At 38.3% G+C, this 72089-nt stretch overlaps 2 protein-coding genes across 10 annotated transcripts; one reads left to right on the plus strand and one right to left on the minus strand.

Annotated features, from left to right (window-relative positions):
* Positions 1–3628: 3628 nt before the first annotated feature.
* On the minus strand, positions 3629–47894 carry PLAG1 (PLAG1 zinc finger). 8 transcript variants are annotated; one of them, XM_036264068.1, is made up of 5 exons: positions 47715–47824; positions 16751–16855; positions 8738–8836; positions 5678–6036; positions 3629–5158 (listed from the first exon to the last, which is right to left on the minus strand). In XM_036264068.1, exons 4-5 carry the CDS (start codon positions 5917–5919, stop codon positions 3901–3903), a joined length of 1500 nt encoding a protein of 499 aa, XP_036119961.1. In that variant the 5' UTR covers positions 5920–6036; positions 8738–8836; positions 16751–16855; positions 47715–47824; the 3' UTR covers positions 3629–3900. The 8 variants fall into 8 exon arrangements, with proteins under 8 accessions (XP_036119961.1, XP_036119963.1, XP_036119960.1 ...); XM_036264070.1 differs by lacking the exons at positions 16751–16855; positions 47715–47824 and adding an exon at positions 9056–9130 and having other exon boundaries at positions 5678–5747; positions 5887–6036; XM_036264067.1 differs by lacking the exon at positions 16751–16855 and having other exon boundaries at positions 47715–47894.
* A 427-nt stretch (positions 47895–48321) lies between these two features.
* Positions 48322–55516, plus strand: CHCHD7 (coiled-coil-helix-coiled-coil-helix domain containing 7). Of its 2 annotated transcripts, none has more exons than XM_036264097.1 (4): positions 48322–48427; positions 51380–51478; positions 53304–53402; positions 54379–55516. In XM_036264097.1, exons 1-4 carry the CDS (start codon positions 48332–48334, stop codon positions 54481–54483), a joined length of 399 nt encoding a protein of 132 aa, XP_036119990.1. In that variant the 5' UTR covers positions 48322–48331; the 3' UTR covers positions 54484–55516. The 2 variants fall into 2 exon arrangements, with proteins under 2 accessions (XP_036119990.1, XP_036119991.1); XM_036264098.1 differs by having other exon boundaries at positions 53260–53402; positions 54379–54489.
* Positions 55517–72089: the final 16573 nt, after the last annotated feature.

A 72089-nucleotide genomic window follows, 5' to 3' on the forward strand; every position in this document is an offset into this window, starting at 1 on the left:
CCTCCAATGCCACATGGATCTCAGTAGGCTAGAAGCAACTTGGGAAAACTGGTATTTTAAAATTTACATACTAGGAAGACAGTGTGTTTTGAGACACGTAAACCTTGTAAAAAAATAAACCATTGTAAAACCTTATGAAAAGACACACACTGATTCTGTGCAATATAGCAAATTGATAAGAAAACACTGTAAAAATGTACCTGTTTAAAATATCGTCTACCATTTTTGAACACAAACCATTATATATCAAAGGCCTACATATATATCATCTAATGGCACTTGAAAGAAATCATAATAAGTCTTAAAATAAAAGGCATAACCTATAAGAAAGTTTCTGTAAAGGTTTAGGGTGTTTGAAAGTGCTATATCTTGTAATATGTGTAGTATAGAGGTTGACCAAGCTCTATTAAAAAAATATATTGGCCTATATATGTGTATTGCTCACTAGATGAATGATCCTGAAAATATGTACTCTTTAACATTCATTATTAGCTTAATAAAGCAATCAGCTCTGGCTCATGTTTCAGTCAGTATATGGTTTTTAAAAACCGCTACTGTCCAAATTAACACAAATGACTAAGAATAACAAAGCATAAGCAACAAATAGGCAAAAATACATAGTTTGGAAGAAACACTAATGAAATTTAAAAGCTGCACAAAGAGTGGTGCATAATCAGCCAGGACAACTGAAGTTTTGAAAAACTGAACTTGGTGATAGGATTTAAAAATTTTAAGTGACCAATAACTATAAAGATGATATCTGCATATATCAATGGATAATAATTGCTTACTGTGCTAAGATCCTTCCACAGTCATGTTTCGTGTCTGATGATTTAATTTACAAGCACATGTGGAAGTTCAAACTGAATGAGGTTCAATATCTTGTCTGAGGTCCAAATTCTAAAGTGAAACATTTTTATTTAATGATAATCCTTTTTGTTTTTAAGCAAGCAAAGGCACTACTAGAAATTTCAAGGATGATGATTCTGGCCACTGGAGAATAAAAACAGCATTGGCAATAATTATTTTTAATCATATCCAGTTGACATGAAAACAGATGTCAGATTTTTTCTAGGAAAAAAAAAAAAGAGCCAATTCTGTTACATACTTGTTAGACCATTGTGCAATTAAAATAAATGAGTCTGTCTCATCTTTAATAGAAATTCTCTCCAAAAAGGTTTAGTGACCACTACAGTCAATTAAAAAACAAATTAGCTGAATTCCCTCTTACTTGGAAGTGTTAAGTCTGTGGGGCAGCAACAGGCAAAGAGGTGCACGTATGAAAATTAAGACTCCACACTTTTAACACTGGTGCCCTGAAAGATGTGCCTCTGTGTATATAAATCCCAGGAGGGCGAAAATTAGGCTAAAAAATATATATACATATATGGCGCCATTCCCCATTTCTAAAATGCTTTATTTAATAAATCCTGATACTCCCTTTATTTTTTATTAGCAGTGAAATATAGCCTACTAAGGCCAACGTCTCAGTTTGCCAATTTGACTTCTCCTTTAGCAAATTTTAGATAAAGTAGTGTTTCCACACTTGTATTTATGATTTCTATTTAAAAATAAGTTTTCTATTTATTTGTGCTCTGTCACCAAATTTCTTTTTTCCATTTTTAAAAATGGTCATTAAAGCAATATTGAACACTAATCATTCAACTAATGATTTTGGTAAGCAATCTGTTTCATAGAAACTAAAGGAAGCAGTAATAAAGCAGAGCTAAAAGCCTACTTTCAGAGCAAATATTCTCCTAATCAAAAGCTTAGGAGCAGTTTGAAAAAAATTTTAAATGTATTTCCTTATTAACATATATAATTTTAATGCCTTTGGAACACTTTTATAAAATGTAATTTTTAATAATAAAATTTAAATACATAAGTACAAAAACTACTGCTCCTAGGACTAAAAAAAAAAAAAAAAAAAAAAAAAAATAGGAGCATGATATACTATCAGGAGCCAAAGTTCCTAAAGAGAGCAACTTTGATTCTATGAAGTGCGATAAATGTGTGTGTGTATAGATATATATAGTGAAACCCCCATTTACATTATTACAATTTACATTCCTCCACAAATTATACTACTCCCAAATATTTTAAATAATGCATTATACTCAGTAATCTGCACTCATTTTAGAAATTCTTGGTAAACATTGCAATCTGCAGTGATAATCGACCCTATGAAAGGGAAAAAAAGCTTCCATATAGGGCTGAGTGCTCAAAATTTTTTTCTTTTTCTTTTAAAGAGATATATACTTTTCTATAACCTCCACCCGCCCGCCCCCACCCCCCGCCCCCACCTGACCTGACAGACAGGCTCCCAAATAAGGTGTTAACAAGTGCTTAATAGATATGTTTTTAGGTTGATGTCCCTACTGATAATTAGAAAAATACAATAAGTTGACTTTTCAAAAGATTATGGTTGTTGTCTAACATGAGGAAAGTCCTTAACTATTTTATTCAATGAACAGAATATTCTTATTTTCACATTAACTAAGATAGTGCTTGTTTTAACATTTTTCCCCATCTATAAATTCAACTTATTTGCAACATTCCCTGCATTTCCCAGAGATGTATAAAAGTGGGTTTTACTGTATGTATTTTTAGTTGCTTAAAACCTTTTGCATTCCTCAAATTGTTTTCTAATGCATTTCACTTTAAGTTCTCCATCTGAAATAGCAAGGAAAGATGAATTAACACTGAATAAGAGAGATACCCTGGAGCAAAACTGTTGTTTTTTGCTTTTGATTTTTCAGGGAAAGAAGATGTTATCAAATATAGCTACAAATGATATAAGCAATAGTCTTTTACTTTCCTCCTAAACAGTCTAGTTTCCAACTCTGGCAACAGGGGGCATGACCCCTAGACAAGTCCCCAAGTTGAACTGTGTGCTTCACACATCTATCTTCCTGCTTAGGATGTTTATTACACCATCTAAGCTGAGACAGTCCACTCTGGGGTAAATACACCTAACACCTGTGTTCCACAACAGCTCCAGATTCTGGACTAAGTGTGGACTAACAATGAAAATAAAATTGCTGGCTGCATTTGACCCACACTTTGGCCTTGAAAGGTGGAAAAGACTGAAGAGAGCTATCTATATACTGACTCTGAAGACTCCAATGCAATACATATTAGTATTATTACATGGAAAGAGAGCAAGTTAAGCAGTTTGAAACATGGCAAAATACCCTGTGTACTAATTTAAGGCCAACTATTAAGGAACATGGAATGCTATGTCACCTTACTAGGAGTCTCTTTTTGCTATAAATACTGGTGCTTTGTGTTTAGGTTTTGTTTTCCTTATATGTGCACAATAAAGACAGCAAATATTTGAGCCAGACAATAGCAAGTCTTCAAAATATACTGACCTGAAATTATTATATATCTAAGAAAAATTTGTTATCTCCCCAAACTAGATTCTTAATCCACTTGCAACATTTGATTATGAATTCATTTAGAGGCTAGTTAAGATTTTAAAAAACTCTTGGGTTATTCATATACATTTTAGAAAATTTACATTCTGTTGTAAAATTTTTTAATGAGCCAAATGTCAAAAGGCAGAGCCATTAGTAATGGACAAAAATAAAAACTCTAAGATAAAAAAGTAATTTGAATGTGGGATTTGTAAGACTTTACTAATAATAATGGTTTTCCTATATGAAAAATAATTTTGAAATACAACAATTGGCAGTGAATTATGACGAAATACCCAGGTAAACATAACTGGACACCAATGGTTCCAAAGCTAATTTCTATTTTATACTGGCTTAATGAAAATGGGTACTATACAAAAGCAGAAACTTTTATACTGTCTAAAAGTAGGCACTAAAATAAAAATGGTCATCTAAGGCAGGGCTACACATACATTTCTGTAATAATCCACGTCTTGGAGTTCTATTGAAAAGCTTGATGGAAACGTGGTAGGGTGGTGCTTGTGCTTAAACTACTGGTGAAAGCTGCTGACAGTGAGTGCAGAGACCCAAGACCTATAGTGTTTGCAGGATCCTGAAGATCCTGTGTCTGTGGGGGGAGCTGAGACATAGAAGAATGTGCTTCTTCTTGGGAATAGCTCATTCCAAGGCTCCCCACTGATATAGGATTATAGGGAGGACCATTTAATGGTATGAAATTAAACAACTGAGAAAAATCCAATGCTGGTGTGTTTAGGGGGTCACTGATAGAGATAGAGCTTTTTGACAGGGAGAGGTCTCCTGCACCATCATCAAGGGACCCGATCTGAGAATCTAACCCTAGTTTAGATGACGATGCTTGAGAATCCTGGGATGAAGAGGGCACACCACCTTGTAGCTCCATCAGATAACTCTCAATTTCCCCCTTTAATGGCTGTTCTTTTTCAGGAATAGAAATCGCATATGAGGTAGAACTGAACGGGTACTTGAAGGAAAGGTGGTGAGAAGGATGAACAGCATCCATATCTATCGGGCATGTCATTCCCAAAGGTAAAGTTGTGATCATTTGGTGGGCAGATCCTGAGCTCTGCATGGACTGAAATGGAGTGTTATAGAGGTTTAACTGCAAAGTGTTTGTGAATGGCTTTGACAACAGTTCACTGGAAGGTAAGGACATCACAGGAAGGAGCTCATCTTTTATAGGCACAGAAACATTACAGGTAAATGGATCCAGAAAATCCACTGGTTCTGTTTTCACTTTCAGAAGTTCTTGATTGTGACTCTTCTTCATATGTCGAGTCAGGTGATCCTTTCGGCCAAATCTCTGTGCACAATACTGACAGAGGAAGTCCTTTCTTCCAGTGTGCACCACCATATGTCTCCGGACATCTTTCCGGGTGTAGAACCGGCGGTCACAATGCTCGCACTGGTGCTTTTTTTCTTTAATCCCGCCAGACGACTTGCCTGCATGAGACTTAAGGTGCTCTAACAGCACTCCTGTGCTCTCAAAAGTCTGCAAACAGACCTTGCAAGTGAGGTCACCACTTGTTGCAGCATGCAAGGCCAAGTGACGTTTGAATCCAAGCTTGGTGTTGTAGTTCTTGCCACACTCTTCACACTTAAACGTCTCTTTGTTAGGGTCATGTGTATGTAGGTGATTCTTCAGGTGATCTTTGCGGTGAAACATTTTCTCACAATAATTACACTTGTGGGTTTTCTCAGGAGAATGAGTAGCCATGTGCCTTTAAACACAGACATATTCTGTAAGTATCATGACAAAAATGGTATGTATTCACTTTTCAAATGGAAGCTAACTGCTATGCTAAAACAGAATTTCCCTAATAATGGACACTTTAAAACTTAATATATACAACAAGGATAGTTAATATACCTAAATACTGCAGAACTTGAGTCATTTTAGTTGCCACTTTAGTTTTCACTGACTGGTTTTTAGCTATTATTACAAAAGCAAATGAGCAAGACTGATATACTCACGTAAACGTCCATACCTTTTCTTGTAATTTCTTTGTACAAATGGAAATTCTATTCTCATTAAGCATTTCATTTTTTAAAAATCCAAAGACACTAACACATAAAAGTATGTGATTTAGAATACTAAAACTAGCCAATGTCTAATCTACTTAACATTTCCTCTCTGCAAATCAGCTAAAAAATGTGTATACAAATATATACGTTTACACTGGCTTCACATGGCCAACATCATAGCAAATATAATCTGAAAGACAAATAGAGTTTAATACCTTTGTAATTTGTACTTAGAAACAAAGGCCTTGGTGCAGTCTTGTTGTATGCACTTGTAGGGCCTCTCTCCTGTGTGAGAGTAGGAGTGAACCTTTAATTTTTCAACACTGTTAAAGGCCTTGTCACACAGTTGGCAAGGAAAGTTTTTTCTTGGTTTGGTTTCACCACGCTTACGTTTCCCTGAAGGGACTTTCTGGGTATCTCTTACTTCTGACAAATCACCAGGAATGACAGTGGCCATCGCAGCCTAAACCAGGCCTTCTTGTTGGACACTTGGGAACTGCCCAACTCCACTAAATGATTTAGCTTTAGGTGGCTTCTCAAGTTTCATGTGGTCGTAAAAGAAAGCAAAAAGGGACTGGAAAAAAAAATAAGAAACAACTAGTTTGTAACTAAATTTAATTAAAAAATTTTATTTGCTATGTGATGCTTTTGAATTAAAAAAGAAACCATAAAATGGATTCAGCTGGTCTAATGTAATATCTGTAGGTTTCTTTATATTTGTCAAAATACATATTAATGCATTGCTCAGAATGAACAGTTCACACATCTCTTGAAATTCCACCTGATAAACGTTGTAATTAGGGAAAGCAGTAGTGATTTCAGAAGCTCTCAGGAAGCATCAAAACATGACACTAATCTACAAGGCACTTCAGTATTTTCTCAATGAGACATGGTTCTAACAGATTCCTCCACTGGTGTTGTTTATAGTTTTTCTTTATTTTTAGTGTCTTGTTTGTGATTTTTACGCCATCACAGAATCAACAGAACTGTGACTTATGAAAAAACAAAACAAAGAACAAACAAAAAACATGACACTAAAAGTGGCATTATTAAACTTTAAATTTAACAAGGGACTAGAGAACATAAATCTGAGAACATAAAAATGTTTCCACAAATATTTTAATGTCAAAATCATTTTTAATTTGTACAAGTTGGCTCTAGTCACAGTCTTTGTTACAGAAAAATAAAATATAAATAAGCAACTGGAAACTCTTTCAGGCACCTTGTGAACCATTTAGTCCATGGAAGACGTACTTAATGCACAGACACCAGAGGCCTGAAAGAGTTGAATGCATCACCCAAAGTGAAAATTTACTCTTTATACCAGTGTCATCACACGCAGAGGAATTTCTGAGTCAAGAGTAGAAATGACTTATCTTCATAACGAATATGCATTCTTGACATGGTAAAGCCTTTTGATGTTGTATTAGGTGAGGATCATGGCTCCTTGTCATTTGGAGGGAAGAAGGATTTGGTTGAAGTGATTTTCCTCACCGTTTTTTCGGTTTTCACATCATAGAAAATAATTCTGTTCATTGGGAAGACTAAGCCAGAGTCATCAGCCTCCCCAAAAGCTGAGTGGGTCAGTCTTTGACACACCTGTAACCCGTGTACAGCACACCAGTGGGACTTTTGGCTTACAGCACAATACCTGTGCAAGGATACATCATTATGGAGGTGTTTCAGGTTGTAAAAACATGTGCGAGAATTTCAATTCATTATCAGTGCTTTGAGAAAGAATGAAATGAACATATTGTATGACAAAGAGTATGTCTACTTAAACAAAAAATTTAAAAACTAACTAAAACCTTTGAAAATTTGTGGACAAGACAGAGTCAATGTTATCAACTGTATTTCTCAGTAAGAAATCAACCCCCAAAGATTCAACTGACATAAAAGAGTTCAGTGATTCCTCATGGTTCATGAATGCTAGTTTAGCAATATACTTTTAAGCGACACAGAAATGATAATACCTATAACCTCTTTTAAAAAGATCTGATTTTTAAACTGAAAACTGAATGTGGCTAACTGACTATTATCAACTATGAATCAATTGGATTTTTATCCTATTATATATTCAGTAAAAAAATAGAAAATCGACTTCTTCATATCACTTGTCTTTGGCATAAGACTGACACTCATCTTCACAAGCTAGAGATATAACACTGACTTTTGCAGGTTCCAGTTACGTTTCTTTAGGGTTCTAAATTTAATCTACATTTGTAAAATTAAGTGTATATTACAATAGATCCTATTGTATTTTAATGTAGAAGTGTCACTAAACAGGCAAAATAGAGTAATTATCCACTCATGTGATTAAAATATAAAGCATATGGGTAAGTTAATCAGCGTTTAGGTCATGTATCCTTTCTTCATTGGTAGACAGACACAGGCAAGGCCTTTCTTCATGCTGTTCAGATAGTCTAAGTCTCCACTGCAGTTTAAAAGTGACACGAATACAATAATGCCACTGACATTACTAATGCTAAGCCAGTACATGCCCTCTGGTTTAAGATTGGGTCTGGAATCTAAAGGACTTGTTCTTTTCCTGGAACATTCTCATTCGGGAGACACTTTCTCTGCCTCTCTCAGAAATATCTAAACAGTTATTCTGCTGTAATCAGCAATGACACTGTAAATTGGTATAAAGCACTCTCCCAAGGCAGAAAAAAAGAGCAAATTTTGACTATTTGATTTCCTAACATGATTCTTTTATGTACTTATTTAGAACATTGTAGGAAACAAGCTAATACATTTTTCAACTGTAAAATCAATACAGAATGCAAAGAGTCTAAATCTCTGTATATAACTAATATCTGAAAATATTTCAAAGACTGGTCATATTTGTCATTATGTTATGAGATCTAACCATATGGGCAGAAAATTCCAGTTGAGAAAAATGGTAACTTCTAAGTTACTGAAAATATTATAAAAAGTACACCATGAAACAATATACAAACATCTGATTATATAAAAATTGGTGATATACAACAAATGAATTGTTATCTTTGGATGTACATACTGAGCAATGAAGAATTGCAGATTTCAAATATTACACTTTTCTAAGACCAGCTGAAATTTTTTCATGGCTAATAATATCTTTTTATCTCAATACATTACAAAACTCAAATTAGTTATTGGTGCATTTAAAACTACAGAATAAATAAGGCTGTGAGTTCAACATCGAATAAAAATCTACATTCATAATATGCTTATCAATCAATTACTTTAAAGATACATGCACAGAACTGTAGTGATTTTTGTTTAATGCTTACCTGATGACAGATGGAAAAAGCCTCAGACCTTGATCTTAGCCAGTCCCACTGACTCTTCGTGGAAGAGAGCAGAATACAGTCCTTCCCATTTTGGCCAATCTATGAAACAAAAAATAAGAATGGACTACACTCTAAATGGAACCAGTATGTAAATGATGGAAAATAAAGAATAAAAGAATTGCAATTTCATGGCACATGCTTACATTCCATACTCTGCTGACAAGTCATGCATTAATTCTAACCAATTGCAAGTTTATTAGTTCTAAGCACATTTACACGACCAAATAAATGCAGAAACAAAAAGTAAAATAGTATTACCTATATAAATGACATTTTGTGATGCTGAATGACTCCCCACTTCATTCCTAAATTTAACTTTTTAAATCTAACTTGCCTACTGAGAGAAATGGATATTAGAGTTACTATTTGTAAATCAAATGGATCAAAATTTCATTAAGCTTAATATTATGGAAGAAACAAACTCAGTTCTCTCTTGGAGACAGTGCATGTGGAACGTCATCAAAGAACAGCAGCCTCCTGATGACAGCACCTCACATGCCCATACTGTACATGCTTGTGTAATTGGGCTTGTTACCTGCAATACCTGTCAATTTATCTCTCAGATGCTGCAAGGATTGCTGAAATGTAGCAACAACTCTGTGCTCTTTAGATTTCAAAAGCATGCAATGGAAGATAAATACAGATTTGCTACAGAAGGTGATGCTACGAAGCAAGCATCATTTGATTTTAAGTGTTCATTGTTAAAAATGTTAAAATATAGATATATATAATATATATATATCTATATTTTTATCCTCACCCAAGGACATTTTTGCATTTATCTTCAGATGGAGCGGGAGGAAGAGAGAGGAAGAGAGAGAGAGAAACATCGATGTGAGAGAGACACCCACACGACCCCAACTGGGGCGGGGGACAAACTGCAATTGAGGTACATGCCCTTAGCAGGAACTGAACCTGGGACTCTCTGGTCCGCAGACCTACGCTCTAACTGCTGGGCCAAACCAGCCAGGGTAAAATCTTAAAATATTTTAAAACTGCCTAACAGCATGATCTTCAGGAGACTAAGACCATGTATTAAAAAAAAAAAAAATCCAACCTGTTAATTTTTTATTGTACAAGTAATGTGAAAAGAATACTGGTCAAAGGCAGAAAAATCTAGGATTATCTACTATAGAGAATACAGGGCACAGAGAGCTTAGTAAACTAAGTATTTTAGAGATGAACGTTCAGAATCATAATTGTAAGAACTTGAGGGGGATAATATATATCAAATAGTTAAAATACAATAAGAAAACAATTCACCAAGTGACAAGATAAATGAAAACAATTTTACTTAATGTTCTAAACACAAATCTAATTTCCCCTAAAATCAAATTTTCACATATTTTAAGAATTTAATGATATGTAAATAAAATATTTAATAGAGGACATTCAAGCATCATTATAAAAACACTAAGGGTATATTTGAAAGCAGCATTATTCTCATGGCTTAAAAGAAAATAAAAATAAAAATTTAGACTAAGAAGATATTTAAAAAGTTAAAGCAAAAGCTTCATTCTTTTTAAAGCACAGGACATGCATAAATGGAAGAGCTGAATTCGGCACATCAAAACTGCAAAATAATAGAATTAACTTTGTAAATACTTACTTGCCCAGGGCACATACTGAGTTTTTGGTAGGGTAATTAAGAATATGAGTCTGTTTTGTGTATTCTGATATTTTAATAATATAAATACCTTACAAGTGTATTGTGTTGCCATCTCTATTACCTCCCCGGAATTCAATAGATCTGAGAGGTGGACACATTTATCATCACTGCCATTTTGAGAGGAGAGGTCTAGAGAAGCTGAACATCTTTACAGTGTATATGTGGTTAAGCATATGTGGTCAAGAAGGGGCTTATGCCCCCAAATTCCTATTTTATCTTATTCTACTGCATTCTAAAAGAGTAAAACGGCAAACCAATTTGCAAGTAGGTAAATCCTATCATTACACTTTAAAAACAACAATGGGGGTTGTGCCTATTTTCTCTCTCAGGGCTGACAATATGATCCCCAAAGGGAAACAAAAGGCTACTTTTAATAAAGACAGTTTGCAAAGTACATTTTAAATAATTTAAGTAATAGTTAAAATAATAAGTAGTATAATTACCTAATGGATAGTGATTTGGGTGGGAAAAAAAATCTAAAAGCAAAGTTGACTAGTAAACAACAAATTATATATTCTTTCTTCTTTTCCTGACCAATATAAATTTTATTGCATCTTAAACACATTCATAGAAATTTATGCTTACTGTTCATTGGCATTTATAAAAATCCTTTAGAGTCGAAGTATTTAAATATAGTTTAAAATTATGTATCTTGAAATATTACGAGTCTAAATTATCCGTTACATATTTTACAGTCTGAAATAAAATCATGAAGCCATCATTTTCATTCATTTTATCACAAAACATAATTCCAATATCATTGTAATTTCCCTAAATTTGACTTAACTATTTTGAGTTTTTATGAGTGGCCAAATAATTTCAAAGGACTGTTAATTATTTACCCAAACAAAAGAAAGCAGGAGCTTTTTAGAGTTCATTATTATTTGGCCTGGCATAATAAACATAAAAAAAAGTCTGCATTTAACTAAAATGTCAACTGAAATTATTCATGTATTATCTTTTATAGGATTAAAAAAACACTTTAAATTTAAGGCAAATAATGACTACTATTCTGAAAAGTGTGTAACAAAATTCATATTCTTATTTTTCTTTTTTACATATCAAACATTGGTTACTAAGTTTTTCAAATTACTAAAGTACATCTTTGCTTTGATCTAAAGAATTGTGAAACAAGGTAGAAATTGTACATATAGCCATTTCAAATTGCCCTAAGATGAAATATCCCTTCAGAATATCCTTCTAACTTTTGCAAATACCAGGACAGACATTTTTTTCCTAGGGCAACTTTGCATACATAAAAATAATAATTAAAGGGGCTATTGTGTGTGCACAAGTTTATTTTCCATGTTTCATATTTTAAAACAATGACTAACAGAAAAATAACAAGCCAAAATGAATGGTACACCAAGGGTCTACTGAAATGAATTTCTATGAGGATGCTGGGAAAGGAAGAGATCTGTATCGAAACTGTTTCTATACTTAAAATGTCACTGTTTTGATAGTCATTTCTCTACCAGCTGTGAATTTTTACAACACTTACCTGCATCAATAATTCTTTCATATTTAAGTTAGAAGTCAAACATACACTTTTCTAAATAAGGGCAAATGTTCCCATAATCAAAGCTTTATTCTCCTTTATGTTCATTATAAAACACCATTAGTAAAACAATTCAGACAATGTCAACATTTGCTTGAAACATGTTTTTCATATAGAATAAATAGATGGTTTGCAAAAGGAAACTTACTCCAGTAGTTAATACTTTAATTTAATAAGTATTAATAAGACACAACAGAGCTTTGAATAAGGTGAAATAAATTAACAAGATAACACAATTGAAGAGAGTCAGTTTTCAAGTAAGGACAACAGCATACTTAGAATAGTTTTTTGATCTTGTATGATAATGTGGAAATTTTTCCAGCATTCAATTTTTGTAGGACTGTAAAATCACTTATTAAAGAATAAATGGAAAAAAAATCTTGCACCTATAAAAAATCTTAGAATTAAAAATTCTGTAGATAGCATTGGGGCAGGAACTGTGTCAGTTTTATTCACTATTTCTCATAAAAGTAAAATTTTGGTGAATGAATGGAAATAATTAAAGGAGGGCAAGTGCTTTCCAGCAACAAAATAAAATATAGCCTTGCTCAGTCACTATAGCAGACATAGGACAGATTGTACAAATCTTCGTTCAAGTAAAAAAATCAATAAATAAAACAGTATGAATGCAATTTGGTTAAACAAACTAAATGCCACCAGAAAGGTATTTTTGAAACAGCTTTGTAAAGTCTTACATTAAAACAACAGCAGTTGTAGCCCAGCCGGTGTGGCTCAGTGGTTGAGCATCGCCCCATGCACCAAGAGGTCACAGTTTCGATTCCTGGTCAGGGCACATGCTCAGGTTGTGGCCAAATCCCCCGTGGGGGGCATGCAGGAGGCGGCCAATTGATTGTTTTCTCTCATTGATGTTTCTCTCTCTCTCTCTCCCTCTCCCTTCCTTTCTCTGTAAAATCAATAAAGAAAAAAAATTTTATACAAAAAACAATAGCAATTGTAATAAAAGTTGTCTAAAACACTTGTTTTGTTTCAGAAAACAAGCCTTCTCTGATTGATCCTATTGCTAAGGAATCAATCAGCACATGCAGATAACATCAATTTGGTTTCCATTCCTAATAAAAATTTCTCTAGTGAAAATGCCTAGTAACCTGCATCCTTGCCTGGCATGGAGCACAAACGATGGCAGGATGGCAGGATGGTTATATGGGGATGCTGATCTCTCAAGAAGAGAAGAGAAAAGAAAGGAACAAAGAGCTGGGTCTGCATCTGACCCACCTAAGTTGTGAGTAGGTAACCAAATAACTCCTCTTATACCTGGAATACTGAAAATTCAGCCCTTAGTTTTCTATAGTAAATGTCATAGTTAATGAACTAAAATGAATTAAAAACAAGGATGCCTTCTTTGAATTAAAAACAAGGATGCCTTTTCTGAATTACTGTATTTGATATTTTCAACTTTTGAGCAATTAATTAACATGCCGTTCTAGGAAAACTCTTTTCAAATTTACCATTAAAATTTAGCCTTAACTGATACTTAGAAAGCCTATATACAAATAAAAATCAAACAGAGAAGTGAAGGACAATAGAAGTAAATAGGAAAAAGTCAATGAATTCGAGCAGAACTAACAAAATCCAGTGTCATTTCTCTTACCTGTAAATTAGGGTGTTGCTTTTTGGGCCACCTTAAACCTGGATATAGCTGTTTATTTTGTTTTCTAGAGTACCCAGAGAGAATGAATAGAAGACACTCTGATGATGATGGACTATTCAAATAAATTTTATCTTCCAATTCAGAAATATTTTCCTTGGTTAATTATTTTATGGAGCAAAATGTTAGGTTAAAAACTTTTCTCTTTCAGAAACTCTCTTTTAATGATCCATAACTTAGCATTTCATTTTAACTACTATGTGGGGAATTTTTTCCCCCTTTTGGTTGCATATTCTTATCAAAATAAAAAACTAAAAAATAAAGATGAGTGGTACAGTGGGGGTGTTTCCATTTTCTTCACATAGGGCAATTAGTATTTGCAAACAAGAAATGAAAGAGGAATGGTGCAAAAGGAAGCAGTAATGTCTGAGAGAACAATAAATTGCAATTATATCTGAATAAAAAGTAAGATGGCTTAATAAAAACTTAAACCTGGTTTTGTTTGTATAACCAATTCCCAAAATATTAGTGCTCTGGCTCGGATTATAAAGTAGGTAGCTCATAAATTAGCTCAATCTGAAAATTGCATAGTATCCAAATTGTAGAGTTGTTTTTATTTTTAGTACCACTGACCCCTTCAATTCCTGGGGCTACAATAAAAATGCTTAACACCAACTATAAACATGTTCACACTGAAGGACCATAATCACTTGGAGGACATGCTCCATTCATTTGTGGTTAACTGTCTAATGCTACTAAAATTATAACTGCGGCATAATCCAGGTTTCATGTTTGAACTCTCCAAGCACTCATACTGAATCTGTCTATAAATTCAAATGAAAAGGCAGAAATAATACATATTAAGACAAAGTGATGAGAAAAAAAGGTTTTCCTTAATTATAAAAGCTCATGCAGAGAATTAGTTTTAAGCCATCTCAAAGTAAAGTGCACTTTACACATAGGCTTGTGCTATGGAATACAACGAGGTATGAATGTTGTTAAGTGTGTATAAACTCTTGAGTAGCACTAAAACAATCTAATGAAAGGAGAACTCACATCCCAGGAAGGCTCCATACATGCCATGACTCTGTCCTCCCTAAGTTATGCCCATGTGGCTGTCCCGGACAAAACCACTGTGGGAACATCCACTTCTACTTATTCCCACATAACTGAAGGTAAACAGAGTCAGTTCTAGGCAAAATTGTCAAGTCAGGGTTGGCTACTCCCTGCTCCACCTGCAGAGATCCCACGCACTCCTCCAGCTGTCATAATTAGAAGAGACTTGATAATCATGTTCCTTGACCAATTTTACTTGAGCAAGAATGAACTTCAGAACTTTATCTTTCTGAGTCTTTTACCCCTAAGATACGGACTGTAAAGCTCTTCTTGAAATTTCCTGTCTCTCTTTCAGGACCATAAATTCACTTACAGGGAGACTATTATTCATCCTTATATCCCCAGCACCTGGTCAGGGCCCTGGCATGCAGTAGACATTTGATAAATATCTGTTGAACATAACTATAGTCCTTTAAAAGAATTTCAGGAATCAAAACAAGCAGGTAAACATGTTTTGGGGTTCCTGGAATTTCAAATTGGTTTAATGCAAGCTCAGAAGACAAACTCCACAGGATGAAATTGTTTTGGCAGAGGGGTGGAAACTCAGGGTGGCATCTGGGGGTATGTCCTGTTTCCGTCAGTAGGTGTCGAGGGCTAGGGAGACGGGCACGAGCTGCTCAGAGGCCTGCAGGCATTCTGACAGGCACAGAAACACATCTAGGCAGCACTCAGTTGACCAGCATTTTTCAGAACATTTGTTTTCAGATGTTCTGTTCCATAACTCCTTAAGTACATGTCACCTGTACTGAAAGCAATTTACCATTTGGAAATAGCCAATGAAGTTTTATGGGAAAGAAAAAGGAACAAAGTAAAATTTAAAGTCTTTGAAGAGGATGTTCTTTATGTGAAATTAAAATGTGAGGAGGATGTTGAAAATATCAGAGAAAATCTTGCACTGATTACAGATACAAGGGAGATCAAAAAAGAAAATCTATATAAATGTAGTTGGCTAAGTAAAGGTAATGAAAAATTTTTTTCTTTTCCTAGCTGCCAAAAAAACCCCCCAAAAACAAAAAAATGTGTTAAACAAGTTTAAGTAGAAAAAGAAAATCTATAACCTGTAACCATTAACATCTTTTCATATATTTAAAAAAATTATAATATACAAATGACCAAAAAAGTTATGCTAACTTGATTTTAATACTTAATCTCCATAGAATGCCATGATTAGAGTTTTAGCCAGATTAATTAATGTTCATGTAGTTTGTGAGGCCCTGCCTGGCTTCAGCCTACGTCCTCCTTTCTCCAGGGCTGGGCCCTGCCTGCCGTCAGCAGAGTTTGAGTCCATCCTCTGGCACTTGGTACAGCCATCTTTGTCTCTACCAGTCTTCCCATCTTGGGTTGAGGGTCTTGGCCCCTAAACCTCAATCCTGTGTCTGAGGTCCTGCTGACAGACTTACCTGAAGTGAAATCCATGTGTACCTGACTTCCAAGTAAGGCTACATCTTGATTCTGTGCCACTGGGCTGCATTCTAGTTTGGGGAATCTAGATGCCTGTGAGCGTGCTCCTTCCAACAAGGGCTAACAAACTGCTGTTGACCCACAGGGTTGCTTGTTTTCGCACCTGCCCCATCCCAGCAGGCTGAGCGAGCCTCCCTCCCCACCTGCTAATAGTTAAGAAGATCTTTCCCAGTAGACAGAATGAGACATAGTGGTGATGTGGGCTAGTCTACTACTCTGAGCAGGATTCTGAGAAAGAAGAGCTTAAGAGTTCACCTGTGGATTATTTTAGGACATGAATAAATAAGCTCTCACAGAAGCTATACAGCTTGTGCAGAATAAGGAAGACTGCTCCTTGTCAGTATTCTAAACCTTCCATCAGACCGTAACTAATAATGAAGTCCTACTGAATGCCATACATATAGACAGACCTTAAAATAGTAAGTGGCATGCTTATTATGTGGCATGCTTTCAAAGCTTTTAATATTTTATCTTACATTATTTAAAAACCAGAGTGATTGATCACTTTGAAAGCCATGCCATATAATGATAAAAGCCACCTACCTGAGCCCCTGCTCCCAACTCTAGCAAGGTACCCTTATTAATAGACCATGACAGAATGAAGCATTCTGGGTGCCAAATACGGCCAATGCAGCACCAAGAGGCAACCTAAAAAGAAAAGAAGAATTAGTTTGAAATTCCAAAAGTCAGACTCAATCTGCTAAATGGCATATGAATCAAATAGTTTTTATTCATTATCACTTATTCATATTCTTTATATTTATCTTTATTGAGAAATCTTATCTCAAATCTTGTTAGGAACAAAGGTGAAACAAAATATTTTTGGTATATTGAAATGTGAAAAGTAAGCAAATCAATATCCCTAGATTAATATATTTTCCTTCTGAATCACAATTAAGTTACATAAATTGCTCATATTTTTATTTGGTAAAATATTAATCCAAGCTTACTGTTATTTCTCAAAGTTGCTGTTATTTTCTTCATTTATATTCTAAACACATCACTATTTTCTCTATAACACAGCTTTCAGAAAAACCTTTTGAGGTGTAGATTCCTTTTTTTTTCTCCTTTTAATTTTTTAAAGAAATTATATTTATTGTTGAAGTTTTAGATTCTTGTTCTCAACAGCAGCTGAGAATGTGTCCCTCAGGCCCTCTCCTCGGGGAAGGGTGTAAACCACGAGTGCAGATAATGACATGGTCATACTCTTTATGATGAAAATGTTACTCATTTTAAAGTGGATTCACAGGTGGCAAGTGCATCTTCAACAACACACAAAGAAAAACCTAAATGTATTCTGAAGTACTCAAAGTTTTGGGTTATCCTCAGCTCTGTCCTGTTGGCACAGGGAGTTAAGACCTACCTCTATGGGCAATAACCAAAAGAGAAAAGGGATGACAGGCCTTCTACACTGAAATTATTTGCTTCATTTCTCTAGGCCAGAAAATCAATGCTCAATTATACATGGCTATCACTTTATTAAGATAAACAGCTGACAGGTATGTAACAAATATTACCACCTCTATTATATATGGCACGAGTCTGAGTTACTGGAGATACAAACAGACATGGCCCCTATTCTCTAGGAGCATATAAGCTAGTTTTGGCTGCAGGATAGATACCTAAAGTCAACTTAAGCAATATGACTGTTAAATAAAATAGAAGCTGCCATAAGGCAGTACAGAGTGACAAATCAATAGCTAAAACAATATTATATGGTATAAACAAGTACCACAGAAGGCCAGAAGAAGAGGAAAAGAATACTATGGGTTTTTGGTGATTTTTACCTTGAAGAATATACAATAAAGAAAGTGGAGGAGGAGTGTGGGGAATAGGCTAGTCATTGAAACTCATACATTAAAATTGCAGATTACTACAGATTCTAAGATGACCCTCTGGCTGGAGTGTAGAACAGATTATAGCCATTGTCAGGATACAAATAAGAAAGGTGCACTGAAGCCCAAATGTCTAGTATATTGTACACTCATGAACTAATGATGAGAAGTGGGGCAATTGTGAAACCCTGAATGGGTCAAAAGCACTAAGAACAAGTGCTCGAGAAGGGGGGGCAGTGACAAAGAGGGGAGGGAAGGAAGGTACAGGGAGTGTTTGTTGAAATGTGATACAGGAGATAGGTGCAGTATTCAGTCCAAAGCAAAGACAAAACCCAGAAAAACAAGTATTTCCAAGAAGAATGGCCATTTATATGCATGACAGTATTAATAAAGAAGATCAGAGGGAGGTAGACAAAGATAGTTGTATAGCTTACTCTACAGAACAATTCAAACCAAATTACTGGCTAACTCACGTTGAAGCCTAATGACCACCACTATAAAAAGAAACCAGGTAATTTGAAGAGGGGAGGGGCAGAGACAGAGCTTCAAGGAGAACAAAGAAAATAGTGGCCACATCCACAAAAAGATAAAGCTGCTAAGAGTTATAGAGCCACCCTGCAATTTGTGCATAGAATTCAACACTTAGGCATGAAGACACCAAACTTCAGCAAGAAAGAGCATGGTGGGTGGGAGTGAGAGAATGGGAGGAAAGAGGGAGAAACACCTAAATGAGGACAGTTAGCTGAGTGACAAGGAAATTACTTCTAGCAAGAGGATTCACTCCTTCAAAGAGCTTTGCACTGAAAGAGAATAAAAAAGGTAGAGCGGTAGCTAAAGGGGAACTCAGGATGTCAGGTGCAAAAGACAATTTAGTGCTTTTGTGCTGAAGATAAATGGAGCATTCTTGGAGACAAGGCAAACATGAGAGGTTTTGTCTCAGATAAGAAAAGGGGCTTCTTCATGACCTAGGAGAGATGGATATTCATCCTGGTAAGTTTTTGGTAAAATAGGCAAGAGATTCAAGGAGTTTGCTTAACTTCACCAGTGCCAAGTAAAAGAGTCTTATCTGTTTAAGAATGAGAGAGGAGCAAGGAATTTGGCCTGGGAAGAAGAGGGAAGATTAGAAGGTTATGCGGAGAACAAGAGAGGGGTGTCCAGGGGCATCATGGAGGGTTTTACAAAAACAAAACTTGCCACAAAGAATTACATTTCTTAGTTATTCCTGGTGGGCGTATAAACTGTTGAAACATCCTGGAATACACTTTGGAAATATGTAATCAAAGCCTTTAAAAAAATATATGTTTTTATTGATTTTTTTATTTTTTATTTTTTTATTTGTAGTAGTGAACTTTCTGCAACTCTTATGTAATTCAAATGTGTAAAATCAGCATGGTTCTTTGGTGTTGTGTGATCATGTATACGCAAGCCAGTGTAGTTCCCCCAAACCACAATCGTGGTCTATTTTTATTTTATTTTATTTATTTATTTTTTTGGTATGTGCCCCTAGTGGGAACCGAACCCGGGACTCTCTGGTCCACAGGCCGACGCTCCAACCGCTGAACCAAACTGGCCAGGGCTTTATTGATTTTTTTTTTTTTTTTTTTAATCCTCATCCGAGGACATTTTTCCATTTTCTACTCAGATAGAGCGGGAAGGAGAGAGAAGAAGAGAGAGAAACATCGATGTGAAAGGGACACATCGAGTGGCCGCCACCCACACGACCCAACCAGGGCCAGGGACAAACTGCAGCCAAGGTACATGCCCTTAGCAGGAACCAAACCCGGGTCTCTGTGGACTGCAGGCTGATGCTCTAACCGCTGAGCCAAACCAGCCAGGGCTATTGATTTTTTTTTAAAGAAAAAGGAAGGGAGAGATAGAAACATCGACTGGCTGCCTCCTGCACGTCCCCTACTAGGGATTGAGTATGCAACCTGGGTACAAGCCCCGACAAGGAATCGAACTGGGACCTCTCAGTCCATGGGATGATGCTCAATCTACTGACCCACTCTGGCTGTGCCATAAGCCTTTAAATGTTCATTTATGTTGACCTGATAATTCATTTCTAAAAATTTAAGCCAAAATGAGAAACAAAGATTTAAGTATAAGTGTGTTCAAAGTATATTTTAATAAAAACGGACAATGTCTAATAAAAGGGGTAAAGCACATTAGCTATGTACAGCCAATAAAATAATGCATTTAATTAAATCACACAGGAAAACAGTGATATAATTTGAAATTTAAAAAATGCAGAACATAGAATATACTATGATTCTAATTTTGTAAAGTACATACTTAGAATCACCCTCCTCTACCAATATACTTGAATGTACATGGGTAGTTATAAATAAATAAAAAATTAGCAAGATATAGGCTTTATACTCTTCTGTATTTTACAAATGTGTTACTTTTATAATTAGAAAATATTATTTTACCAAAAAGAATGGTTTTTCAATAAACAATGCTAGAACAGTTTGTTGTCCACAAAAAATAAAAATAAAAAAGAACATGGATACATACTTCACACCATATATAAACTTAACACTGAATGAATCATAGACACAAATGTAAAATCTAAAACTATAAAAATTCTAGGAAAAAAATAGACACAATCTTGTGATCTTCAGTTGGTAAAAATTCCTTGGCCACAACACTAAAAGCACAACCCATAAAACAAAAAATTGATATACTGAATTCCATTAAAACTGCTCTTCAAAAGACAATGTTAGGAGAATGGAAAAAAAATCTTTGCAAAGTATATATGCGATACAGAACTTGTATCCAGAATATATAAAAAACTTCCTAAACTCAACAATAAGAAAACCCAATTAAAAAATGGGCAAAATATTTTAATAGACATCTTAAGGTAAATGGATGGCAAATAAGCACATGAAAAAGATACTTAGCATCATCATTAGGGAAATGCAAATTAATACCACAACATACCGCTATCTACCCACTAGAATGACTAAAATTAAAAAGACTGACCAGCCCTGGCCGGCTTGACTCAGCAGTTAGGCCCTTGGACTCCAGGGTTGCAATTTGATTCCCAGTCAAGGGCATCACCTGGGTTGCAGGTTTGCTCCCCGGCCCAGTAGAGGTCATGCAGGAGGTAACTGATCCATGTGTCTGTCTCTTTCACATTGATGTTTCTCTCTTTCTCTTTCTCTCCCTCCCTTCCACTCTATCTTTAAAACAGATACCTATTTTAAAGATAGGTACCATCATACAGTACATCACCAATATGAATATAAGAGTGACTTGAGAAAACAATCTGGTAGTTTCTTAACAAGTTAAACATGTGCCTATCATATGACACAGCCATTTCACACCTATTATTTATCCAAGAGATATGAAAACCATATACAAAGACTTGTACATGAATATTCATAGCAGCTTTATTTGCAATAGTCAAAAACTACATATAACTCAAATGTCCATCAATGTGTGAATGGATAAACAAATTGTAGAATCAGATAATAAATTACTAAGTTAATAAATAAATAAATAAATCAGCAATAAAAAGGAATGAACCTTTGGTACACACAGTAACAAAGATGAACCTCAAAATAAATATGCTGAATAAAAGACAAAAAAAAGTATATATTACATAATTCCATTTATATAAAATTCTAGAAAATGCAAACTAATCTATAGTGACAGGAAGAAGCTCAGTGGTTATCTGGGGATCATTCACAAAACACATGAGTAAACTACTGGGAATGATAGATATGATTACTATGCTGGTTATGGTGATGGTTTCAGGAATGTAGACATATATCACGATTTGGTAAATTGTACACTTTAAATGTATGCAGTTTATTAAATATCAATTATAACTCAGTAAGTTATAAGGCAAATGTTTCATGTTGAGAAAAACAAAATTAATGATGAAAAACAAATCTTCATATGAATTTACTTATGTCTGCAAAAACCCCAAAGCAACTTTCTGTGAACTGATAAACTAAGTCCTTTATAAGGGCAATGACTCAAAATGACTAAATCTTTCCTTCCTATTTAGAGGGGGATTGAGGGGAATGAAGAATATGGGCTTAAGTGTAAGGGTCACATTCAATCCTTACTAGAAAGGATACATGTCTGGGCAGCTATTATTTTTTTGGATATAACACATTTTTTCTTTATTTGTCAGTTGATGGACATTAAGGTTGTTTCCACATTTTGGTTATTATGAACAATGCTGCTATGTACATTTGTGCCCAAGTGTGTGTGTATGTGTGTGTGTGTGTGTGTGTGTGTGTGTGTATGTATGTTTTTATTTTCTCTTGGGTATATTCATAGGAGTGGAGTTGCTGGGCCATATGGTAACTTTGTTCAGCCTTTTGAGGAACTGCCAAACTGTCCTCCAAAGCAGCTGCACCAACCTACATTTTTAGCAGTAATGTACATGGATTCCAATTTCTCCGTATCTCTGCCAACACTTTATTAATGTCTGTCCTAAAAAAATTATAGACACCCCAGCGAGTGTGGAATGGTATTTCATTGTGATTTTGATATGCATTTCTCTAACGACTAATGATGTTGATCCTTCTTTCATGTGCTTATTGGCCATTTTTATATCTTCTATAGAGAAATGACTTTTCAAATCCTTTGTCTAGGCAGTTTTTAGAGCCACATTCTCAGCTGTTGCTCTTGGAGGAAGCCAGTGCAGTTCACCTGTTGCTTTACAGATTGGCACATCATACTACAAGATTTAAAGGCTCCAGGAATACACTCTAACTGGAACTGAGACCTGCAAATAATAAATAGTTCAGTCTCAATTCAGCCTCACATAGACCTTTTAAATATGTTAATTAGTGGTAGCCTTAAAAAGAAAGAAGTGTCATGCTAATTGGTAGGTCTGCCATTGACTAATGAAAAAAATAACCAAAGTAACACTCCATTCAAGATAAAAGAATGAGTGTTAGCCAAGCATGGGCAGGTATTCTAGGTAGAAGAAGTCAGAAACTATGTGGTGCATCTAGGTAACTTCAGGCAACCTGTTATTTTTGGAGCCAAAAGCAAGACACGAAGTGGAGCTATGAGACTGGAGACGGGTAAGAGTGTTGCATGAATCACGTTACCAAGGGCTGAAAAATGGGAAATAATTCTGATTTACAAATTAACCTAAATGTAGGTGCCTGTACCATTTGCTCCCTCCACTTCCATCTTCAGCCATGTTGTTTTTGTTGTTGTTAATCCTCACTTGAGGATATTTTTTCCATTGATTTTTAGAGAGTGGAAGGGAGGGAGGAAGGGGAAGAGAGAGAGAGAAACATTGATGTGAGAAAAAGACACACTGATTTAGTTGCCTCCTGCACTCGCCCTGACTAAGTCCGGGGACTGAACCTGCAACCCAGGTACGTGCTCTTGACCAGGAATCGAGCCCTCGACCCTTCAGTGCATGGGCTGGCATTCCACAATGAGCCACACTGGCCATGGCCAGCCATGATTTTAGATTATTCAGAAAACAACCACTCTTTGTGTGCCTTTGTTGATATATGAAGCAAAATTAAGTGGCGATCTGCCTTTCAATTTTTATTAAGGTAGCATTTTTTAAAAGAAATTTGACCTTCCTCAATTATAAACTCAGTTGGGCCTTTGCAGTGTTTACTGACAGGTAATTAACAAAAAGGGGTTTATATCTATCAATGGGAGGCCTCAGGGTCCTCTTTCTTGAAGCTTCAGCCAGAATCTGGGGCAGCTCCTTCCCCACAGCAGAGTATATCCTCTGGTTTGCCCACCCCTCCCAACTTTGGTAAGATGTATCACAGAGAGAAGTCTTTCCATAATCTTAACCAGTACAGTTCTGGCAATCGTCTTTACCCTGCTTCTTTAAAACACTGTCTTGGAGAGGGCCTCAAAATATAAATCCTTACAGCACTTCACAGAGCTGAGAGCAGCACAGAGGAACACCCGTGCACAGGCAAAGGACTTGCTTTTGGGAATCAGAACTGAGTTTGAATCCTGTCTGACTGACCCTTAGTATCAGTGTAACTTTGGACAGTTTGAACTCTCTTCAATATTTTCCTCTGCAGAACGGGAATAAATACTTACCTTGCATTACTGCAAGAATAAACAAGGTTATGTACTTAAAATATCTAGCATAGTTCTGAAGGCTCAAAATGCAAAGCTATTGTGTTCAGTGTGCTACTCAGAAATAAGTGCTGCCCCCAAATGGCCTAATGTGTACTTAAAAATAAGTTTTTGTTTTTGTTTTTTTCCTGGCATAGGCTTTTATATAGAATCATAGCCAATAGAATCTTTGAAGAACAAACAATAGGACTATTCTATGTGAAGACTTTGCAGTCATATGTAATGTGAGATTTATATTAAAAGTGAAGCAGTATACTTCTGATGTTCTCATCTCTGTAACCAAATAGGGTATACTTGAAATTTTATGGTGCTCAGAGTCACAGATAATCCCAAATCACATCTAAAGGAAAACCGATACATGTGGAGCCAGAAGTCACTTTTGCATGTTGATTGGAATGTAATTTGGGAAATATGATTATTGATCATTACAAGCCCTGCTTATGGCTTAGCTGTGGTTGCCGTCTCTCGGCCTGCCGGGATTGGTGCAACACAATGAAACTACAAGCACAAGCTGCTTGTAGTGAGGGGGAGCTTTGCAAGGTAGCAAATGCTCCAGATCTTTGGACGCAGTCCCATTTATTTGCAGATTGGTACCCCCAGGTTACAAGTAGATTTATGTAAAATATTACCTTGAGATGCCATCTCTGTAAACTATACAGCCTAGTTTTGTCTCTTGCTTTTTACAGAGGAAAGAGATTTTGAAACTAAAAGATAACAAACACAGACATTCTTGAGTCCTAGGACCCATTAGTCCACCCAAGCAAACCTTATCTTATTCACATGCAAATGAAGCACTCAATTGCACCAGATAGTGAGAATGCATTAACACAAGGTTACAAATCATTCATCTTCCAACCCCCCAACCTTTGTTTTCTTCAAAATGTGGGCTGCTGCAGTGGTCAGGAGCATCATTACTCGTTTTTTGGTCTTCTACAAAGAGGACACTACCATCTTCCAAACCCCTAACCCCACACAAAAACTCGAGTATTAACTAAGACTCATACCACAAAAGGGCTGCTAATAGTAACTTCTCACAGTTTTTAAATAAGCAATGTGGGCTTTTTGAAATTTCTAAATAATCATACGTGTACTATTTTTACATACTTGTTTATTATCCCTTACAGAAGAAATGTTTCTAAACACTAAATGTAATTTTAACTAAGTAATTGACATTAGGTCCTCATTGTCAGTTACCTTTAGCAACACACTGTGTCATTATCCATAGGTACCTGCCACAACACTGGACTTGCTTGCTTTACTTTATTTAAAAAATTTTTTATTGGCACTGATCATCATAATATAGACGGGGAAGATACAGAAACTGGAGTTTATATTTTTCTGTATATTTACCTATGTGATACTGGACATGCTTTCTGGCCTTTCTGAACCTCAACATCTTTAACTATAAAGAGAACACAGCCAATTCTTGATTAAGTAGAGTAACTGAGAAGGGAGGACACAAAATCATGGCTGAAACAAAATGAGTCACAGCAATACACTGGTGGTTCTTTGCTTTTAAACTGAAACCCTCTTGGATAATATAAAACTATAGATCAATCCATGCCAGAGGAGAGGGGGAAAGTGACTTCAGGAGTAACAAAACCAGAAAAAAACCTCTTGGATCTGTATCCAATATCTTTAGTTGGGACCCAGTGAAGGCTGCAGAATAAGTTCCATCAGAGAAGAGATACTGACTTTTATTATCCATTTCCATATCCTTAACACCTATAACAGTGGGCACACAAAGGAGATCCTCAAACAGTTTGCTGAATGAACAGAGGAGGAAGAGAAGAGGGAAGGAGGGAAGCTTTCCATTCTGTTGGCCAAATGGATCTATGGAAGAAAACAGCTTTCAAACCTACTTGATTATTTTTGTGAATAATTAGGAACTGATTGAATACTTTATATTTGAACATTCTTTGGATTTCCCTAGAGTATTCAGCAATCAAGAACATCTTGTTCTTTCTTGACTTGGCCCACCCGCACAGGACAGCAAGACGCTGCAGTCACTGTGCCATCTTGTGGTCACATCTAGAAAGTTCGTCTTCCTCAATATAACAGTATAATCCTCCTACCTGCACGTAGGTTCTTGGAATGGACTGTAAAAACAAACTTTGGGATAAATACATCTCCGTTGTGTAATTTAACTATCAAGATATCATGGAAAACACAAAAACTTACTAGTCACTAGTTGTATCATCAAAGAGTGTGCAATCTAATAACAGAGGTATCCCAAAAGGATACTTATCATTATTGATAACACAAAACAGAAAGTAAAAAATGCAATAAAATAAGTATAGATTAGGAGCAATGGGGATTCACAGAAAGAAAAGATTCTTTCAAGCTTTGGAGCATTTGAGAAAGAAGAACCAGCTAACTGAGCAGAGAGGTAAGATGTGGATTGTACCAGAGGGAAGGAGGAGCCCAGAAAGGGCAGGAGAGTGTGGACTGCAGCAGGGGCAGTATCACTTCCTTGACTGGAGCCCACAGTGCCTTCAGGAAAGGAGGGAAAACAAGGCTGTAGAAAGGCAAGGCTGGTGCAGACTAGGACAGAGTGGAAGAGCCTCTGCTTTAGGAAGTGAACAGCAGAGGGAAAAGGCAGTTTTGTTTGTGGAAATAATCTTGCCTGGTAATCACAGAGGTCACATGGACTAGCCGTGTGGCCTTGGGTAAATGACTTACCTTTTTTCAGCTGGTGTTTCCTCAGTTGATAAGTGAGATAATTAAATCCTACAAGGTAGTGTGAAATAACTGTTATTGTATATAAAGCACATACCACAGTGATCAGCACTCAGGTTAAGTCACAGTCAATAACGTGAAGCCCTTGAATGGCAGCTTTTTTTTTACTTTATTTATTTATTTATTTATTTATTTATTTCCTCACTTGAGGACACCTTTCCTTTTTTTTTTTTTATTCAGATAGAGCAGGAAGAGAGAGAGAGAAACATCAACATGAAAGGGACACATCAAGTGGCTGCCACCCGCACAACCCAACAGGGCTGGGGACAAACTGCAACCGAGGTACATGCCCCCAGTGGGAACCAAACCCAGGTCTCTCTGGACCGCAGACTGACGCTCTAACCGCTAAGCCAAACCAGCCAGGACGAATGGCAGCTTATTTAACAGGCAAGGGAGGAGTAGCACAGATTTTAAAGAGCAGGGTAAGGACCAGAACGGAAGATGGCCTGTGGCAGAGACACGGGAGTGACAACTTAGAACACACAAGTATTTTAGGGAAGGAGTGTGGAGAGGGCAAAAGGGAGGAACTCTTTGGGATAGAGAGGATGGTCAGTAGAAGGGTAAAAGGAATGCTACTGAATGAAGAAAAAAATCAGGAAGCTGTACTACTGTAGAAACAAAAAGAAGAGACTGTTTCATGGAGACAGTGGTCAAAATAAGGACTAAATACTACACCCTATTGATTTAGCAACCTGTAGGTTTTCAGTAATCTTGGAAATAACTATTTTAGGGGTTGAGGGACCAGAATGAAACAGTGAAGTTGAGGAAGGAATGCTCATGGAAGAAAACTGAGGCACTAAGAACACATAGCTCTTTGGAGAGATTGTTATCAGCTGGAGGGGAAAGTACAGAAAACACAGAGCTTCTGTCACTGTTTGTTTTTTAAGATGGCATAGGTTTGCCACGATTGCATGCTGACAGGAAGGACACGGTAGAGAAGGAAAGGCTGAGAAAGGATAATAGTTTGAGACCCAGAGCACAGAAAGAGATACAGGAGGACAGGGTGTGTGCAGATGCCGAACCAAAGACCATGCAAGACAGTCATTAATGTTGCTTCAGTGAAGATGTGATACCTAAGCACAGCTTTCAAGGATGAATAGGCATTGGACAAGTGGACAAAAGGATGTCAGAATATTCTAGCAGAGGAAATGGCATGAGCAAAGGCAGGCCTATGAATCCAGCCTGACATGCCTAAGGAACTTTAGTAGTCTGGTGCTATGGGGGTGAAAGAGGAAGGGAGGAAACATTCTCAAGGCAGAGCTGGAGAGTAACTGGGGACCACATTGCAAAAGGCCTTGGACTCAGGCTGTCATTTCAGGCCTACTTTATATTCTCTCCTTCTAAATCATCCTGTAATGATTGTTCCCAGTCATCTGGAAACACAAGAAAAGAAAATGCAAGGCAGAGAATTCTTCCAAGGTTGAGAGTAGTAAGGTCGGTACAGAGGGCAGTTGATGGAGTGGAATGTTCTAGAGCACTAGCAAGTATAAGCTGTGGTGGCAGGGAGCAAGTGAAACCAGAAAGGAATGGACAGCCCAAGAGAAAAGGAGGTGAAAGTGGCAATCATGAAAGAACAGGTTCAGCAGGAGCAAGGGAGTAAGTGAAGTTAAAAGACATGAAGCTGCGGTCAGAAAGGCCCATGTTAGGGTTCAAATCAGAGGCAAGCAGTTCCAAGCCACAATGACATGTTGCAAAACATTATGCAAATGTGAGGTATTTTTATTGTGTATTGTAACTTAAGAGAATCTTGACTATAACTTTTGAATATTCCTAACACTTTAGATTTCTCAAATGACATCCCCAGACAGTTAATACTTAAAGGTTGAATCCTTATTTTTTAAAAAAGGAATCATCAGGTAATGTATATAATTACTCCCTTAAATTACTTGCTTTGTAAATTCTGATTAATTCAGAATTTTTCCTTTCCCTTCAATGTGAATGTGTAGTATTCATATAAAGTGATCTTTAACTTATTCTGCAATGTTGATAGGAGGAAACTCCTGGCCAGTGTGGCTCAGTGGATTGAGCATCGTCCGATGGACTGAGAGGTCCCGGTTTGATTCCCGGTCAGGGCACGTGCCCGGGTTGCAGGCTCAATCCACAGTAGTGGGGGTGTGGAGGAAGCAACCGATCGATGTTTCTATCTCTCTCTCCCTTCCTCTCTCTCTAAAAAAATCGATAAAAAAAAAAAGGAAAGTATAAACTATGTTTATAAAAATAAATAAAATATGGGGGGGGGGAGAGGAAGTACACCAGTTCTGAACAGCCAAATTAGATGTTACAAATCCACACACATCATGAACTTTATTGTAGAGGTGAGGACCACATTCCCTCCTTCCTTCAGTGCCCGTCTCACAGGCAAAATGATAACAAGTTGGGTTACTGAGAGTTTAGGCATAAGCAGCCTTAGGTGTCAAAGGCAAATGTAATGATGGCAGCATAGGGTGACTGTCAGAAGGGAACACAGAAAGATAAATACATAGAAGAGAATAAAAAAGCCAGACAGTAGCAAGATTTAAGTGGCAATGGCCCACGGTGGGGAGGGTTAAGGAAATGGGCACTTCCATGGACTACTGGTGACTATTGGAGGACAAACTAGCCATGCAACTGCCAAACAAAGGAAGGCATTTATCATTCTGTCCACTCATTTTTCACACCTAAAAATTTATCGGAAGAAAATAAACTGAGATGCACATAAAGATTCAGGCACAAGGCCATTAATTACTGCATTATTCATTAAAGACTGGACACAAACTAGACAGCCAACAATTGTGCTCACCCGAAAGTACACTATCTTTTGAGGACTACACAGAATTAACACATAAACACGTGGGAAATAACCTTTATACAATGCAAACTTTTCCAAAAGTAGGATATAAAACAAAGAAAGATCCCAATTCAGTTTACTAAAGTATTACCTATTACACAGGTTTAAAGAAAAAAATGTCAGAAGGAAATGTCTGTTAGTATTTAACATATTTTAATGAACATTAAATTAACATTAATTATTATTAATAATGAACATTAATATTAACACCAAAAATAAGACATCATATATTTACTATATTTACATTGATGTTATTCTTATTGCTTATAGTACTTAATTGAATAGTTACTTTTTATATATTCAATATTTTGAACTTTTCTTTCTAGGCCCTAGAATCTAGGGCATTATAATATGTTCGGAGGCAATAAGTAGAACCTGAATCTTACATAAAATACGGAGCCATGGGAGCATGTCAAACAATCCTACAGGGAAGCAATTAGCAAAATCCAGACTTGTGGGAAACTCTACAGGACCAAACAAAAACAAACTATTTCTTCAACAAACCAATTTTAAGGGGGCAATAAAGGAAAAGGTAACTTGAAGGTCAAAAGAACTTAAAAGATGTATCAACTGACTGTAGATATGGCCTTATAGAATCTGGATCATGAAAATTTTTAAAAATAAAAATTAAGAAACAAGTGTGGAGATCAGACACTAAATGTCTGATAATGTTAAGGAACCATTGTTCTTTTGGGATGTGATAACCGCATTGTGATTATACTGTAAAAAAGAGTGTGGCCCTGGCCGGTTTGGCTCAGCGGTTAGAGCATCAGCCCGCAGCCCAGAGAGTCCCGGGTTTGGTTTCCAATAAGGGCACCCACCTCGGTTGTAGTTTGTCCCCGGCCCCGGTTGGGGTCGTGTGGGTGGCAACCACTCGATGTGTCTCTCTCACATCGATGTCTCTCTCTCTCTCTTCCTCCCTCACTCCCTCCTGCTTTATCTGAAGATAAATGCAAAAATGTCCTCAGGTGAGGATAAAATAATAAAAATAAAAATAAAGAGTCTGAACATTTTGGAAATACATACCAAAAAATATACAAATGATATGAAATAATGTGCATCAGAATAGTCTGCAAGAGATGGGTCGGGTGTGGGTATGGGGACAAAATAAGACTGGCCACAGAGGTGATAACTGTTGAAACTGGTTGTGGGTATATGAGTATTCATTCTACTATTCTTCCTACTTCTGTAAATCTTTGAAATATTCTATAATAATAAGGCATTTTTATAAAATCTCAAAACGCAGCACTACACTTAACCTACACAGTAAACCTGTATGTTTGTTCTATACTACAAACTGTGTGGGTACTTAATAAAAACTGGTTGATAACTGCAAAGTCTGAAATTATTTACATACAGTTTACGATGCTTACAACTTCTGTGATCTAAGGAATGCGCATGATCATTTCTGAGACCCTGACCCTGCCATAGAGTTCACAGACCAATCAACTGATCTATGCTCCTCTACTGAAGCAAAGTATCTTTTTAGGGTATGAATTTCTTCTCAGGGTATGAATGTAAAAGTAACACAGTAACAAGTATCTTTAGTAGCCATGGTCTTACAATTATACAAACTATGTTTTAGAATTAAATATTCTAGGAGATGGTTTTTAACATTTAGGCTTTCAAGCAATCACTTAGTATTAAATGACTGGGTAATTTTTACCTTTAATAAGGGTGGAGGATAAATTAGTGTAGCAAGATCAGGCTGTGTCAGGCTGTGACAAGGTGGATGAATGGAGTGGCAATGGGCACACCACAGTGGAAAGGCCCCAGACAGACCAGGCATCAGGAGAAAGCATTTGCTGGACTTGGGATGGGGGGGTTTGGGGGGGGGGGAGAGAGAGAGGAAGTGCCCAAAGTGGCAAGGTTTAGGAGAGGAGGTAAAGATGTGAAGTTCTGCAGGACAAGGAGGACAAGTGGATGGAGGTGGCAGTCAAGTGAAGGCTGGGAACCATTTTGGCTTGCAGAATCAGTATTTCCACTGGCTGAAGAAAAGGAACCAATGGGGTGAACACAATTCCATATTCAATGGGACAAGAAAAGAGATGGTGCACCTTGGGCAGCAGTATAGAGCTTCTCAGCAGCTAAGATAAGAAGGGGTTAGGGTACAAACAAGGTTGGTGGTCAGGGAACAGATTGTTGATAGGGCATATCTGATAAGACTCAATTTTCTGGGGCCAAACTTACCTAATATCTATCACAGATCCTAAGTAGAATTTCTATTAGACTATTAGCTATGAATAGATTAATATTCATTATTAGAACATAAATATTATATATTTCTATTCTATTAAGTATTAGAGTAGAATATAAATATTAATATTAACCTATTAATAGAATTAGATTCTTAAGAGATTCTAGTCCCATGATAGAATTATTATCATTATTAACTAGAATTTCAGAGTTTAAAAAACAAAAACCATGAGCACTTATATGAACCAGGCTCTATGCTGAGAATTTTTTTCATACATCATCTCATTTAATACTTAGTTATCTAACTTCTCTGGGCCTCATTTTCTTCCTCTGTGAATGGGGGATAAGCACAGTACCGACCTGATGGAGTTATCAGAAGAATTAAAGTAGTCACAGAGTAAGCCCTTCATAATGTCAGGTGATACTGTTTGTTGTTCCAGAGAAGTGAGATAACTTCCCAATTCATGGGGTCAGTGAGAGCCCCACAGTAGCTAACCAGACTCCTTGACTTCCCAGTGATGCGGAGAGAGCAGCACAACATGAGAACATGCAGTAAACGGGTGGCCAGAGGCTGGCAGTAGGGCAGTAGTGGGGCCACGAAGCAGGCCCCACTTTAAGATCTGGAGGTGGCTGAAGGTGTCCGGAAGTTCATTCCCAGCAGCTGGAGAAAATGTGTGCAGGTCCTCTGGCCCGAAGTGTTCTCAGCCCTACTCCAAGGAAGTAAAGGGGCCTGGAGCTCGGAGAGCCTGGCTTCTTGTGGAGCACAGGAGAGGGTGCCAGCGGGAGAGAGCTGGCCCCCATGCAGCTCTGGGTAGGTGAGGCGACAACACCCAAGACACTCTTTTAACTATTACAGCTCAGGAGACTTAAGGCTGCCCTGGTGCTTGCTGTGTGAAGGTGAAGGGTGATAGCAAGATAAATAAGAACTAGTCCTGTGGATGGCGGAGAGGACTAAGTCAAAGCAGGCTATGTGCTCAGGACTACAAGCCAAGCACTAAAACAGGGCTCTGGGGGGACAGAAGAACCACACAGGCAGGCCTGAAAGGATCTGTCTAGTAAGAAGTGGGAAAAGAGAATCCTAAGCTCAGAAGCCAAGGGCAGGGTGGGTTCAAGTATTGGTGTTTCAGGTAACAATCTATGGTGCCAGTGAACCAAAGGAGTCTTAAATCTATTTTATGATGGTTGTGATCAACATGTACATTATACACAGAAAAAAGTTTTATGTGATATATAATAACTTTTAGTATTTTAATTAGGGCAAAAGGAAAAGGTGTGACCTGTCTGGGATCTGTGACTTGAAGAGGAAAGACTAGAGTTTAAGGTACCTTCAGTGATCAGACCATAATTGCCATTAAAGATTTTCTGTGGGAATCCAGTGGAGGCATCAGGACAGGGCACGTTTCTTGTGGGGACTGAGCAGCACTGTATTTCCCTACCCCAATTCCCTGGTGTGGTAGTGCAGACACCAAGGGTGCGGGCGGAGTTTTGTGTCTGTTCACTGCCCTGTGTACTCTCCTGCACTTGGCCATGTCTCTTCTCTGTGCAGGCTCCTTCTCTCCCTCCCTCTGCAAATCGGCCTCTCTTCCCCCACTTGGTGTGTGCAGACATGTGCACCTTCCTCTGCAGGTGTCTGAGTGTCCCACTCAGCCACCCCCTCTGGTTTGTGTGCACTTACCTGTGCCAACTCCCTTCTGAATTCCTGTCTGTTGTCTTGCTTTCCCATTTGGGGGTGTGTACAACTTCCTCCCCTCTCCTTCTGTGTATGCATGCAACCCCCTCTTTCTCTCTGGGTACTTGTGTTTGCAGATCCCTAGGTGTGTACGTGTGTCTCATCACCACTGTGTGTTTGCACTTGTGTGTGTGTGTGTCCTCTTCCCGTCTGCGAGTCTCTCTCTCCTGCTGAGGGTGTGTATGTGTATGTGGCATCTCCCCTACTGGGGGGGAGGGCTGTTTCTTCCACTCTCTGGATGCCTGTGTGAGACCAGCTCCTTCCCCATCCTAGTGTGCCTAGTGTCAATGTGTCCCTCTCCCCAACCCCTAGTGGGAGAGTGAGCGAGCGCTGTCTCCCTCCCTTCACATCTTGGTGTGAGTGTACCTCTCCCTCACCTTCCGTGTGTGTGTGTGTGTGTGTGTGTGTGTGTGTGTGTTTTCCCCTTCCCCATCCTGGAGTCTGTCTCTTTCTTCCACCTCTCACCTTTTCCTACCTTCTAAATGTGAATCACTCTCTCCCCCCAGCCCACCTGTGGGAGCAAGTAAGTACCCCTCTGCACTTCCATGTCTTCCCCCAGGCAAGGGAGAGACAAAAAGACTTGTCTGTGTGTCTTTCTTTCCCCTCTCTGGGTATGAGCCAGGTGTGCCGTTGTCTCTCCTCCATCTATATATCTTTCTCTTGCTTTCTCTCTCCTGACACAGTAACGCTCATTTACACATACATACATAATACAGTCTCCAGGCATACATGTCTCCCATCCCCTCTGTGTTTAGGTCTGTGTTCCTCTCTCTCCAATTCTGGATCTCCTTTGGCCCTGGGTGCTCTGGTTGTGTGTACATCCTGCCCCCCCCCAATACAAATGCCTATTTCTGGCTTTTTGTGGGGTATCTGAAAGGCTTGCTGTGGGTAAGGGTTGGACTGCTTGGCAGTGCTGAGGGGGGCATATCTATACATGTTGGGGAGGGTGCAGGCCATGTAGGGAGGGGGAAATGGGGTGGGAGGGAGCAGCAGGATGGGACAAGCCACTCCCTTACCTCCCAACCTTGCTGTCTTGTGCTTCACAGTTAACCAGGAGTCTGGTTGTGACTCCTGAGGGCTCAACCCAAGCCTCTTCTTGTTGCCTCTATATGGGGCTCACTGCTGCCTGCCGTTCTCCTTGACACTCTCCTAAGACACCCTCTTGGACGACTAATCTCACAGGCCCTAACTGCTGTAGCCCAGTAAGAAAGCTGAATGCACACTGGATGGGAGCAATGTCCCAGAGCAGTGAATGGAGATGGCCATGCAAGCAACCCATCCCAGAAACAGGCAGGCAGGGAAATGTCTGGGACACACCAAGCCACAGAGCTCCAAAGGAGCAGGGGAAGAAGATGAGGAAGGTGTGAGTAGAGAGGTCATTAGTCCCATGGAGCTTCACTCTCAAGGTGCCATACCTGAGGGAGGGGATGACTTCTCCCTTTAACCACATGAAAAGGGCAGTCATGAAAGACGGTATCTAGCCTACAAAGGGCAACTCATGTTGTGCTCAGGAGTTCTAATCACAGTCTAGGCTGGCTGTCCTCAGACAGGGCACAAGATGGTCCAGTAGGGCGGCTCTCTGGCTTCATGCCCCACCTTGCTCCTCTGGCAGGGTCTGGAAGTGCCTGCTCTAGGTTGTTCCTAGCTTGCTCTTTCTTATCATTTAGGTGTCTACACAAAGGTTCCTCATCAAAACGCCTTTTCTCTGACCACTGTTTCTAAGGGTCCCTCATCCCTGAAGTGCCCAAGACTCTTCAGCCTTGTATTTCTTATTTCCTTCAAACTACCTGCCACAAGACGAGAGAACTCTGTTTACTGTCTGTCTCCTCTGCTCACTGAGGGTGAGAGCCGGCTTTGTGTCTGGCACTGTAACTGACCCCTGGCAGGCACTCTGAATGAGATGGGAGGACAGATGTCCTGTACACAGATGTGGAGATGTATCTGTATACAGAGAAACGGGCCTGGGGGCCCAGGTGAGGGGTAAGGACTGAAGCTTTCTAAGAACAAAGCTGCAAGCAAGGCAAAGAGACTACAGGAGAGGTAGCAGTGAGGTAGCGGTGCACAGGAAAAGTGTACATTGAGAGAGGAGAGGTGGTAGACCAGGGAACTCTGTGGGTCCTGGGAAATGCCAAAATGCTGGTCATTAGGAACAAGTAGAAGAAGAGGTGCCATTAAAAGAGAGTGCAAAGGAGGTGCTGGAAAGAACAGCAGGGCCATAAGAGCAGGAAGGAGGGAGTTTTCAGAAATATGTCAAGTACTACAGAAAGGCCAAGCAGAAATAAAATGGAAAAGATGCCACCAGGTTTGGTATGTGGGGGGTTACTAATGGATGTTCTCTTCAAACAGAATATGGGGGGAGGGGGGCAGGATCGGTTAAAGAGGACGTGAAAGCAACAGAAACTGGGCACAGATTACTCTTTTAGGGAGTTTGGCACTGATGGGAAGAAAGATACTTGAGGAGGGGGCGGGATGAAAGCAAAGGTCTTCTGTTTTTGATGGGGGAGATTTAAGAATACTTTGCAGATGGAGAAGAGATGGTGATACCAAGATGGGAGAGGTGAGTGGGCCAGAATAACCTGGTCAGCTCCAGCAGCACCAATGATGAATGCCTCTCAAGGCCATGGGGCCCAGCCTCCCCAGCCAGACCTACTCTCCCCAAGACTCAACCAAGTGCTGAGGGTCAGTGATGGGAGGACTGAACAAAGGGACTGAGAATGGAGACACAGCTAAAATAGTGTCTTTATATCACTGAAGACCCTACTTTGAATCTTAGTGGGTCCCTCTCTCAACAACATGAAAACCTTTCAGTGTGGTAACCAAAATCCAATACACCCTGGCCCCAGTCTCCTTGTCCAGCCTCATCTAACATCATTCTGCTCACTCCTGACACCCTACCCTCCAGCTACAGAAGAGCACCCAGCATGTGCCGCATGACAAGATCAGTCATCCTTCCCTTGTGCTTAGCTTTCCCTCCCATTATCTGCTCTAGGACCGCCATCCTCTGTGACTCAGATTCACCTGTTGGTATAAACTACTCCTTGCTCTATGTGTCCACTTTGTTTAGGTCTCCACAATAAAAGTACTAAACCTACTTAAATTAAACCTACCTAAAAAGTACTAAATCAACTTAATTTTCCTAACTCATCTTCTATTGCTCAAAAAGCTACAATGTCTTCTATAGCATAGAGTGCAAACTCCTCAGGTTGCCAATCAAGGTTGTTCACAAATCAGGCTTCAGCATACCTTTCTAGTCTTACCTTAACTGCTCCCTAACAAACCATCCTCTCCAGTCAGACTGGTCTTCTTGGTGGCCATGAACAATAAGCACATTTCTGCCTCTGCTGAATCATTTATTTCACCTGAATATCCTCACTTCTTTCTGCCTATTCTTAACACACATCTTCTATAAAATTCACCTCAAGTTCCACTTCTCCTTCGTTGAGTGCTTATAGTTTTTGTCCGGAATATTCATTTGGCATTTAAAAATACACAGCTTTGTGATTTCTTTCATATTATCAACCCATCATCCAAAAGGTAAGAAAAAAGAAAAAAAGACAAGGAAAAAGTAGAAAGCAAATATAAGTACCCTAGTGGGGCAGAAATTCTCTCCCCCTTCCCAGCTTCAATTTGAAGTATGAACAAAGACGACGGTTTGAAACAGGACTCAAAGACGGCTAAGAAATGAACAGGAACGTGAGAAGAGCACTGCAGGGAGGCTGCACGAAGTCAAAGGGGTGGCCACAGTCAAATGTGGGGTGTTGCTAAATCCCCTAAACCTATGGAGATACATAAGTGAACATAACAGAGATTTTAAACATAATTTGGAATTCTGGACTTACTGGAATGATATCATATACTGTATTAAGTTCTTTCAATTCTCTTATGTGGTAAGATTATCAGTGATATTTCTATCTTGAAAGCCTAACATCTAAAAATGAAACTAAATAATATGTTCAATTGTCACAATACAAAATTATAGTTTATTCAACTAAAGCCATGCAAAAACTAAAAAAGAGATGCTTATCCTGAAATCAGATGGCTTTGCTACAAAACTATTTGAAAGCAAAAATTCATAAAACTGCACCTATTTAAGATCATCAAATCTGTAAAACAAAGTTTAGGTTTGTATCTTTAAAAATTTCCTTTAACTTAGTAAGTTTATAAAATTTCCCCCAATTCCTATGTATATCTGAAAAATGAGTAGACATATAGCACTAACTTGAATTACTGTGTCAACTTTATGACTGAAAACTTTATTTTCAAATATGTTTTTACTGGATATTTTAGAGAGAGAGAGAAGGGAGAGAAACATCAATCAGCTGCCTCCTGCATGACCCCTACTGGGGATCAAGCCCACAATCCAGGCATGTGCCCTGACCAGGAATCGAACCAGGACCTCTCAGTCCATGGGGTGACACTCAATCCACTGAGCCAAACTGGCTAGACGAAACTTTTATTTTTACAACAAGTAAATTTTTAAAGTAAATGTTGACTTCAACATGGCTAAGGTTTAGGTGTACGCTGGCAAATTAATGTATACTAACTGGCTTCTATGGCCTGTCCATTCTAAAGACTTACTTATAAAAAGTGAAAGAATTCCAATTTCTGGAGTCATTACTCTTTGCATGCGTATTATGCCTCCACTTCCTATCTCTCAAGATTCCTGTGAATGTAATGAGATCATATAGGTAAAAAGCAAAGACTGCTATCTATCCAAATTATTTTATGGCTAACCTCAGTATTAATACTCAAAATACTTTGGATGATATAATTTGAAAGTCATGTTGGCTAATGATTCAGGGAATAATGTAACCAATCATGTTAAGTTTCTTTTTCTTTTAAATAGAAACCGTCTCTTTTTGTGCTTATTTTTGGTTTTGCTTTTATAGAGAACACTTTTAACTAAAACTTGGCTAAAATAAAAAAAAAATCTTATCTCTCATATCTTTAAAGGACCCAAAGCTCCACTTTCTCATTTGATCGATGTCAAGCTATATTTAAATACTACTCCAAGTCCACTTTATTTTAGTGAAGGGACAGATGAAGCAGATAAAGGTATTTTACCTTTTAAAAGTCCCAAATTTCATTTTGGGCTGTTGAATACTATCCTTCTGAACTGTGTAACTTTTAAAATTCTAGATTTAGTACAGCCTTAGCTACGGAAGGAAAGTATACCAAAATATCTTTTAAATTTATTGTAATATGTATGCTTATTTTCCAGAAAGGGTTTTGGATGTAAACGCTTGATGAAAAGCACAGAAATTAGTCCATTCAGTACGCAGGCACTGCCATACACAGGGTGGCAGCACTGAGAACAAAATGCGTGCAAAAAGCAGAACACTGGGAATGGCCAAAGCAGGCATGCAAGTGTGCCTGAAATCTGATTATGAAAACACTTCTTAGACACACGGGTATTTTGGTTTTAATTAAGAAATTCCTTTTAATTCTGGCAGAAGTATCATGTATCTTAGAAAAGCTCTCATGAGTCAGCCTCTGAATGTGATCAATTGCACTTTCAAAACCAATTGCTTTCTCTCTTCCTCTTCCTACACTGACTGATAAAAGGTGAACTGAGCATGATAAAATTTAAGCACTACACCAGATCCAATGTTTAAATAGAGCAATTGGATTTATAGTATATATTTTAAAAGATAACCTGAGCTATGATTAAAAGTGCTTCAAGATAAAAATTTTTAAAAGAATAACATGATCTTGGGAACACAAATGCTCTTATTAAATAAAAGCAGTTAAAGTTTTATAACTATCTTAATTAGGTTATAATGTCTAAAAAGAACACCTTTTAAAGAAAACATCTGTAAAATTACTTTTTACATCTGTAAAATACCCTAAGAGTATTAAATGCTTAATGATTAAAATTTTCAAATACAGTGATATTCAATTAATGAAGATAAAACAGTACTCACCCATTTACCACTTTTCTTTGAAAAGTAACTATAATAATTGAGTGTATTATTATTTTCAAAGTAATTTTGTCCATGTATTTGAAAAACATATTTTCATTAACTGTCAAAGGACAGATGTTTAGAAACTTGTACAAACTGCCAGACTTTTATATGTATTCACTTTGTTTACAAACTTCTAGGCATACAAAAATAGATTCAGGTACAAAAATAACTTTTAACTAAAATTCCCTATATTTCAGCAGTACATCAGTTATCCAGTTAAATATTTAAAGCTTCCATTCTATGTCTAATTAAATCTATTACCTGATAGTAATATATTTCATTTTGATATGGGTAATTATGATAATATATTTTATATGTAGTATCTTTAAAATGTGACATATGCCAAATTATTGTTAAGAAATATGTCTTATACCTTTTGTCTTAAAAGTAAACTAAAGCAAATTACATTAAAAGCTAAACCTGATACATATACTTTACACAGGGCATGGTTAAATCAGTTATTTGTTTGCATGACAGTAGCGCTGAGCATGCTCAAGTTTTATGAAGCAGAAAAGAAAAGCATAAAATATCACCAACTGTTGTCAGAGGTGTGCTCTAGACTCATAGGCACCTTCCTTCTTTGAAACATTTTAAACTCTTTCAGATAAGAGCTACTGGGGTTGCTTCCACCTCTCTTAGTCTAATTAACCTATTTTATTGTATGTCTAATTCTATTTTAATGCTAAAACCCTATGTATTTGAATCATGATTTTCAAATAAAAGACTATTAATATTAGAAGAGAAACATAACTGAGATGGAAATTTTACTCAATTAAATTACCTCAGACAATAACAAATTAGAAAAACAGAAAACAACATTTTCTCAGAATTACTTAGAAAATAATTGTAGAAGTACAAGGAAAGAAAATTCATGTTGGAGATGTAGCTTAAAATCTGATATGTTTGTCATATTAATATTTATTTCTAAGGTTATAATAAATTTTATTTTAATACGTAAAATGACAACTCTCCTATAAACTATAAATTTAGAAGAAATTCAGTTTTAAAGTAATGGAGCTAGTTCCTCTTCTTTGGAATGGAACAGTTAGAGAAATTACATTTAGGCAATGCAAAAAGTAGATTAAGAAAGGGAATGTACACTTATATAAAAGAGTATTTTCATTTCACTGCCTCAAGTTGATAAAAATAAAAGCTATTATAAGCCTAATGAAAAGTGATGTGGGCTCTATGTAATTCCATCATTAAGACAATACAAGGAAATAAAATCAAGTTATTGAGAAAATCTAGCAGACTAAAATTCAAATAATGCTATTTTGAACCTGCACATTTGAACTACCTTAAGCTTTCAAGTTCAGGTTCTTAAAATTCTCCTAACCAAGAACAATTGAATCAACTTTCTACTAATGTACCTTTCAAGTGAATAAAATTAATTAAAACATTTTCTAATTTTGTCTTTTAGCCTAAGGAAATCACTTCCTCATTCTTTAATTGATTTCTAGTTTAACAGTCTCCAAAAATACATCTCAAAAGTAAAGGCTCTAATGTCTAACTATTTATTAAAAAGATATAATTTTTTAAAAAGGGAAATGGCAGCCCTTTTGTTGCAGCATTTAATCTGAGAATATTCCCACTCTCAGAAATGAAAAGATAAAATATCACAAATAATCAACATTGTACATGTGCAATTCCAATGATGGTTTGAGACAATAATTCTAATATTTAATAACTGAAAGTCTAAAATGAGTCTCTTACTCTCAAAAAAGAGTTCAAGCCTCTGCAATGGCAAATCATTCACAATCTATAGAGGATTCAGTCTCCCTATAAGAAAAGATGCCTCCTTTAACCTCAAAATATTTTCTAATATTAAAGGAAACTTATATTCTCGAACATAACAGTATAATAGGTCTAGATTCTCCTTCAGAAAAATAAATTGCTAATTAACAAATAGGAAGAAAAAAATTTCTTTTATCATCAGCATACACCTAAAAACATTCCAGAAATTAAGAACTTTATTCATGAATGTTTTTATCTTTACCTTATGAAAGAAAAGCTTTTTAAATGTTATTAAGTCTGAAAGAAATTAGTTTAATTTGCCCTAACAAAGTCCACAAAGTACATTGCTGTTAGACTAAGGTTTTAAAATTATTTCATTAACTTAACAAAAAGTTTTAAACTTTCTGATGGAGAATGAAGAAAATAATTTTCAATGGTTTCTAAGATTTAATTTCTAAAATCTTTTAAAAAATAACAGAAAATTATTTTTCCTTATTTAAAAATTAATAATTCCAAATAACCCCTACAAATTATTCTTAGAATTTAATTTAGTTTAATTCAAATCTAAGAAGATATAGAGAAAAAGCTTTAGGGGAATTAATTTTTAAAAGGTTATCACAGAATGAGCAATTTGTATCAAAATACTCTCATAGTTCCTCCAGTTATCACTCATATTTAGAAGGGGGTAAATTTATTACTATTTTTGCTTTTTAGTTAGTTATTCTTTATCCAAATAAGTCAAAATTTAAAATTAACATGATTAATATTTGATTCTGAAATTCTCATTCACCTAGTTCTTTCCCATCAACTTTGGGCATTTTAATCCATACTTAAGCTCTTATATACACTTTTATTACATAAAACTCTTAATTTTTAAAAGGCATCAAAAAAGAACATTTTTGCTTTCTCACACCTTCACATTTCTGTTTTCTATGTTTTTAGAAATAGTTTTTACTTTAAAAAATGCAAAGAAACACTTCAAGCAAATTGCTTATCCTATTAACCCTAGGACACAATTGCCTAAGTTCACTCATTCTACATACACATACACATTTCTTAGGTAGTCATCTCAAATTCCTAACACACACTGTGGTTAGTTTAATACCATGATCCTGCAGTAACTCTGTTTACAAGACATCCAGGGACATTTAAATACTAACAATTTTCATGCAATATCATACCACTTCACTATTTAAAAATGAGATATATATTATTTGTGTTTTATAAAAATGTTTTTGTTTTCTCATAAGCATTAATAAAAAAGAGCAACAACCTGCACACCTTAATAACAGCAAACACAAAATCAGAAAACAAAAATACCAAAACACCCTTGGTAGTTGCACATCACCACATCCTTGTCAATACCACCACAGAAAGAGGAGGCAGGGACAGGTGTACACAGTGAGCAGAATGTAAACCTCTGGGCAGCAGGCCAAGCGATTCAAAAGTAAAAATCAAATTATGCCTCTGTAATAACTTCTACTAGGCTTTCATTCATGTATTATTTCTTATAACTTCAGATGTTAAAAACTATACACCAACACTTTTGTAAAATCTGATCTAAATTTTTCAGTTTAATTTCTCAAATTATATTTAAAAACTATATTTGTTAATGAGTTATAAAAGTTGTCCTGTTATAAATGAAAACTAGTAACACAGTAGATGTCAGGTTCAGGTATTTCAATAAATACAAAAAGTAAAAATTAGTTACCTACAAAGTGGTCTTATTGTAAAATGAAAAAGAATTTCCATGTATGAACTCTAATATCACAGTTAACTTTACAGTTCATCAATCCAATGCACCCTGCCCTCACATTTAACTTATTTGTAAATACTTTTCCAAGGCTACCTAAACACTTACTAATTAGTTAAATATGCTGCCTACTTCCTCTTAAAATTAAAGAAATTAAAGGTCCACTTTTGTTTTTTTGCTATGTCTGATATATTTTCAAAGTATTTGATGTGTTACAAAAGGTGTCTGTCAAGTTCTTAAAACATTTAAAAAATGACTCAAGGGGCAATTTATAGCCCTTTTTACCTTTAACATATTCACTACCTTGGAGTTTGTTGAACACATTCAGTTGCTCTTTCCTTCTTTTGAAACTCTTGCCTTATTCAAATAACTTAACTAAAGAATCTAAGATATTATCAATATAAAGAGAAAAAAATATATATTTATTTCTTACAACATTTGGAAACACATCAAAAAGAACAAATATTCCAGTGGAAGTCAAGTTATTCAGTAAAACTCTTTTCTTTTTTTTTTTCTTTTTTTGAGAGAGAGAGAGAGAGAGAGAGAGAGAGAGTGTGTGTGTCTGTGTGTGTGTGTGTGTGTGTGTGTGTAACAGCTAATTTTTCATATATCTTAATTTTCCAAAGAACAGTATTGTAAATAAAAAGATTAATACATTCCTAGAAGGAACCAATATTTTGATTACACAGCTCAAGAGGCAAATGATTATTGAAACAAAGCTTCAAAGATAGTTATAGTTATGTTTCGGTTATCTGGCTTTTCAAATATCAAATACAGGCACATTACATTTAACTTACCAAATAACAATTAAATCCCGAGAAAGAAAATTTCCAGAATACCAAAACAAAATGTATACAGTAACAACCAAGATTCTGTTAAAAATGAAGGAAAAATCCTCCACCTTTGCGTAATATTAAACCACAGAGCATTCTTAAAATTTTAAACTATATTGATAAAAGCAAATTCACTTATTTAGCTATGTCTGCATATTAAAATATGTTGGTTATAAGAAATATACAGATAATAGAATTTTATCAGTATTAGTCCAGATTTATAAATCATTTTCCACAGCACCTAAATTCCTTATAGCAAATAGCTAAATTAGGCATATACATTTCAAATAAGAATCTCAATCTATTAGGTTTTTCTAACTGATATATAGATTTTGAGTATACAATATCCTTAGATTATTTCTATAAATTGGTATAATTTAATTGTAGCTTCAGAAAAAGGATGTTCAACAGATGTATTTCTAAGGCATTAAAAAAGCTCAATACAACCAATTCAAATTAGATATTGTGCTGTGCCCTATCTAAAAACTCCCTAAGGAATTACAGATTTTATACTTGTGCACTGAGAGTGCATTTCCTAATTCAGACAAGTAACTAGTTATGACAAACCCAAACCTGAAGAAAGTTTTACATCACCTTTTCTGAGAGATAGAACTCCACAATACCAGCACTTTTATTTAGGTTAACAATAACCGTAACTTGAAGGGTCCAAACAGCCGGATTAACTCAATGGTTTAAAATAATTGAAAGTATTACTTTTCCTTCACTTTTACAGAAATTGAATTTATTGACATTAGTATCTGGTTTGTCAAAGAGGCAACTATTCAAGATCTAAAAGACTCATTTATTTTAAACACATAGACTAATTCTGACTACTTATAGTCAATGTTCCTGTCTTGAGCTAAAATACAATAAAAATGTAAAATAAATTTCAAAGGTCTTACAAGTATTAATAACATTCTAAAATATCTGGACAGAAGACTATTTTGGGGATTAAGTAAGTTTCTCTTCTGCATTGATAGTTTAATCACTTTCCAATCAATTTTGATTTAACAGTGGTTCAAGGGAACAATTTTTAATGAGTTCTTATAAAGTTGTAATTGCTTCCAAAATCAGAAGCCACAAGATGATGTACTCAAACATTAGACGGATGTAATGCTGTTATGGAGGTATTTACAGAAAGGTGCAGATAAGAGCTCAGTTGTGAACACAAGTTAACATTCAATAGACTCCAAAATAATAATTTGTTTGTACAGTATGGCAAGAAAAAATATTCTCAATAGGAAGTATAAATATCTAGCCCTATTTTTAATCCATTTCTATAAATCATAAAAACAAAGGAAAATAGGCATTTATTCTAGACACTCCTTATACCTGTGGAAAACAGAACACAAGTAATTTTTATTCAAGATTAACCTTAATCCCAAATAGAATACAGCTAATAATTTACATATTTAAAATTTTGAAAATATTGTAGAAATCTAAACCATTTAAAGTGACAGTAGTTTGTGCTCAGTAAACCTTTTCTGTTAAATAACACAAGTAAATTAACTTAAGATGCAAACTGATAGGTATGAGTATTCAAAAGTCTTGTAATTTCAAAGGCATAGAGTTACTGCACATGTATAGGATGGGTTTTAAAAATGGGTATTCGTAAACTTTTCCATGGTGTTGGTGTATGTGCTTTTTTTTCCTCCCCCTTAAAGAAATGCTCACTGCTTGCAGTGTTAAAGAATCTCCATCATTCTGTCTAGTTTTCAACCAGAAGTCCTCGTTGTACCTTAAGCCAAATTGAATATTAGGTATTTTACAGCTTTTTACAAAATGGCTGTAAAATCACATTATGGGCATACACAGCTCTTTGATCTCACTGCACAGAATTCATAACTGTTCAATAATGCTATACCATTACACCACACACCTTAAACTATTTCCATTTTTCCACAATTCCTTCCAAAATCAGCTTCCAAAGCAAAGCAACATAACATGAAAAGTTCCTGGGAGGGCTTGTTACACAAAAGAACAATTTGGAAACAAATTAATCTACACAATATCCATCTTCTGTTGAGCTTGTTTATCCCTCCTTTCCCTCTATCACTCCTTAAGGTGGACGCACTTGAGTAATGGAAAGAAGGTTCTTCCATCACCATACACCCTCCCAGCACCTCTGCTTTTGGTCCTCAGACAGTGATTCTGTGTAGGTGATGAAAATCATAGGAAAAGAGAAGCTGTCCCTTTAAAATGCCCTGCTCTGTCCCATATCCCACGTGGAACCAACATCAGCAGCACTTTCCCATTAGCTTCAATGTGATGCAAGAGGCACCATGCTTTTATATACATAAACCAGAAAACATCAGCTTAACATTCTTTACTGAGGATGAACAGGTGAAGCAAATGTGTCAAGAAGGGAGAGCCAAGCAACTCCCTACCCCTCCCCAAAAGGTGCTCCAGTCTCGCACTCCAGTCTCTCAGTGCAACATCACCTCTCTACCCCTCCTGTGTAGAGCCTAGTTTAAATAAAGGAGGGAGCCACTAACAAAACCTGAAGTATAAATGCGACGAAAATGCAATCTAAAGCCGGAAAGGTTTATTCTTCCAATCACACATATTAACTCTATTAAGAAAAATGGCATCACTTTTTTTTCCCACCAACCCCCCCCAAACCGCAAAGATCATTAAAACAGAGTTATAAAATAGCAAATATAGTGTTTATCTTATCTTAGATCAGTCCACATTACCAGTAAGTTTAGCAGTTTCTGCACTACCACCTCCCCCCTTCCTCCCCCTCCTTCTCTTGCATCGGATTTTCACGTTTTCTCATTGTCGGTTGAGTTATAAAAGGCTTTTGCCCTTCGAAAGTTTTAAAAAATAAATAAATATTAACTCCTTGGTCCCTGCAAAGTCAAAATGGACTTCAGGGGAAAGGCGGTTCATACTTTTACCTTTAGCAAAAAAAGGGGGAGCATCCCGGATTTTTAGGGATTTTTTGCGATTTTTTAAAAATTTTTATTTGGTTATATGCCTGAGTTCTCCCTCCATTTTGGTTGTTTATGATACTGACAACAAGCTGTCCCTGCTCTGTGCAGATCTCCTGCTTTCATTTAGCACCCCCTCCCCCTACCCCCCCCTCGCAGCCACACATCCAGGGTTCACACCTCCCCGAAGACCCCGCACCGGGACCCCGACTCGCCCACCTGAGGAAAGGGCAAAAACAAATTCATTTCTCCAAAAAAGAAAAACCTCTTTTGAAAGAGGGGCAAAGTTACCCCAAGTCACTCAAAGTGCCCCCCAAATATTGCCGACTGCGGGTTTCCGCCAGGCCCTTTGGGAAGCGACCTTCCCCCGGGATGTTTTGGTGGAAAATGCGGAGAGTTTACTCTCAAAACTGAATTTATATTAATTTTTCCCTTATTTTTCGGGTCTCTAATGTCTTCCGCTCTCGCTGCTGCCGCTGCCGCTGTCACAATATTCACAGCACCAGAGAGGAGGAGGAGGAGGAGGAGGAAAACTTTTCAAACTTTCCAGACCCTGAATAAAGGTTTTTTTTTTTTTTTTTTCTTTTTTTTTTCCCACCGACTTCACCTTTGGGTCTCCAGCCGCATCGCCCCCTGCCCTGTCAGAAGCTACTTCGGGAGTCCTCACACCCTCAATTATTTATTTTATTTTATTTTTTATTATTATTTTTCTCTCTGGGGTCCTGAGCAGGGGCTGAGAGTAGCACAAACTTTTCCTCCTCCTGCCGCCGCCGCTGCTCCTCTGCCCCCTCGGCTAGTCCCATAATTTAAATAACCCTGATATTTCTCCCGCTAAACGCCTTTCCGCCGCCCCGGACCCCGGGAGAACTCACCGCGGGGCTTTAACATCCTCCCTCCGGCCCGTCCGCCGCCTTTACACCGCCCGCGGAATTTCTAATAATTTTTTTCTCATATTTCGGGCTGGACGCGGCGGGCCTGGAAATTGTTTCCTTACGCCTCTTTCCAGCAGCCATTGTAGTGTATGCGCTGCCCCTGCAGCCCAACTTGCAGCTGCCGCCGCCGCCGCCGCCGCCGCCGACGTCGCGCCCACCGCCGCCTCCCCGGGCCTGCTCGGCCACCGCCCCCGCCTCCCGCCGGCCCGCCCCTGGTACCCGCCCGCCGCTGCACCCGCCCCTCCCCGCGCGCACTCCGCCCTAGGTCTGGCCACTAGACGCCACCGCCGCCAGGAACCGGCCCGTCGACTGGCGGGTGGAGACGCCGATCAATCAGAAGTGTTAAGAGGCGGGCCGCGGTGAGGGGGGCGCGGCGGGGCGGGGGAGGGCGGGGCCGCGCGCACCGCACCGCCCATTCCTCCCGCCTCAGCCCTCCTCCCGCCAGCTGGGGGTGGGGCGAGATCCTCCCGCCCCCGCCGTGCAGGGCCTCGTTCGGCTGTCAGTCTGGAGGCGGCGCGCGACGATTGGGCCGGCGGCCGCCGGGGAGCGGGGGCAGCATGTTGGGATGCGCGCTATTTAAGGTCCTGCTGCGTGAGCTATTGACGTGTTTGGAGCTGGAGACTGTTCGGTCCCTGGTGGAGCGGCTCCCCGAGGTGAGTGGTCCCGCAACCCTTGTTCCGTGACGGCTGCAGGGATGGGGGCATAGAGGGCTGCATCGAGCCGCCATGGGGCCCAAATACGTTTCCGCGCAAAGCCGCTTCCACCAGGCCTCACCACAGCGCGGGCACCTACCCCACGCTGCTCCCCGCGATACGAGACTGTTCGGGCTGGGGACGAGGAAAGTGACCCGTGCCCAGGCAACCACAACTGTTTCTTCAGCCTCCTTCCCAGCCTTTAAAGCGTAATTGCCTGCACCTACACCCAGGTTCCTGCGTTTTTCTCGCCCCCTGCCCCTCTGGGAACCGTTGAAGGTCGAAGCAAGGTGTGTTCACCTGTGCCCGCCGTCCAGGGTTAGATAGGCAGCATCGCGGAAGGCAGCGAGGTCTCATCAGACTTCCGTCTCTCCAGTTACTCCATTCGATTTCCCCGCCTCCCTCCGGTGTGCCACCCTGACTTCCTGACCCTGTCTCTCTGCACCCAGCAGTGGGTGAAGGGGTTTAGGTTCTCATATGACATTTATCACCTTCCCGATAGTTGCACCTGCATTTTGTCAGAACCACAGAGCCTGCGGACTTAGACGTAAGGCCCCTTACCGCTTCCCTTTCAAAGCTACTTGGAGAGTGGGGATGTGATGGGAAATCAAATACTTTTTAAAGCAGTTTGCTCTTTAGAGAAAATTTTAGAGTTGTTCCTTAAATGTGCTTTGAGACCCCTCCTTCAACTCTTTGGTTTTCTTTCTGGCAAGTAGAGCTTTGTACCTTTTGTTTAGTACCCTCAGAAAAGGAAGTAGATGAGGCCTCTCTAGTGGAACACTCGATCTTGCCCTTCAGCCTTGCTTCTCACTGTAAATTGACATTTCCAATTTACACAGGAGGAATTTATGCAAAGAAAGTGACATTCAGAATCCAAACTTAGATTGACTTGTATTTAGAATTCGTAGGGGAAAGGAAATGCAATGTTAATAAGCTCATGCTGCAAACCTAATTCAGGTATATGTAATGTTATCTAGGTGTTATTTTTAAAGAACTCCTGACTAATGATAATAATAAAATGCAGAGTAGGACACTTTCACGTAAGGCATGCAACCTGAGTTTTGTCTGTGTCTGATTGTTGTGATTATATTCAAGGAATATGACCAGCTAAGCAGAGTTCTGTGTTCTCACATAGTAAGATAGATATGAAAAGCAAGGCTGTACATTTACCATCATATCTCTGGAAGATCAAGCCTGGAAAAGAATTGTGTTCAATAGAGGAAGATGCTTCTAGATTTACTTGAACAGCATCTTGAATATCCCTTTGCCAAGTTGTTTCTGTTAGCTAGGTATACTCATGTATTGTTCAATGAAAATTGTAAAATAAAAGAATTACATAGTGGGTACGAAAAGTTAAAGGACTCCAGAATGACTAAACTTTTCTCCATCCTTCTTACAAAAGTTAGTCTCTTTTAGCCTGGACAACCTCATAATAGAAGAAATCAAACTAGGTGACATTTGATTGCGAATACCTCCACTTTTCAGGAGCCTGTGGGGTTTGATTATTTTTCCTGAATATACTTTATTTTATTTTAACATGACATATTGGGCAAGTAAAGTAGAAACTATTTCATACAAAAATTCTCACCTCTGTGTGGTTACGCTGACATTTTTTCTGTGGAGTTCTGTAGGTCATGCTACATTGTTTGCTGTCTTCTCCTTCCATCTTTAAGTGGAAGATGATTAAGTTAGAACAGGTTTAGGGAATATAAATAAAAACAGCTCTTTAAACTCAGAGCAGAGCATTTAAAAATATTTGTGGGTAACTCATCCATGGTATACAATATATTGAACAAAAATATCACTTTGAAATATTTGTTAACTGTTGTTTTTTTGAAAATTTTTTTCTTTTCATTCCTGTGACATCTCTGAAGATAATAGGCATACTAATTCCAGTTGAACTCCATTAAAGAGAGCAATTGTCTTGGGATACAGTTGATATACTTATTATATGACTATATGACTTGACTTGTAATAACTGATTGGCTCTTTGGCTCTTAGGCTCTTAGTTTCAAGTGTACAACATTCGACATTTTGCTATATGATGTGATCACAGCAATAAATCTTAATATAACCATGTGTCACTGTAGGGTATTATTGACTGTATTCCCTGTGCTGTACATTATCACCTTTAATCAATAAAGACTTCTGTAGGCTATATCTGTAAGGCTTGAGTTGAAAGATTAATGAAAGACAGTAGCACTTCTTCAATCCAGAAGAATCAATTAAATAGAAGATGATACTTATTAAAAATTTTTCAAAATGTCAACTAAGTAGTAAGTTTGTTTTTTGGTATATTGGCCACAGAATAGGCATTCATGTTCTTTAGTTAACAAATGTTTTTCCTAAAGTTGAGAGTGCATACAGTATTCTTAGGTTTTGTTAGTATAATTAATTGCTTAACCTTTAGAAATAAGCATAAACTAAAACTGAATTATAGCTGAACCATCTTTCTTTTTGGACATTATAATCAAATTTCAGTAGATGCATTATTTTATTTCTTATAATATGTTGTTGTTGATTTCAGAAAGAGGAAGGGAGAGGTAGAGAGAGAGAAACATCAGTGTGAGAGAGAAACATTAATTGTCTGCCTACTGCATATGCCCAACTGGGGACTGAGCCTGAAACCTAGGCATGTGCCCTGACCAGGAATGGAACCAGCAACCTCCTGGGATATGGATGATGCTCATCCAACTGAGCCACACCAGCTGGGTTCAGTGGATGCATTTAAATATGGCCTTTGTGTGGAGGCACCATGGCAATGCAAAGGAACAATATATCCGAGTCCTTATTTTCAAAATACAGAGGTTGCAGGAAGTTCCTCACTAGGTAATCATTATGCTAAAATCAATTTTCAAGTACTTATGGGGCTAATGAGATTTATTGATTTATTTTATGTCATCCACCGTATAGCTCTTTTCCCCTACATCTGCTATCCTCAGTAAGAAGACTGTTAGGATGCCAATGGTAGCCCGGAGACTGAGAGATCCTGACATAAATCCCTGCTTGTTGGTAAGGTGGTTGGCTTTTAATTTTCATGAGTGTTAAGTTGGGAAAACAGGCCTCTTCTGATTTTGTGGGCATCTGTTTTCTGCAGTTCTTTGTTTCTCAGTTTATTTGCTTTTTAATTTTAATGGGATTTAAAAAGTATATTTCCTGCCCAGAAATCCAGCAAATATTCACTTAGATCTCTTTTTTAAACTCTTTTCATTTATTATATTTAATTAATTTAGTTATTTTTTATTAAAGTATAATTGACATGTATTAGTTTCATGTGTACATTTGACTTTATATACCTTATGATGTGATCACCACAATAAGTCTAATATAACCATGTGTCACTGTAAGGTATTACGACTATATTCCCTGTGTTGTACATTACATCCCTGTCAGTCATTTATTTTGTAACTGGAAGTTTTACCTTCACCATTTTCACTCACCCTCCCAGCCGCGTTCCTTCTGGCAACCATCAGTTTGTTCTCTGTATCTACCAATCTGTTTCTGTTTTCTGCCATTCTTTTTAAAGTTATTTCTGTACAAAAAAATGTTTGTAACCAACGTATCCTTATTTTACTGGAGCATTTTTTAGATATGCATAATTTAGGTAACAAAGATTTGTCTCTTTTACGTTTTCCTTATGTATATATTATGCAAACATTTAGTTGTCACTATAATGTTAAATATGCATATGTAACACTGAAAAAAGTTTAAACATGGAAAGTATGATATTTTTAAATTGTCACTGAAATTTATGGTTTAATGGCAATAATTTCATCATGTCCTTGAAACCACTTGGCTGAGAATAAGGGACTAATATAGAATTAGTCTATTTAAAGTCTAAAGGTTTTCACAAAGGTATATAAACAAAATGTTTTGTTGAATAATAAGCTTTATTGACATTTATTTGGTATAACTAGCATTACTTCTGGCTTTGTCACCCTTGAATAATGTAATCATCATTCTGATGGTATGAAAATGATATTCCCTGATCCTATATGGATTTTTCAAATATACACATTCATTAATTATTTGGCATATAAATTTAGATTGTTCTGTATATTAGATGTTTTCAGCTGCTTTATTAAGTCTCTTTGGATAGAATATGTTTCTTAGATCTATGAAGCAACTTACCTATCCATTTAGTTAAAGCTTTCCTTTAGGTGGTGACCTCTCAGAATCATACCTTTTACGTTGAAGTTTGTTATCCAGTCTATTTCCCAAATTGAAGCTACCATCCTTTGAACTCATAGCCTTGTGTTTCTCACTTTGATTTTTGAAGTGATCTTAATGATATCTATTAAAATTGCTTACACAATAGTGTATTTACTTGCATAATGAAGTGAACGATAGCCAAAAATACATTGAGATGGTGTTAATTTAAGTTACCTTGATGTAGACCCATTGTTAGCAATTTACTTAGGATGTGAAAACTAGCATTAACATCAAACATTCAAGTCAAAGTGAGAACTTGAAAGAGCAGGAGAACTGTACTCTTGAGTCAGGAGACAATTTTGATTCTAGTTGTGCAGCAGTGATTTTGAGCACATTGCACCTTGCCTCAGCTTCTTTGTTAAATGGTTACTGGGTTAAATGATCTTAGTCATTGTTTCAGCTCAACTTCCTGTGATTAGATATTCAAAAAAACTGACCCGGACTATGAAAAGGAAGATGTCTGCCCTGAGCAGAATGAATGCTCGGGATAGTTGGAAAGATAAAACGGACAAAAAGCAACTATTTCATATTAGCTGCTTTGTGGGGAAAGCAACTTCAGAAGTTTTTTGGTTTTTTTTTAGATCCCATTCCACCTCTTAAATGATGCCTATCTTACATATTTAAGGAATCTGATGCTTCTGCCAGATGTATGGATGAAAATAACTATGACAGGGAAAGGTGTTCTAATTACTTCTTGAAGTACAAAAACTGCCGGAAATTCTGGGTAAGTCTAGCTTGGTTAGATGAGATAGTCCAACTCATCTCTTAGGCTTGGAACTGACGCCTGGAATGAATCGGAACTAACAGTCCTTTCTTTGGGATGGCTGTAGGTAAGACTTAACTTTTCAACTTTGTCCTCAGTGTGTTATTTTAGCCCTAAACAATCCTGAGAGCTCTTCTTAGTTGCCTCATCCTACTCCAGGGTATAAGGATGCAGTTCTAATATAGGTGGGTCTTTCTAGGTACCGTCGGCCTCATTTATCACGGTTAATCAGTTCCAGTCTGTACCGCGATCAATTTCCACGAAGTAGGATTCTCTATATACGTCCTCCCTCGCCACTTCCCGGCCACTTCCCGCTTCGAGACTGGCGGCTTCACACTCTCGCGGGTTTTCAGATGTAGTATAGTATTGGAAAAAACCGTGAGAGAGTGAAGCCACGAAAGTCAAAGCGCGAAGTGGCGAGGGACGACTGTATATAAGTATCTGCAGCCCTAAAAGAATAACTTTGTTATAATTTTATTTCTCTTGGAAATAACCATATGCCCTGCCATATCACGTATTACACTTCCATTTCTGCATCCTCCTCTCCCTCCGCCACCCAGGATAGTTTAAATGGTCCCATTTTTCTTGAGACATTGGTATATAATTTCTGTTTCTCTGAGCACTGGATCCAACTACTTCATTTCTCTCTGCTAAATGAACTGATGGTTTCATTGATGGACTGTACTTTGTGCTCTTGTAGTTAAACAGCATATCCCCATCCCAATTGCTAACATATTCCTGTGGGAATAGTCACTTCTGTTTCATTGTTAATTCTTTAAAAACTTAATCTGAAGTTCTACAATTTGTTTGGGGTTTTTTTTATACTTGGTTTTCATAATTTCCTTTTTGAGGAAGCAATGGCAAATTACAAGAAAATGATTAGCATTTACTATATGACTGATTTTGGTTTCTTCTCTTTTTTTATACCTACATACAGAATTCCATCATGATTCACAGAAGACAGAATGGAGTGAAGCCACCTATGCCAACAGCAGCAGAAAGAGATGAAATCTTGGGAGCAATGGGAAAGATGCCCTATTGAATGTTTACATTAAAATTGATTAACTTAAAAGGAGATAAATATTTTTAATAAATGACTACTGTAATCTTTTAAGATTGTACAAACCTAATCTGGACAGATCTTATATTTTACAAGGGGAGACAAAATTAAGTGAACCCTGCGTCCGTCCTTTGTGTTTGTTCTCAGTGCTGTGATGATCGTGTGCCACTGCGGACATGCGTGTCAGAGCCTACAGCACTTCCTAGTGTTACGCGAGTGTTAGGAAAGGCTACATAAGGAGCTGGGCTTTTTCTCTGGGTTTCAAAAAAAAAAAAGTAAAGGATGAAAAAGTAAAGACTTAATGGGGGTGAGAGGAAGGCAGTATTTAATGTGAGCAACAACATGGAAGGAAAGTTCGAGACATTCAGAGTTGTCTGTTGAGTCTTCCACCTAGAGTTTAAGGTGGGTGGAGGAGTAATGGCAGAGAAGACTGAAGTTGAGGGTGGATGTGTGGTGGACCACAGATCCAAGGCTCATTACTAAGATCTGTATCCTTCACTCACTTATCTTTGTTTCAGTTAGGTCAGTACGTTCACTAGGCAGGAAGGTGCCTTAAGTAAATGGCATGAAAAAGAACTGGTTTCCTTTAAAGAAAGGCATGGTTAAAGGATTCTGTGACTAAAATCCATAAATATTGAATAATTTTCTGAAGGCATAGTGTTCTTGAACTATGGGCATAGGAAACAAAGTGATTCTCAGAAGTAGGAAGAGATGGGCAGTGAAGGGTATGGAGTTCATCAGGTGAAGCAACTCTGGGATGAAACTAGAGCTCAACTTCACTTTATGACATAAAAATAATGTTCAGTACAGTAATGGGTGGATTGTATAGAAGCTCTCATGCCCACCTTAAAATCCAGTTTGTTTCATTTAAAGAATAGTTTTATAAAAGACATGTAATAATAGAGAAATCAACAAAAATACATGGTTTGTGTCCCTTTTCTTCATGTGGACCATGATCTAGAGCAGTGGTTCTCAACCTGGGGGTTGCGACCTTTTGGGGGTCGAACGACCCTTTCACAGGGGTTGCCTAAGACCATCGGAAAACACATATTTCTGATGGCAGTTCATAACAGGAGCAAAATTACAGTTATGAAGTAGCAATGAAAATAATTTTATGGTTGGGGGTCACCACAACATGAGGAACTGTATAAAAGGGTCACGGCATTAGGAATGTTGAGAACCACTGTCTAGAGTATAATTTTAATGACTGCTGACAAACTATCCATCTCATTGGTCTTAGTCCAAAACTCAGCTCAGATGCTTTTAAGCCATAGGACCTTGATTGGTAAATGTGATTCTATTTGAATAAAAAGTGATTTCATTTTGAGTAAAATTCTATTTGAATTTCTAGATTGTTTCAGAAATTCTTGGATTTGTAGTGCTTGTTCTAAAAATAGTGGATTACATTAGGACATGACAAAAAATTAATACATACTTGTGTGAGAAGCATTTCAGTACTTCTAGGCATACTTAAGAGTTTGGAATTTTAATATCACTTCTTTAAATGTACATGTCAATATTAACATTCATCCTATAGCTATTTGTCCTGGCATAGGTTTTTTTTTTTTTTTTTAAAAACATGAAATCATTTAATATGTTTTTATTGATTTTTTTTTTTAAGAGAGATAGAAATATTGATGTGAGAGAGAGACGTTGATTAGCTGCCACCTACACCCCACCTCAAGATCAAGCCCACAACCTGGGCATGTGCCCTCACCGAAAATTGAACTGGAACCTCTCAATCCACTGAGCCACACTGGCCAGGCACATAGCTCTTTTTAAATAGCAACTACATTGTAATATAATTCATATATCAAATCACCTATATTAAAGTGATTTTTAATATATTGACAATATTGTGCAGCCTTCACCACAATGGGTTTAAAACACATGTATCACCTTAGAAGAAAAACATGTACCCATTAGCACACATTCTTCATTTCCTCCTAACACCACCTTTCCTCCCCCCCTTCCCAAAACTTAGGCAATTATTTATCTACTTTCTTTTTTTTTTTTTTTTTTTATCCTCACCTGAGGATATTTTTCCATTTTTTGTACAGATAGAGTGGGAGGGAGAGAGAGGAAGAGAGAGAGAGAGAGAAACATCGATGTGAAGGGACACATCGAGTGGCTGCCACCCGCACGACCAACCAGGGCCGGGGACAAACTGCAACCGAAGTACATGCCCTTAGCGGGAACTGAACCCGGGTCTCTCCGGACCGCAGGCCGATGCTCTAACCGCTGAGCCAAACCGGCCAGGGCTTATCTACTTTCTTTATAATTGCCTGTCCTGGACACATGTAAGTGGAATCATATAATACATGGTCTTTTGTGACTGGCTTCTTTCCCTTAGCCTCATGTTTTCAAGGTTCGTTCATGTCACATGCATCAGTACTTTATTCTTGTTTATTACTGAGTAACATTCCATTTCATGGATATACCACATTTTACTTATTGATTCATTGGTTGATGGATATTTGAGTTGTTTCCACTGTTTGACTAAATATGGGTCATGCTGTGAAACATTTGTGTACAAGTTTTTGTGTGGGCATTTGTTTCTTTTTAGATATGCGCCTGTGAGTCAAGTGGTAACTACATTTAACCTTTTGAAGAACTGACGAAGTCTTTTCCAAAGTGGCAGCACCATTTTACAATGTAGGAGAGTTCCAGTTTCTCAACGTCCTCCAACACTTATTGGTCTTTGATTACAACTATTCTAATGGGGGTGAACTGGTATCTTATTGTGGTTTTGATTTGCATTTCTCTGATGGCTAATGATGTTGAGCATCTTTTCATGTGCATATTGGCCACATATATATTCTTTGGAGAAATGTTCATTCAGATGTTTTACACACACACACACACACACACACACACACATTTTTTTTAGTTCTCACCTGAGGATATTTTTTCCACTGATTTCTACATAGAATGGAAAGAAGAGAGAAACATCAATGTGGGAGAAACACATGGATTGGTTGCCTCCTGAACAGCCCCAACCAGGGGCAGGGATCAAACCTGCAACCCCTCAGTCCGCAGGCTGACGCTGTAACCACTGAGCCAAACGGACCAGGGCTTCTTTGCCCAGTTTTAAATTGGGTTGTGTATCTTCATTATGGAGTTGAAGGAGTTCCTTATGTATACTAGATACAAGTCTTTATCAGATACATGATTTGCAGCCCCCCTCCCCCTTTCTGTGAGCTGTATCTTCACTTTATGGTGTCCTTTGAAATACAAAGACTTTTAATTTTGATGAAGTCCCATTTATTTTTTTCTTTTGTTGCTTTTGGTGTCACATCTAAGAAAGCATTGCCTAGTTCAAGGTTACAAAGATTTACACATTTTTTTTCCTAAGAGTTTTGTGGTTTTTGGCTTTTATATTTAGGTCTTTGATCCATTTTGAATTAATTTTTGTATATGGTATGAAGTAGGAGTCCAACTTCAGTCATTTGTATGTGACTATCCAGTTGTCCCAGCACCTTTTGTTGAGAACACTGCTTACCTCCCCCCTTTTTTTTATCCTCACCCGACATTTTTCCATTTTTTGTTCAGATGGAGTGGAAGACAGTGAGAGAGGGAGAAACAGCGATGTGAAAGGGACACATCGTGTGGTTGTCACCCGCACGACCCAACCAAGGCCAGGGACAAACTGCAACCGAGGTACGTGCCCTTAGCGGGAACCGAACCCACGTCTCTCTGGACCGCAGGCCAACACTCTAACCGCTGAGCCAAACCGGCCAGGGCCGCTTTCCCTTCTTGTTGGAAATCAATTGATTGTATTTGTGAGAGTTTATTTCTGGACTTTCAGTTCTATTCCATTGATATGTCTATCCTTATGCCAGCACCACACTGTCTTGATTACTGTAGCCAGCACCACACTGTCTTGATTACTATTGCATTTGTAGTAATGCAAAGCTCTCTGATGATTGGTTTCTATAAATGTGTTTTCTGTAAAGTGTTTTTAATGACTAATTGTTTGGGTATTTTTGATCAGCAAACCCTTACTATATAATCATAATATAGCTCCACCCAGGAAAATTTAAAGTAGTCTACAGTAATTCCCTAACTCCTTGTTTACATCTTTACACATACTGATAAGTTCAGTATACCCTTCCTGGAACCAGGTTGTTCAATACTTCGTTTCATCACTTTAGGGGAGCAGGGGGAGACAGAGTCCCAGGGGTTTTCCTTGTTACCACTGTTAAATTTGCCACTATTACATTTCTCCTTTTGAGATTCTACTTTGGGGGAGGTAAAGCTAATTAACCTGATAATTGTGTCAGGACATTAGTGAATGTCGTGAAATATTTGGAGTTAGGCAAGCCTTTGATATTAACTATCAACTAACAAAACAGAAAGTGTTTTACTGTGTCCACGTACATTTCACTGTTGTAGAAAGCACCCCATCGATTCTCCATGGGATGGGGAGTGTGGCACACTGTGGACTATGCAACAGCAATCCTTTTGAGAATCACTGTATCCATTTGAAAGCTGGAGGGTATAAACAATATCATTCATGGTTATATCCATAATCTCTGGTATGCTTTTAATGTTCAACAAATGTGTATGTTTTGGGGGAGGGATGGCTTTTAAAATTGCACACATTGAGAAACATGTAGGTTCAAACAGTGTAAAAGGGTATACGATGTAAATAAATCTGGCCAAAAGCCTTCAGTGTTGAATTTTCCAGGTTTTCTATGCATATACAATCATATCTATATATTTATTTGCTGATTTTACACAAAAAGATCATCATAGTGCATGAGCAGCAGGTACCTTGCTTTTTTCACTTAGTGGTATACTTGGGAATAATTCTTCATCAATGATTGTAGATTGATTGCATTTTTTCAATAGCTACAATTCCCCATTGCTTAGATATGATATCATTGAACAGTCTCCCCCTGATTGGTTTGCTATTAGAAACAAAATTGCCACAAGGATCCTTGTATATGGCTCATTGTTCCTGTTTTTATTCATAAGATAAATTTCTAAGAGGGCAGTTTTTAGGATCAAGGTTTCAGCATTTGAAGTTTTATAGACTTTGAAAAATCACCCCCATGCCTCCATTTGGAGCACACAAATGTTTACTCCCATCAGCAAAACCTGTAAGTGTGTCTTTTCACACTCAGTCCCACTGGGGTACTTTAAAACTCTCATCCTTACAATTAATGAGTGAAAAAAGGAATGGGTGTTTTTATTTTCTTTGCTTATTCTTTTTAAAAATATTTTTTCTTGCCCTGGTCGGTTTGGCTCAGCAGTTAGAGCGTCGGCCTGTGGTCCGGAGAGACCCGGGTTGGGTTCCCGCTAAGGGCACGTACTTCGGTTGCAGTTTGTCCCCGGCCCTGATTGGTCGTGCGGGTGGCAGCCACTCGATGTGTCCCTTTCACATCGATGTTTCTCTCTCTCTATCTCTTCCTCTCTCTCCCTCCCACTCTATCTGTACAAAAAATGGAAAAATGTCCTCGGGTGAGGATTAAAAAAATATATATTTTTTTTTTCTTTATTGATTTTACAGAGAGGAAATAAGAGGGAGAGAGAGATAGAAACATCAATGAAAGAGAACATCGATTGGCCACTTCCTACATGCACCCCACTGGGGACTGGGCCCACAACCTGGGCATGTGTCTTACCGGGAAACTAACCAGTGACCTCTTGGTGCATGGGTCAGCACTAAACTACTGAGCCACACCTGCCCGGCTTCCTTCCTTCCCTCCTTCCTTCCCTCCTTCCTTCCCTCCTTCCTTCCCTCCTTCCTTCCTTCCTTCCTTCCCTCCTTCCTTCCTTCCTTCCTTCCTTCCTTCCTTCCTTCCTTCCTTCCTTCCTTCCTTCCTTCCTTCCTTCCTTCCTTCCTTCCTTCCCCTCCCTCCCTCCCTCCTCCACTGCTCCCCCCTCCCCCTCCTCCCCTCCCCTCCCCTCCCCTCCCCTCCCCTCCCCTCCCCTCCCCTCCCCTCCCCTCCCCTCCCCTCCCCTTTCTTTAAAGAATGTTGGTGGAGCCCTGGCCAATTTGGCTCAGCAGTTGGAGTCTCAGCCTGCAGACCACTGAGTCTTGGGTTCAATTCCAGTCAAGGGCATGTACCTTGGTTGCAGTTTGTCCTTGGCCCTGGTTGGGGTTGTGGGGGAGGTAACAGTCAATGTGTCTCTCTCACATCAGTGTTTCTCTCTCTTCCCCTCCCTCCCATTCTATCTGAAGATAAAGAGAAAAATATCCTTGGGTGAGGATTTAAAAAAAGAATGTTGGTGTAAACAATTTGGAGAACTCTTGGTATATTAACAAAATTACCTCTTTGTCAGAGGTAATTGTATTCTTTATATTTTTTTAGTTTGTCTTTTAACTTTTATTTCTGTGCTATGTTTTACATTTTATTTATTTTTTTATAAGGTTTTTTTCTTTATTGGTTTTTAGAGAAAGAGGAAGGGAGAGGGAGAGAGAGATAGAAACATTGATGAGAGAGAACATCAATTGGCCACCTTCTGCAAGCCCCTGACTGGGGATCAGGCCCACAACCTGGGCATGTGCCCTGATCGGGAATCGAATCGACGACCTCTTGGTGCATGGGTCAGTGCTCAACCACTGAGCACACCGAGCGGGCTACATTTTAATGTAATTAAATGGATCAATCTTTTTGTTTCTGGTGCTTAATAAATGTTAAATGAATCCAAGTACAAGTACTGCAATTTTGCCAAGTGCCTATAGTGTGCAAAGTGCTAGGCTAACTGGTGTGCCGGAGTATGGGTGAGTAAGTCACCATCTGGCTCTTAAAGAACTTCCCCAGCTGCAGAGGGAGCACCACAGTTAACACCAAGAGCAAACTGTTAAGTGGATAAGTAGCCTTAATTAACACAAAGGAGCACTTATACAGGGTGTGTTTGGATACTAGTCCTTACTGACTGAAACCAGAGTACAGTATATGAAGGGAGGTCTCAGGAGAAAGAAAATCTAGACAGGTAGAATAGGTTCACATTATGAAGGGACTTTAAACTTTATTCTGAACATAAAGGAAAGCTTTGAAGGGTTTTGAGACAGAGAAGGTAAAATCCAATTTGTGTTCAGAAGGATCATTCTGGAGGCATTGAGACAGGGAGGTTATTACAATGATCCTAGATCACTGCAACTGATTAAAGTGTTTTCCCTGTAAATTCTTGCTGCATTCCAATTCTTCATACTGCAGCCAGGTGAATCTTTCTAAAATGCAAATGCAATTTTTCCTGCTTAAATTCCCAAGACCTGCCCATTACTTAAGGATAGCATCTAAATTTCTCCCCTTGGTGCACAGGGTCCTCTAAGATCTGGGGACATTTACAGAAGGTTCAGGCTTGAGGAAGTTGGGAAGGGGTTTGGTTTTGGAAGACCCAGCCTCTGTCCTCAAGCACCTTAGATTTCCGTGTGGGAGACGGTCGTGAAAATATCTGACTATATCTCTTCTAATCACAGAGTCTTCCTGCCGCACTCACCATTCCCTGAACACACCCTGTCTTCTCAACCTCAAGTGCTGTAGTTAAAATCTCACAGACTCTTTCGGGCTCAGCTCACACGGAGCCTCTCTGAAGCCTTTCTAGTAACCCCAACCAGAATTCATTTCACTTTCTCTTCATTCCCCTTTGGTTCTACTGTGGCATAGCTGGGTACGTAACTGGATGTGGTAAAATTAGGCAAATAAATAACCTAAACATTCTGTTAATTTTCCCCTTCTGTTTTAATTTTGTAGAATATAAGAAATGTCACTTAAGTGTCAAGTGCTTTGTTCTGGAAAGGAAACTAAACAAGGTGGATTCGTTTTGCTTTTCTGCTATAAACACAATAATAATTTTCATTGACAGGTTTCAGTATTACGAGTGGTTTCTCTTGTTGGTTGTGTCAGACAGCACCTGGCAGCCCTGCCACTGTGGCTGGTCAGTGCGAGATCTGAATGGAGCCAGGCTGCCTGCTGCCTTCAGACTCTGGAAGCTGCTTGGCTTTCTCCCAGGGCAGCTGGGCTCTTCCTCTGACAACTGGGTGGAGCTATTGCACAACGAAATGCAAACACTGTTTCTGGATACTTTCTTCTAGGAAAACTCTTACATTACATTGAAAAATCCATTTGCCTACAAAGACTTTCGCCAGTCTACAAAAGGGACCTGGGTCTCCGGGCCCAGTTTTCCTATTTTATCACGGTGTTTGCAGACCACAAAATAAACAGCTTGGGACCAATTCCGACTCCTCCGCCAGTTCTCATAGTCCTCCCAAAGAAAGGAAGGGTCATTTCAGAGCATCGTACTTCCATATTGGCAGAATAAGCGAAAGGGGGCAAGTTGCAAAAAAGTTTAGGCAAAAGGAAGAGAGAGGAACTGATAGAGACTGATGAGAGAAAAACAGAGTGAGTCGCTGGGTGCTGGGTGCTGAAGAATAAAAGATCACTCACCATGCAAAGTAAGATTCCAATGCCAGAACCGGAACCAAAAACCCTGCCCAATACGCAGAAGTAAAACATGACGTGGTGTGGATATAGCATTGTATTTGGAGTCGCAGTACTTGGGGTTAAGTTCTGGATATGGCATTTGTTACCTGCATGGTATTGAATAAAATCGCTTAATCTTTTAGAGCCTTCCCCACTGTGAAGTATGTACTTTTTTTTATTTTTTATTTTTTTTAATCCTCAACCGAGGACATTTTTCCATTTTTTGTTCAGATAGAGTGGGAGAGAGAGAGAGAAACATCGATGTGAAGAGACACATCCAGTGGCTGCCACCCGCACGACCAACCAGGGTCGGGGACAAACTGCAACCGAGGTACATGCCCTTAGCGGGAACCGAACCCGGGTCTCTCTGTACCGCAGGCCAACGCTCCAACCGCTGAGCCAAACCGGCCAGGGCGAAGTATGTACTTTTAAAAATGCCCTGTCCTATAGGACGGATGGTTGTGAAACCCAAAGGAAGTTTCACGTGTGTCATGCAAGTAGATTTTATTAATATTGGAAATGCATCTATATAAATAGATATTGAACGTATTTATTTGTGATAAGTGAAAGCTTCAGTTCATTCTTGGCCTATTCTGGTAAAGCTATGATATCAACTACTTCAACCTTCTCACTTGACCCCTCCCTTAAAATTCCTGCTAACCCCTCCCCCTCAAATTACATTTCTACGGAAAGACAAATCGATTGCTAGCTTACTCCTTCACTTTTATAGTTTTAGTATATAATTTAGTACAGAACGTTCTCTCCTTATACTTTTATTTTCACTCATATCCACTACTCTCCTAATTCCTTAATATGCACCTGAGGTCGGAGACCTGTCTTCTCTTCAAAAGATGTCCATTCCCTTCAGGAACCACTTCTAGCCTCTTCTCACCCCCAGTGAAATCGGGGTGTCAGCTCAGCCTCACACGATCCCTGATCCCGAAGTAACTCTTCCACCTCACGTGGCTTCCCTGCTGCCCACCGGCCCTCTGCCTTAGTGCGAAGCGCAGCTCTGGCTGACTCTGCCCATGACAATGTGTTGGTGCCCAGCATTTGTCCCTGTGTCGCATACATGGATTGTGTCTGTCATGTTCCCCACTAACTTGCAAACGCAGAGACCATTATGATACTTCACATTTGCACAGCACTTTGCAGTTTACAAAGCTATTATCAAAATCATGATCATAGTTAAAACTCACTCCTACCCTGTAAAGTCGATATTCTTCTTGGCTCCCAGAAGCAAGATGGAGACTCATGCAGCCGGAAGAACCCGGACTGAGCTGTCCCCGGCCCACTCCCATGCCCCTGTGGCGACGCTGCCTCCTCGATGTCTTTCATTTCCTTCACAGCTCCTAACTGTGGCTGTGATTCAAATTGTGATTTGTTTCACCAGTTAGTACTTAGTAAGCCTGTACACAAGTAAAAAGCGCTGTAGGGGATGTAAAAGCCAATGAGAATTTATACTCTAGGGGGAAATTTACAACCAACCAGCCCCATTGACTGATTCTCTACCAAACCTTTTCATTGACTGCAACAAGCTTTCAAAATGTTTGATTCTGTGTGCCCTGCCAACCCTGTCTCTGTCTTCTGCTCTTGAACTAATAGTGAGAGATGACAGTGCTCTGTCATAAAAACAAGAAAGAATAAAGCAAAGCCTTGGGTGAACAGCAGAGTGGATTTTTTTCTTGGACAGAGGTTGGTTTTGCCATTTTGTTGTACTGAACTGTTTCCTGACAGATACATTAGTCCCTCAAACACTCGGGGAATTGTGAATTGACTTGGGGGTGTTTTCAATTTATAATTTATATACTTGGGAACTAGAATGTCATCTTGTCTTTCTGTTTCTTTCCCTTGAAAGGTATATGTCATCTTGTAGAACAGCATTCCAAACCTTTGACAGCTTCTGTATATAATTTCCAGTTTTAAAGAATGTCTTTCACAGCCCACATAGACTATATTTCTCTAACTCTTGGGAAAAACCAAACCAAAACAACAACAAGCGCCAAGCCCAGACTGGTTCATTGTTCCGCAGTCCCGCTTGCCACAGGGTGCACATCTCCAGTCCTTCACAGCTTGGGGACCCCCCCAGATCTAGCACAAGAGGGTTTAGAGTAGTGTTTGTGCCAGTTACCTATATCTCTTTTAAAAAATATTTTATTTATAATTTTGGTCTGGGGGCACGGGGGAGAAGATACGAAAAGCTGAGAAACTAAGGTGTAGTATGGGAGGTGTGCAGTTTTGTTGTTGAAGATAGGAGCTCTGCTTTGTACTGGCTAGATTTATATTCCCACTTCTTTCTAACTGTGGGCTTTGGGTAAATAACTCAGACATAAATGTTCCAAGTTCTGCAACTAAAGTGCCAACCATGGAGGGTGGTTGTGGGCACTGAATAAGACAATGTCTGTAAAAAGCTTATCATTGCCCTGGCCGGTTTGGCTCAGCAATTAGAGCGTCGGCCTGCAGTCCACAGAGAACTGGGTTCGGTACCCGCTAAGGTCACGTACCTTGGCTGCAGTTTGTCCCCGGTCCTGGTTGGGTCGTGTGGGTGGCGGCCACTTGATGTGTCTCTTTCATGTTGATGTTTCTCTCGCTCTCTTCCTCTCTCTTCCTCCCGCTCTATCTGAATAAAAAAATGTCCTCGGGTGAGGATAAAAAAAAAAAGCTTATCACAATGACTGGGCCATAGGAAGCAATAATAAATATTAGCTGTTTTTATTGTATTTTTCTACTTTAAAAAAAAGTATTTTAAATTAAGTTTCAAAGTGTGATTGTTGATATTTGATTGTTGGAAAATACAGCATTTCCCTCTTGTGTTAACATATATGTTTTGGTTTTGGAAATAATAATCACTTAAAGTGAAATCTTTTAGGAACTTTGGTGTACTCTTTTCCTACCTTTTGAGGATAAAGAAAAGTAAAATGACACTCATGAAATGTCCATTAAAATAATTTTGAAAATCAGGTATCTTATACTTTGTTTTTTACTTGTTGGAATAATAGAGCAATACTACCTACTTCCACGTCATTGAACTTCTCATACTTTGAAAATAGCATCCTAGTTTTGATTAAGAATTTTTTAGCATTGAGTGATTATAAGACTAATTAGAGTAATTTTACTCTCTGGGTATTGCTAAGGGAGAGGGTCAGCTGCATAAGATTGTATGGTTTGGCAATTCAATTTTCAAGAAGACAGTAGCATATCTTCAAAGATAGCCAGAGCATTATGTTAATTTCAAGAGACTTTCTTCTGAAATGTCTATGGCTCTGAGGCTCTGAATACTTCTCCGAACAATAAAACAAATGATAGGATGGGTTTACTTAGAAGGTTTGAACAGTCCAGAGGAAGAATGCATTAAATATTGAGATATGGGTCACTGAAGAATATGGGTCAGAGTAGACAAAAGAAATGAATTTTTAGATGAAATAAAAGCTCTGCAATAGGGAATGTGGGAGGGACTCAAAGAAAGTGAATAAAAAAGACATAGAAAAGTTTAAAATTTTGCCAAACTTTTGCACCTAGAGATGAGGAAAGTAAGTAAGGACAAGACTTAGTGGTCAGTAGGGTATGCTTAATGACCTGAGCATTAGGGAAATACCTATCTTTCAGCATTCATTCATTTGTGCAGCAAATATTTATTGAGTACCTACTATGTACTACACTGTTCTTGGAACTTGAGATTCATTACTGAGCAAAATAGGGAAAGATCCCTGACCTCATGGGACTTAGGTAATTATATAGAGAGACAATTTTCAACAAGCACAATAAATGGCCTAGATAGCATATTAAAAAGCTATAGTGCTGTGAACAGGAAGACCCTTAAGGCAAGAGAAGAGGGACTGAGGGTCAGGAAAAATGAAATGTCAGGGATGGGAAGGGAGGTATTATGGAAATATTGAGTATGGCAAGGGTCAAGAGCAATAAACTTATTTCTTCCTGGCATTAGTTGTGGCCACCACATGGGTGATTTTGCTTCTTGCTATCCTGTCTCACATTGCTTTTCTAATGCATGTCTCTTGGGATTTAGAATGAGAAATTAAAAGAGGTTATATGAACGTCACTGTGAGAGCATTTAAAGAACTTGGAAATCATATTTATTGAGTTAATCAGAATGCACCAGTAAAAAGTAGTGTCCAAGTTTTCCAGGGTCCAGGAAGCAAAGGTCAGTAAGTAAGGCAGGACAATGGGTAAGTACAATGAACTTGAAAGCCACAAGGAGGGAGTACATGCTCTTGTTATACGTAAAACGAACAAAGGCTATGCATGAAGTTTTGGAATTAAAAAACACTTTAAAGCTTGAATCTACAGAATGCTAAACAACTTTAAGGAAATATCTGTTCCCACGGGGTATTTTAAGATCCTCAGTGAAAAGTTCAATTAGTTGTTTGCTGACATGATGCCAAACACCTAGATGATTGCCTCCGTTTCTCACATTCCTCTAGGACGTTGCACTGTGTACTCACGGTCAGACTCAGATCTGTGATCAGATGGCTGGTATAAAATGACCAAGATACTAATTTCAGATTGGAGCAATGTAACCTCAAGTAAAAGGAAGAAATACTTTTTCTACTTTTAGGAAACATGGATCTATTGTTCTGACTACTGGAGACCTTGCTATGCTAAACAGATTGTGTATTGGACATTCATCTCTGACAGTGGCAAGCAACCCTAATCAATACACATCTCAATATGTGGAGGGTCTCTCCAAGTCACAGGGAGAATTTGTCAGCCTCTCATCTGCTGCTATTCATTTGTGCCATAATGGGTACTACTCTCCAATTCCTGCCCCTGGACTAGAGAGCTGGTTTCTGTGGAGTAGAGGAGCCAGGACCATTACGGAAAATTCTGAGACCTTCCCAGGGCCACCCCCAGGGTGGTCACACTGAACATTTTGTTTTGGAAGACATTGCATAAACAAGAATTCTCTGAACCACCATCAAGTGAAACAGGATTTCTCCCCTCTGATGCTTCAAGTTGGTGATTGAAATCTCATAAAATAATATGTCACTTTTCAGAACACGCTGACAGCAGTGATGTTTCCCTCAATGAACTGAATGACTGAGGAAATCATTTCTACACCCCAGATATTCCACCAGCAGGAGAATTATTTATTCAAGTCAAAATAATTCACATTCCACTCAAATTGAAACAATGGAGCCAACTGGAAAGTGTAATAGGAACTGTACATAACCAGTAAAAAATAGGCACCTGACTTTTTTAAAAAATTTTTCAAGTTTGGGGGATTCCTTTGCAGCAGATTTTCTGGACGGCAGAAAGGGGATTACAGAAGGAGTAGGGGACAAGTGTGAGACAGAAAGACGCAGACAGAGTCGGGGCATAGGGAGCATATTTAATTTTAATTGGAACCTAAACATTTTTACAGAGACTGTCAGAGTTTGTTGGCATAGCTGTATAACTCCGCTACCAGTTGCAATTGTTCTATAATGTAGAAATGAGAAAACGTTCTACAGAATTGTGTTTTTCTTCTTCAGTTTTCCTTGCTTCGGTGCACAATGTTAAGAAAAAGTTTACTCTGTGGTTTATTCTAAACAAATTCAGCCCAGCATCCAGGTATTATTATTGCTCAATCAGCCAACTTAAGTACTTATTGCTAAAAGTGTATTTTTTACTTTAAACACTCAAATCCATTGTGGTTTATCATGTCAGTATGTGTTTTGGCACACGCAGCTCTGAGAAGTCCTGGTAAAATCCCTTACAGGAGTGTGGGGAAGGCTCCCACAGCAGAAGCACTGTTCCCCTAGTTCCAGAGAAGATAGATCTGTGCCCGAAGACCTGAAAGCCGGTTCTGAAATTACCTGCCCCTCCTTTGTGAGAGCCAAAATCAGGCCAATGGGTAAATGGACCAATCAGTTGTTTTCAGTTAGTATAAGCAAAATCCAAGAACTAGTGTTTGTGTGGGTGAGTGAGCTCAGATTTTGAAATAAGAACTTAAATTTGTACAATGACTTCAATTATAATTTGATCCAAGTTTTTCCTCCTCTGATCTCCAGTCACAACCTTGGAAGACAGGCAGGGCAGCTACTAAGGTTTCTATTTTCATAGATGAGGAAACAGATGAAAAAATACTCAGTGATGGTCCAGGACCATAATCTTCTCCTCAAACAAGGAGATGGAGGAGCATTTAAAATACAAATGTTGCCCTGGCCAGTTTGGCTCAGCGGTTGGAGCATTGGCCTGCGGTCCAGAGAGACCTGGGTTCAGCTCCCATTGAGGGCACGTACCTCGGTTGCAGTTTGTCCCCGGCCCTGGTTGGGTTGTGCGGGTGGCAACCACTCGATGTGTCCCTTTCACGTCGATGTTTCTCTCTCGCTCCCTCCCTCCCACTCTATCTGAACAAAAAATGAAAAAATGTCCTCGGATGAAAATTAAATGAATAAATAAATAAATAAATAAATAAATAAATAAATAAATAAATAAATAAATAAAATACAAATGTTTGGTTTTGTTTCAACTTAAAATCCAGTGCATAGCTATTATATAATAGTACTTCTTGAGAAGAAATTGACTTCAGGTAAATGCTTAAAATACTAACAATATTAGACCAGTGAAAATTTTTATATTTTTAGAAATATTGGCAGAAATTGTTGTTTTTATTAGTATTTCAACTATTAAAATAACACGAGAAAGATTTATAATTAATCAAAAGTAACAGGTCAGGAGGGAAACTAAAATGTTTCTCCATCTAGAATATTACTGGAAACTGTGCACTCCCAGTTCATATCTTTTCAAAGGCCCTGGTGCTGCTCAGAGAAGATGGGTATTTGTAATGTAGCTCCAGTCAAAGATGGACATAAATTCTGCCAAGAACATGTTCAGAGATATTCCAATATTAATAATTACAAGTTGTCTCCCAAATAAAGCAATGTTACTACCAGTGCTATTGCTACTTTTCCGGAAATGATGACAATAACAAATTGTTTTTAAATGCTTACTACGCACAAAGAACTGTGGGCACTTTCTGTGGGCTCATTGCTTTTCCTTCTCACGACAACCTTCATCCTCATGCTAGAGGAGGAACACCTGTGACTTGAGGTTAAATGATTTGCTGTAGTCACACAATTAATATAAAATGGAGTCACTCTGGCCAGGTAGGTCAGTAGGTTGAGTGTTGTCCCAATGCACCAAGGTTGTGGGTTCCATCCCAGGTCAGGGCACCGACAAGAAACAGCCAACGAATGCATAAATAAGTGGAACAACAAATCAATCTCTCTCAAATCAATAAGTAAAAATTTAAAATATGAAACGGAGCCATAATTTTAACTTTGGCAACTTAATTTCAGAAGCCACGAGCCTAAAAGCATTGTGACATTGCCTCCCTAGCAGCTGTTAATAACAGTGATGATGACGACGATGATGGCTGCTGAAACATGTTGTTAATGATTAGAGTTGCTATTACACTTGTTTTTACAGTGATCTATAAAACCCGAAGAGGTGAAATCATTCTCCCACGTTCCCATGGTTAGTAAGTTAAAGGCTAGAAATTCAGATTCAGATTCAGTCTGATTTCTAAAACAGGAAAATTGAACCTCATGATTCCACCCCTCCCCTTTCCTATGAACCATCTTTCAAATTAAAGTGTAGTTCTAGATTCTCTAGAACAAGTGTCGTAGACCTCATGGCCTGCTAAATCCAAGTTTCTAGGTTAGGAACTCTCAGATTTTTGAATTGACGAGGAATTACTTTTATTCTTCTGAAATAGTATGGATTACAAAAGAGCTTGAGAGACCTGGCAAGGTGGAGAGTCACCTTTCAAGCAAACAAAACTTCCAGATGAGCAGGGAGGCTTTATCAACAATGTAGAGGACTGAGAACTTGAGATTCAAGGAATTACATTCTTGCTTGTCCTGAAGAGCCTTTCTACCTGATAAAAAATGCTGTTTCTGTTTTCATGAGAAAATATTGCAAGGGGATGTGTGATAGCAGGTTCTGCTGTGCTCTCTCTCTCTGGAAGCCAAGACTTTGGGGAGAGTGAGGGTCAACTGCAAAAACATATCTCTCATCTAGCCTTGGCAGGGTCTAGGGGTTACACCAGGGGTGCTATTCAAGTCTTGCTGCAAGCCTGGCCAGTGTGGCTCAGTTGTTGAGCATTGACCCATGCACCAAGAGGTCACCAGTTTGAATTCCGGTCAGGGCACATGCCCAGGGTGTAGGCCAAATCCCCAGTGGGGAGCATGCAGGAGGTGGCCAATCAATGTTCTTTCTCATCAATGTTTCTATCTCTCTCTCTCCCTTCCTCTATCTCCAAAATCAATAAAATAAAAAATAAAAATAAAAGCTCTTGCTGCAAGGCTAACACAAGATGTGATGCTTGGTTGTTTTGCCCCAATCACTTGTTAAATAGAAACCACCATCACCGTATCAAGTAACAAAGGCCATCTTCATTATTACCAATAGCTATAATAAAGGGAATTATCTTCTATCACAGAGTTCCCTTAACACTAGCCTCTCTCTAAAGGCAAATCCAGAGAAGAGACATGCTGTTGAGTGTTTCTATAAGTTGATTGGCTTTTTTCTTTCACGTGTTAGTTTGAATTCAGAACATATATGAGATGCTGTAATGCAATGGCATCCTAACTTTCCAAATTCCTTTAGGACACTTTGGTGGAGATATTAACCCTCAGAGAAATATGTAGCCGGCTCTCCTACTGCCATTGCAAATAGGAAACATCCGAATGGGTCTGAAGAGTTGCCTGTGATTGTATTCACTGGGTCCACTTTAGGGAGGAACCCACATCAGGGAGGTGAAATGACTCCAATACTTCAAAAAGTCTCCTTGTACGTGACCTACCTAAGCTGATAAGCAGTCCCAGAGGCATGGAAGGGATGAAGTGTGTGAATCAATTCCAGAAGTGAAGTATGGCCGTGGCTTCCATAAGAGCATCCAGAGACCAGCCCAATGCCCACTGGTTAGAAGTGTTTCACAGATGAGGACGCACAGCAGTGAGACACTCAGTCAGATGTTTTCAAGTAAACCACCGTTCCATGTGTCCTTTGACAAGTCACTCAACTAGCCTGGTCTTTACTAACCTCATGTTCTAAGTAAAAAGTTGGATTTGTTGATCATCAACCCTTCCTTCTCACTCTGAAATGCTCTGATCTCTAGTCCAGACTTGTAGATCAGACCTTGAGAGCCAT

This window comes from Molossus molossus, unplaced genomic scaffold (genome assembly GCF_014108415.1).
Source record: "Molossus molossus isolate mMolMol1 unplaced genomic scaffold, mMolMol1.p scaffold_m16_p_16, whole genome shotgun sequence".
Taxonomy (NCBI): Eukaryota; Metazoa; Chordata; class Mammalia; order Chiroptera; family Molossidae; genus Molossus; species Molossus molossus.

What these genes read in the sequence shown, in the direction of transcription:
- CHCHD7 (XM_036264097.1), top strand. Translation starts at nt 48,332, where the DNA reads ATGTTGGGATGCGCGCTATTTAAGGTCCTGCTGCGTGAGCTATTGACG. An exon ending in TGGTGGAGCGGCTCCCCGAG is followed by an intron (nt 48,428 to 51,379) that starts GTGAGTGGTCCC and finishes TCCACCGTATAG; the next exon opens with CTCTTTTCCCCTACATCTGC. An exon ending in AAAACTGCCGGAAATTCTGG is followed by an intron (nt 53,403 to 54,378) that starts GTAAGTCTAGCT and finishes ACCTACATACAG; the next exon opens with AATTCCATCATGATTCACAG.
- PLAG1 (XM_036264067.1), bottom strand. Translation starts at nt 5,919, where the DNA reads ATGGCCACTGTCATTCCTGGTGATTTGTCAGAAGTAAGAGATACCCAG. An exon ending in TCTAAGTACAAATTACAAAG is followed by an intron (nt 5,159 to 5,677) that starts GTATTAAACTCT and finishes CTGTGTTTAAAG; the next exon opens with GCACATGGCTACTCATTCTC.